The sequence below is a fragment of the Engystomops pustulosus genome, chromosome 7 (genome assembly GCF_040894005.1).
Source record: "Engystomops pustulosus chromosome 7, aEngPut4.maternal, whole genome shotgun sequence".
Lineage (NCBI taxonomy): Eukaryota > Metazoa > Chordata > Amphibia > Anura > Leptodactylidae > Engystomops > Engystomops pustulosus.
Window position 1 is genome coordinate 168,223,996 of NC_092417.1, and position 72,089 is coordinate 168,296,084.

General features: G+C 44.1%; 2 protein-coding genes and 3 long non-coding RNA genes across 20 annotated transcripts in view; 1 reads left to right on the plus strand and 4 right to left on the minus strand.

Moving 5' to 3' along the window:
• Positions 1-2,621: 2,621 nt before the first annotated feature.
• Positions 2,622-33,621, minus strand: DKK3 (dickkopf WNT signaling pathway inhibitor 3). 3 transcript variants are annotated; one of them, XM_072118877.1, is made up of 8 exons: positions 33,534-33,621; positions 31,438-31,679; positions 25,578-25,703; positions 23,759-23,839; positions 10,634-10,726; positions 10,415-10,553; positions 9,182-9,335; positions 2,622-4,052 (listed from the first exon to the last, which is right to left on the minus strand). In XM_072118877.1, the coding sequence occupies exons 2-8, from the start codon at positions 31,642-31,644 to the stop codon at positions 3,860-3,862; spliced, it is 993 nt and encodes a 330-aa protein (XP_071974978.1). In that variant the 5' UTR covers positions 31,645-31,679; positions 33,534-33,621; the 3' UTR covers positions 2,622-3,859. The 3 variants fall into 3 exon arrangements, with proteins under 3 accessions (XP_071974978.1, XP_071974979.1, XP_071974977.1); XM_072118878.1 differs by lacking the exon at positions 33,534-33,621 and adding an exon at positions 33,384-33,408; XM_072118876.1 differs by lacking the exon at positions 33,534-33,621 and adding an exon at positions 33,238-33,288.
• Positions 33,622-42,085: 8,464 nt separating this feature from the next.
• The window catches only part of MICAL2 (microtubule associated monooxygenase, calponin and LIM domain containing 2), a 238,432-nt gene continuing 208,428 nt past the window's right edge, over positions 42,086-72,089 (plus strand). For 9 of the 14 annotated variants that reach the window (XM_072118866.1, XM_072118868.1, XM_072118870.1 and 6 more), the window contains exon 1: positions 64,426-64,596. The gene's annotated coding sequence lies outside the window, so the exon portion shown is untranslated. Of the gene's footprint in view, positions 42,190-64,425; positions 64,597-72,089 lie in introns of those variants that run through there. The other 5 variants (XM_072118873.1, XM_072118874.1, XM_072118862.1 and 2 more) reach the window with 4 other exon arrangements.
• On the minus strand, positions 47,436-49,176 carry LOC140071297 (uncharacterized). The gene is made up of 2 exons (XR_011849109.1): positions 48,333-49,176; positions 47,436-47,704 (listed from the first exon to the last, which is right to left on the minus strand). It is a non-coding gene; the product is annotated as an uncharacterized lncRNA (long non-coding RNA).
• LOC140071296 (uncharacterized) lies at positions 49,936-51,668 on the minus strand. The gene is made up of 2 exons (XR_011849108.1): positions 50,834-51,668; positions 49,936-50,204 (listed from the first exon to the last, which is right to left on the minus strand). It is a non-coding gene; the product is annotated as an uncharacterized lncRNA (long non-coding RNA).
• On the minus strand, positions 52,437-53,929 carry LOC140071295 (uncharacterized). The gene is made up of 2 exons (XR_011849107.1): positions 53,280-53,929; positions 52,437-52,705 (listed from the first exon to the last, which is right to left on the minus strand). It is a non-coding gene; the product is annotated as an uncharacterized lncRNA (long non-coding RNA).

Here is a 72,089-nt window from a genome sequence, read left to right on the forward strand (position 1 = left end):
TATTTCAGAAACTGCTGATCTACTGGGATTTTCACGCACAACCATCTCTAGGGTTTACAGAGAATGGTCCGAAAAAGAAAAAAACATCCAGTGAGCGGCAGTTCTGTGGGCGGAAATGCCTTGTTGATGCCAGAGGTCAGAGGAGAATGGGCAGACTGGTTCGAGCTGATAGAAAGGCAACAGTGACTCAAACCGCCACCCGTTACAACCAAGGTAGGCAGAAGAGCATCTCTGAACGCACAGTACGTCCAACTTTGAGGCAGATGGGCTACAGCAGCAGAAGACCACACCGGGTGCCACTCCTTTCAGCTAAGAACAGGAAACTGAGGCTACAATTTGCACAAGCTCATCGAAATTGGACAGTAGAAGATTGGAAAAACGTTGCCTGGTCTGATGAGTCTCGATTTCTGCTGCGACATTTGGATGGTAGGGTCAGAATTTGGCGTCAACAACATGAAAGCATGGATCCATCCTGCCTTGTATCAGCGGGTCAGGCTGGTGGTGGTGGTGTCATGGTGTGGGGAATATTTTCTTGGCACTCTTTGGGCCCCTTGGTACAACGCCACAGCCTACCTGAGTATTGTTGCTGACCATGTCCATCCCTTTATGAGCACAATGTACCCTGTAACATCTGATGGCTACTTTCAGCAGGATAATGTGCCATGTCATAAAGCTGGAATCATCTCAGACTGGTTTCTTGAACATGACAATGAGGTCACTGGACACAAATGGCCTCCACAGTCACCAGATCTCAATCCAATAGAGCATCTTTGGGATGTGGTGGAACGGGAGATTCGCATCATGGATGTGCAGCCGACAAATCTGCGGCAACTGTGTGATGCCATCATGTCAATATGGAGCAAAATCTCTGAGAATGCTTCCAGCACCTTGTTGTATCTATGCCACGAAGAATTGAGGCAGTTCTGAAGGCAAAAGGGGGTCCAACCCGTTACTAGCATGGTGTACCTAATAAAGTGGCCGGTGAGTGTATATAGATAACACTGACCCATCATTACATCACTACTGACAATAGATGATGTCACAGCTTATCTCCTCCCCCTCCCTGTACAATGACCTCTATATAGATATCACTGACCCCTCATTACATCACTACTGACAATAGATGATGTCACAGCTTATCTCCTCCCCCTCCCTGTACAATGACCTCTATATAGGTATCACTGACCCATCATTACATCACTACTGACAATAGATGATGTCACAGCTTATCTCCTCCTCCTCCTCCCTGTACAATGACCTCTATATAGATATCACTGACCCATCATTACATCACTACTGACAATAGATGATGTCACAGCTTATCTCCTCCCCTCCCTGTACAATGACCTCTATATAGATAGCACTGACCCCTCATTACATCACTACTGACAATAGATGATGTCACAGCTATCTACTCCTCCTCCCTGTACAATGACCTCTATATAGATAACACTGACCCATCATTACATCACTACTGACAATAGATGATGTCACAGCTTATCCCTTCCCCCTCCCTGTACAATGACCTCTATATAGATAACACTGACCCATCATTACATCACTACTGACAATAGATGATGTCACAGCTTATCTCCTCCCCCTCCCTGTACAATGACCTCTATATAGATAACACTGACCCATCATTACATCACTACTGACAATAGATGATGTCACAGCTTATCTCCTCCTCCTCCCTGTACAATGTCCTCTATATAGATAACACTGACCCATCATTACATCACTACTGACAATAGATGACGTCACAGCTTATCTCCTCCCCCTCCTGTACAATGACCTCTATATAGATAACACTGACCCATCATTACATCACTACTGACAATAGATGATGTCACAGCTTATCTCCTCCTCCTCCCTGTACAATGACCTCTATATAGATAACACTGACCCATCATTACATCACTACTGACAATAGATGATGTCACAGCTTATCTCCTCCCCCTCCCTGTACAATGACCTCTATATAGATAACACTGACCCATCATTACATCACTACTGACAATAGATGTCACAGCTTATCTCCTCCCCCTCCCTGTACAATGACCTCTATATAGATAACACTGACCCATCATTACATCACTACTGACAATAGATGATGTCACAGCTTATCTCCTCCTCCTCCCTGTACAATGTCCTCTATATAGATAACACTGACCCATCATTACATCACTACTGACAATAGATGTCACAGCTTATCTCCTCCCCCTGCCTGTACAATGACCTCTATATAGATAACACTGACCTATCATTACATCACTACTGACAATAGATGATGTCACAGCTTATCTCCTCCTCCCCCCTGTACAATGACCTCTATATAGATAACACTGACCCATCATTACATCACTACTGACAATAGATGATGTCACAGCTTATCTCCTCCCCCTCCCTATACAATGACCTCTATATAGATAACACTGACCCATCATTACATCACTACTGACAATAGATGTTATATTCTGTATATTAACATATTCCAGGTATCCTGCAGTAACTCTATGACCATACAGGGGGCGCTGTCCACAGACTCCACCCCCCTCTGCTCCTGGATGCAGTTCTTCTTCTATAATACAGTGACTCATACATTAGGGCTCAGGCTGCAGTGAGATATTAAAATAAGTTTATTTACTAACTTCGTGAGAGCGACTTCTGCCAAAAATAGATCCTGGTAAATGGTACATGGTGTGACATGTGCAAACACGGGGATTTGCGGTGTAAATTTAATTTTAACGTTATTGCACTTCCATCCAGCAAAGTCATTTCAAGTTGTGTCAATGTGTTCTGGTCCTCAAATATTGGTTCTTATGTCATGTCACCTATTAAAGGATCCTTAAAGGGGTATTTTTTTTTTTTTTTTTACGATACCTGTTTGATGCAAGATCAGACTTTGACCCATTCCAGCAGTGACAGAAGTCCAGCTCACTTGCAATCCCAGGCAACGGAAACTATAGAGACAATGGAGCTGGACTTGTGCTTCTGTTCTTTGTATGTCAGAATCCAAGACCACAATCTATCAGCATAGCTCAACATTACATTAAGCTGGAACAGCCCTTTAAGAGCAACCAGGTTTGTGCGGTTTTCAATCCCGAAATCTGGGATTGCACAGCACTTCACTGAATATGTGGGTTATCTGCTTCGCAAATGGATGTTCTGGGTCTCCCTGAAGAAGCCGTAAAGGGCACGATCCATTTTCAAGATCTCTGTTTACTGTCAATGAATGGGAACATCCTCGCTTACAATAAGGGGCAGTAATCCGATACAATTGTATCCAGTCTAGACAATGTTCTGGACTCCACACTGATACATTGGAGCAGACTAGAAAGAGAAGAGGATTGTATAGACTGGATAACACTGCAGCAAACCCTCAGCTGTCAGAGGTTTAGGCCTATGAATATTTCAGGTCACTGACAGCAAGCGGAGATCATCAAGATGACGAACTGAAACACAAAGTATATCGGAAAGTTGCAAAATGTTTCAGTTTCAACAATTTAAGCTTTATACATAGAAGACGCCCTCCCCTTTAACGGTGGGGTCAGCCATTGTCTGTGAGGTGACAGATCTCATAATGTTGGGTCACTTGTATGTATAGGAAACGCTTTAGGGGTCCATGTTTTGGCAAATTTAGGGGTTGCTGCAGATTATCGCTCCTGTTGGCTATAGCACTACTGCTCCCATCGTACGTGGGGGTGGAAATGATGAATTTGCAGCAGTGACTCCTTTTACACAGAGACCTGCAGGACGCTTTGTGCGTCTCTATAAAATGGTTGCACTGCGCAAAATAAAAAAAGAGCGTGACCTGACGTCCAGGATTTATATGGAGGAGAAGTTTTGGGGGAAATCTTTAAATAAAACCTATGAATTCAGGCTGAGGGACAAGTTCTGACTCTTCAGAACTTCTGTTACCAAGTCCAAGTTCTAAAGGAGCATCAAGGTTCTTGTCGGATTCCACTTCATCTTCAGGTGCAATGGGGAAAAATTGCAGGTCTTCTTCCGTGTCGTCCAGCAGAGATGGATCTTCACAGACCGACACCAAGCTGTGACCAAGGAAAGACACAAAGTTCAGTGGAATGTTCTTAGACCGGAATATTAGTCATCAGAATTCTCTCCACATATATCCACCACTAGAGGGAGCTCTGTTCAGTCAAAAGTCCAAAAAACTCCTTTATTTCCGAAACGAAAAAAGACAATGACACATCTGATCCCCCGGTAATGGGATTATGTTCAAAACATGGCCGCCATCTTGGATAAAGAGCACGTTTTTTTTTTTGTTTTTTTTCAATGGGAAGGAGATGATATAATTGTCTCATAAATCTGTAATATCGCTTGTGGATCAGTAGATATCAGCACAGAGATTGTCCATAACAATGCAGTTTCATAACAATTGGATCCAGCGCCTTCAGCTCTGTGTTCAGCACCAGGGACAACACATCACATAGCTGTGCGCCTCAGGGAACGTCCCCGGTTGTTGTTATGACTTTCTGTATTAATAACTTTTGAACTTCAAGAGATATTACAGATTTGATTGTAGCAATCGATTTCTGAGACAATTCTGGTCTTTGATATGTTACATGATCCCCTTCACATGGGAAAAACTTTCCTTTCAGCCAAGATGGCGGCCATGTCCCGGACGTGAACTCAAAGATCTCCTGTCACCTATTACTTACAGCTATGACACTGTCCCTTTTGTTCCTGAAATAAAAGGGGGTCATGAGACTTATGACTCCCCCTGTATATCATATAGAATTCTCTCTACACTGGACCTTCGAACAGGAGCCACAATGTATCGGGTATTAGACATTCTGAATACAACATTCCGGATGTAACAATCTACCTAATATTACAATGTTCTATACATTGAGGAGTCTCCAGGCCACCCTCACATTATACATGGCATCCGTGCTATCCGTTATTTTTTGTCTGTTTGCAGATGACACATTGATTTCAATGGACCCATGAACATGAATGTGTTTTTCACGGACCCCTGTGGAGACTGTAGAAGACTCAGAGCAGGTCCTATTCCAGGAGTCTATGAGAAAGTGAAAAATACTTATGACCCACTTGTGTCATCTGTGCGCCACGTGTATTTGCGGATCAGTTTAGAGGTAACACAGTCACATGACCCTTCAAGAGGTCGGACAAGCTAGTGACATTGTATGCCAGGCTTCTGTATTATTGTGGAAATACTAAAAGGGATGATACAGGGACCGTGTTTGCAGACACAAGGCTTAGCAATGGATGGCAATCGGATCGCAGGCTGAGCAGCGCAAATGTCCATCCCCTGCCAACCCAAATCAGTACAACGTGTTCTGAATTACATCTCTGACTACGGTGCTCTGTGTTACACAGTAGCTCCCTGTATCTCAGCCAATAGGATGTTTGTGCTTTACCCTCTAGTCATTATATTAGGTGACTAGCCGGTTCTTGCGTCAGGAGATCTACATTTCGGATCTGACAGTAGATGACTGTGTCCATTATGCACTGCTCAAAAATAAAGGGGACACTTAAACACAATATAACTACAAGTAAATCAAACTTCTACGAAATCAAACTGTTCACTAAAAAGCAACATTGATTGACAATTAGCAAAACACTCAGTAAAGAAGAGGTTCTGCAGGTGGGGACCACAGACAACTTCTCAGTACCAATGCGTTCTGGCTGATGTTTTGGTGAGGTATGAAGGTTGGTGCTTTCACACTTGTGGTAGCATGAGACGCACTATACAACCCACACAAGTGGCTCAGGTAGTGCAGCTCATCCAGGATGGCAAATCAATGCGAGCTGTGGCCAGAGGGCATGCTGTGCGTGTAGGGAGGTCATACAGGCACGTGGAGGCCACACACAATACTGGGCCTCATCAAGAGCATACAGAGGCATTGTAGGGAGGTCATACAGGCACGTGGAGGCCACACACAATACTGAGCCACATCAGGAGCTGCCGAGGCCTCGTAGGGAGGTCATACAGGCGCCTAGAGGTCACACACAATACTGAGACTAATCAGGAGAATGCCGGGGTGTTGTAGGGAGGTCATACAGGTACGTAGAGGCCACACACAATCCTGACCCTCATGAGGAGCTGCCGAGGCCTTGTAGGGAGGTCATACAGGCGCCTGGAGGTCACACACAAGACTGAGCCTCATTTTGATTTGTTTTAAGCTCAAAGTTGGATCAGCCTGTAGTGTGATTTTCCACTGTAATTTTGTGTATGACTCCAGATCCAGGCCTCCATTGGTTAATAAATTTGATTTCCATTAATTATAATTTTTTGGTGATTTTGTAGTCAGCACATTCCACCCTGTACAGAACAAAGTATTCAGTGAGGATATTTCATTCATTAAGAAGGAGGATGTGTCGTTTGAGTGTTCCCTTAATTTTTTTGAGCAGTGTATGACTGAGCCTAGAGGGATTGGATACTGGACAACAATGGAATTTGTTATATTTTAGGATCCCCACTAGAAGGATCTATACATGATACAAAAAGCTCTATGTACAGTGCATTAGACACCTGGATTCTGTTGGGTCGGTCTTGTATGGGGAACACTAGAAGGATACAGAACGCTCTATGTACAGTCCATTAGACACCTGGATTCTGTTGGGTCGGTCTTGTATGGGGAACACTAGAAGGATACAGAAGGCTCTATGTACAGTCCATTAGACACCTGGATTCTGTTGGGTCGGTCTTGTATGGGGAACACTAGAAGGATACAGAACGCTCTATGTACAGTCCATTAGACACCAGGATTCTGTTGGGTCGGTCTTGTATGGGGAACACTAGAAGGATACAGAAGGCTCTATGTACAGTCCATTAGACACCTGGATTCTGTTGGGTCGGTCTTGTATGGGGAACACTAGAAGGATACAGAAGGCTCTATGTACAGTCCATTAGACACCTGGATTCTGTTGGGTCGGTCTTGTATGGGGAACACTAGAAGGATACAGAACACTATGTACAGTCCATTAGACACCTGGATTCTGTTGGGTCGGTCTTGCATGGGGAACACTAGAAGGATACAGAACACTCTATGTACAGTCCATTAGACACCTGGATTCTGTTGGGTCGGTCTTGTATGGGGAACACTAGAAGGATACAGAACACTATGTACAGTCCATTAGACACCTGGATTCTGTTGGGTCGGTCTTGTATGGGGAACACTAGAAGGATACAGAACGCTCTATGTACAGTCCATTAGACACCTGGATTCTGTTGGGTCGGTCTTGTATGGGGAACACTAGAAGGATACAGAACACTCTATGTACAGTGCATTAGACACCAGGATTCTGTTGGGTCGGTCTTGTATGGGGAACACTAGAAGGATACAGAACGCTCTATGTACAGTCCATTAGACACCTGGATTCTGTTGGGTCGGTCTTGTATGGGGAACACTAGAATGATACAGAACGCTCTATGTACAGTCCATTAGACACCTGGATTCTGTTGGGTCGGTCTTGTATGGGGAACACTAGAAGGATACAGAAGGCTCTATGTACAGTCCATTAGACACCTGGATTCTGTTGGGCCGGTCTTGTATGATGAACACTAGAAGGATACAGAACACTCTATGTACAGTCCATTAGACACCTTGATTCTGTTGGGTCGGTCTTGTATGGGGAACACTAGAAGGATACAGAAGGCTCTATGTACAGTCCATTAGACACCTGGATTCTGTTGGGTCGGTCTTGTATGGGGAACACTAGAAGGATACAGAAGGCTCTATGTACAGTCCATTAGACACCTGGATTCTGTTGGGTCGGTCTTGTATGGGGAACACTAGAAGGATACAGAAGGCTCTATGTACAGTCCATTAGACACCTGGATTCTGTTGGGTCGGTCTTGTATGGGGAACACTAGAAGGATACAGAAGGCTCTATGTACAGTCCATTAGACACCTGGATTCTGTTGGGTCGGTCTTGTATGGGGAACACTAGAAGGATACAGAACGCTCTATGTACAGTCCATTAGACACCAGGATTCTGTTGGGTCGGTCTTGTATGGGGAACACTAGAAGGATACAGAACACTCTATGTACAGTGCATTAGACACCAGGATTCTGTTGGGTCGGTCTTGTATGGGGAACACTAGAAGGATACAGAACGCTCTATGTACAGTCCATTAGACACCTGGATTCTGTTGGGTCGGTCTTGTATGGGGAACACTAGAAGGATACAGAAGGTTCTATGTACAGTCCATTAGACACCTTGATTCTGTTGGGTCGGTCTTGTATGGGGAACACTAGAAGGATACAGAAGGCTCTATGTACAGTCCATTAGACACCTGGATTCTGTTGGGTCGGTCTTGTATGGGGAACACTAGAAGGATACAGAAGGCTCTATGTACAGTCCATTAGACACCTGGATTCTGTTGGGTCGGTCTTGTATGGGGAACACTAGAAGGATACAGAACGCTCTATGTACAGTCCATTAGACACCTGGATTCTGTTGGGTCGGTCTTGTATGGGGAACACTAGAAGGATACAGAAGGATCTATGTACAGTCCATTAGACACCTGGATTCTGTTGGGTCGGTCTTGTATGGGGAACACTAGAAGGATACAGAAGGCTCTATGTACAGTCCATTAGACACCAGGATTCTGTTGGGTCGGTCTTGTATGGGGAACACTAGAAGGATACAGAAGGCTCTATGTACAGTGCATTAGACACCAGGATTCTGTTGGGTCGGTCTTGTATGGGGAACACTAGAAGGATACAGAAGGCTCTATGTACAGTCCATTAGACACCTGGATTCTGTTGGGTCGGTCTTGTATGGGGAACACTAGAAGGATACAGAACGCTCTATGTACAGTCCATTAGACACCTGGATTCTGTTGGGTCGGTCTTGTATGGGGAACACTAGAAGGATACAGAAGGCTCTATGTACAGTCCATTAGACACCTGGCTTCTGTTGGGTCGGTCTTGTATGGGGAACACTAGAAGGATACAGAACGCTCTATGTACAGTCCATTAGACACCTGGATTCTGTTGGGTCGGTCTTGTATGGGGAACACTAGAAGGATACAGAACACTCTATGTACAGTCCATTAGACACCTGGATTCTGTGACTCATAATCAGAATATTCTGCATTATCCTCCTAGAATCTGTCTTACACTTGTAGATGAGTTCCTAGAATATTCCCTACATACAATATCTGCCTCTATGACACCTCTGATACCTCTGGGTCCGGCAGACAAGTCCGCTGGGGCAAGGACAAAGGCTCACGGGGACTTCAGACTCCAGATCCCAAGTGAAGATCTCTAGTAATGGATTGCGGGTCTGGCACTGCTCCCCCTTCCCAGGCAGCGGGGTGCACACTGGAAACAGGAGACCTGCAGGAGGAGAACATTATTATACATTTTTTTTTTCCAAAAAATTCTTATTCCATTATGTAATGAGCATCATTCACATTGTGCCTTGTTCTCCAGTCACATCCAGAGCTGCATTGATGATTTGAATGGCTTCTGATACTATTGTTTTTTAACCACTAGGGGGCAGCAGAGGTGTTTGTTTTGCTTCCCAGGACTAAATCACTGGATTGTATTTCGGATCAGCGTTAGGACGGTGTCTGGTGAGACCCCTGGATCACAATGAGGGGCCTGCTATGGTTTCCTCCCTGTTTGCACGCATAGCGGTGGTTTTGCTCAGGATTGCAGATCTCTCCTATCTTTATGGATGATTGGACATAGATGACCTCCTATGACTGTGCAAATATGGGCCTTTCCCTAATATACTCCATTAATGTACAAATCATGGAAACCCCTTTATCAGAAAATCAAAAACATTCTCATATCAGATTTTGAGGTGACTGGAGTATAGGACCCAATACCTGTATATTCAGGAATAGAGTGTATAATATTACAGGTGACCTATAGACAGGTGTATATGGTATAGTGACTTACGGTATATATAGGCAGTATTACAGGTGACCTATAGACAGGTGTATACGGTATAGTGACTTATATATAGGCAGTATTACAGGTGACCTATAGACAGGTGTACAGAGTATAGTTTCTTGTATATGGACAGTATCACAGGTGACCTATAGACAGGTGTATACAGTATAGCTACTTGTATATGAGTAGTGTTACAGGCGACCTATAGACAGGTGTATACAGTATAGCTACTTGTATATGAGTAGTATTACAGGCGACCTATAGACAGGTGTATACAGTATAGTTACTTGTATATGAGTAGTATTACAGGCGACCTATAGACAGGTGTATACAGTATAGTTACTTGTATATGGACAGTATTACATGTGACCTATAGACAGGTGTATATGGTATAGTGACTTGTATATAGATAGGTGTAAACGGTATAGTTACATGTATATAGACAGGTGTATACGGTATAGTGACTTGTATATGGGCAGTATTACAGGTGACTGGTGTATATAGGGTACACTTACCTGTATGCACGGCACAGCACAGCCCGGGACCACAGTCCTGCTGACTCTCACATATGGTCCCGTTTTCACCCTTGGTTGATGTCCTGCACTGACCCCAGACACACAGACGCCCCTGGCAGCACTCCCCATCCCTGGTGCACTGCAAAAGCCAGAAAAAAATCTCATGAGAAAACTGAATACACGTCCATAAATCTTATATTTTGCGGTCTGTCTCCTCACCGTCTCCTCCTCCTTACACGGGAGACACCTGGAGATGGAGCCTGAGATGTGACAGTAATTCCCCGGCCGGCAGTCCTCATCCACAATGCAATCCTGTAATAATAAAAACATGTCAGCCATCAGGCGTATATATCATTGTATACGGCCATAATGTACACATAGCTAATGCCTTCATACAGTGTGTATAAATAGTGCTGCCATACTGTACACATAGCTAATGTCTTCATACAGTGTGTATAAATAGTGCTGCCATACTGTACACATAGCCAATGCCTTCAAAACAGTGTGTATAAGTAGTGCTGCCATACTGTACACATAGCTAATACCTTCATACAGTGTGTATAAATAGTGCTGCCATACTGTACACATAGCTTATTCCTTCATAGTGTGTATAAATAGTGCTGCCATACTGTACACATAGCTTATGCCTTCATACAGTGTGTATAAATAGTGCTGCCATACTGTACACATAGCCAATGCCTTCATACAGTGTGTATAAATAGTGCTGCCATAATGTACACATAGCTTATGCCTTCATACAGTATGTATAAATAGTGCTGCCATACTGTACACATAGCCAATGCCTTCATACAGTGTGTATTAATAGTGCTGCCATACTGTACACATAGCCAATGCCTTCATACAGTGTGTATTAATAGTGCTGCCATACTGTACACATAGCCAATGCCTTCATACAGTGTGTATTGATAGTGCTGCCATACTGTACACATAGCTAATGCCTTCAGTGTGTATTAATAGTGCTGGCATACTGTACACATAGCCAATGCCTTCATACAGTATGTATAAATAGTGCTGCCATACTGTACACATAGCTTATGCCTTCATACAGTGTGTATAAATAGTGCTGCCATAATGTACACATAACTTATGCCTTCATACAGTGTGTATAAATAGTGCTGCCATACTGTACACATAGCTTATGCCTTCATACAGTGTGTATAAATAGTGCTGCCATACTGTACACATAGCCAATGCCTTCATACAGTGTGTATAAATAGTGCTGCCATACTGTACACATAGCTAATGCCTTCATACAGTGTGTATAAATAGTGCTGCCATACTGTACACATAGCTAATGCCTTCATACAGTGTGTATAAATAGTGCTGCCATACTGTACACATAGCCAATGCCTTCAAAACAGTGTGTATAAATAGTGCTGCCATACTGTACACATAGCTTATTCCTTCATACAGTGTGTATAAATAGTGCTGCCATACTGTACACATAGCTAATGCCTTCATACAGTGTGTATAAATAGTGCTGCCATACTGTACACATAGCTAATGCCTTCATACAGTGTGTATAAATAGTGCTGCCATACTGTACACATAGCTAATGCCTTCATACAGTGTGTATAAATAGTGCTGCCATACTGTACACAGAGCTAATGCTACTATATAGTACACACACACATATATATATATATATATATATATATATATATATATATATATATTATATGTTTCTATACACTTACAGAAAGCTAAAATGTCTCCATATAGTACATATAAAGAACACCGTACAGAACATAATACACCCAGATAGTGATGTAGAAGTATTTAAAATGGGGGTAGCTATTCCAATATTTTTGTACTCTGAAATTCAGTAATTATATAATATATTTGTTGTATAACATTTGAGTTCCAAATAAGAAAATAAGAAAACTCTTTGCCAGCAGCCACCACTAGATGGAGCTCTCTGCTTATAGATTCAGGCAACAAGTATCAAAGCTCCCCCTAGTGGAGGTTGCAGAATGACCTCATAAATTCTCCTCTTATCTCCACCAAGTTGTAAAAAAAATGATTCAACACTAGATAAAGTGTTCTGGGATTCTGCTAAGACAGCGCCCATGCAGGTTTTCACCCAGCTTTGCCAGCTTCTGAATGGCAGCCAATGTAATTCCGAGAATCTTTGGGTACAGACACGTCCTCCCTCTTGTGACTTCTCTACTGTGCCTGGATCAGACGCCTGAGAAGACGTGAGAGGAGCAGCTGCGGCTCTGAGTGGCCTCATTACAGAGGAGGGGAGAGGAATTACACATTAATAAACACATTGTATCCCTTTAAGTGGCCAAGTACACAATGTACCCGCCGCCATAATGGGCTCCATAATGGGCTCCACTTATCTCCTCTTATCTTGTAGGGACTCAGCGGCTGCGGGGGTCACTGGTGACATTCTGCCTGCCCGGAATGGCTGATAACAGAGAATCACAGCCTCCAAGTGTCCACTCAATAGATTGGGTTGCTGGGATATTTAATATATAGAAATAATCCATAGATTCCGATATAATCTGCACTTCTGCCACATTCCGTGGAATTCAACAAACTGAAAAGATAACTGGAGGCGAAAACCGGAATGTAATTCTGTGTCACAAGAGATGAACAAACATAACGAGGAGCCGACACCAGCGGCTGCTAATCCTACACATCACCCGCCTGACACCCAGACCTGCCCATCACACACATCACCCGCCTGACACCCAGACCTCCCAATCACACGCATCACCCTCCTGACACCCAGACCTGCCAATCACACACATCACCCGCCTGACACCCAGACCTGCCCATCACACACATCACCTGCCTGACACCCAGACCTGCCAATCACACACATCACACGATGACACCCAGACCTGCCAATCACACACATCACCCGCCTGACACCCAGACCTGCCCATCACACACATCACCCACCTGACACCCAGACCTGCCCATCACACACATCACCTGCCTGACACCCAGACCTGCCAATCACACACATCACACGATGACACCCAGACCTGCCAATCACACACATCACCCGCCTGACACCCAGACCTGCCAATCACACACAACACCCGCCTGACACCCAGACCTGCCAATCACACACATCACCCGCCTGACACCCAGACCTGCCAATCACACACAACACCCGCCTGACACCCAGACCTGCCAATCACACACATCACCCGCCTGACACCCAGACCTGCCCATCACACACATCACCCACCTGACACCAAGACCTGCCAATCACACACATCACCCACCTGACACCGACCTGCCAATCACACACATCACCCACCTGACACCCAGACCTGCCCATCACACACATCACCCACCTGACACCCAGACCTGCCAATCACACACATCACACGATGACACCCAGACCTGCCAATCACACACAACACCCGCCTGACACCCAGAACTGCCAATCACACACAACACCCGCCTGACACCCAGACCTGCCAATCACACACAACACCCGCCTGACACCCAGACCTGCCAATCACACACATCACCCGCCTGACACCCAGACCTGCCAATCACACACATCACCCACCTGACACCAGGACCTGCCCATCACACACATCACACGATGACACCCAGACCTGCCAATTACACACAACACCCGCCTGACACCCAGACCTGCCAATCACACACATCACCCGCCTGACACCCAGACCTGCCCATCACACACATCACCCACCTGACACCCAGACCTGCCAATTACACACATCACCCACCTGACACCCAGACTTGCCCATCACACACATCACACGATGACACCCAGACCTGCCAATCACACACATCACCCGCCTGACACCCAGACCTGCCCATCACACACATCACACGATGACACCCAGACCTGCCAATCACACACATCACCCACCTGACACCCAGACCTGCCAATCACACGCATCACCCTCCTGACACCCAGACCTGCCAATCACACACATCACCCTCCTGACACCCAGACCTGCCCATCACACATATCACCCACCTGACACCCAGACCTGCCAATCACACGCATCACCCACCTGACACCCAGACCTGCCAATCACACACATCACACGATGACACCCAGACCTGCCAATCACACGCATCACCCTCCTGACACCCAGACCTGCCAATCACACACATCACACGATGACACCCAGACCTGCCCATCACACACATCACACGATGACACCCAGACCTGCCAATCACACACATCACCCGCCTGACACCCAGACCTGCCAATCACACGCATCACCCTCCTGACACCCAGACCTGCCAATCACACACATCACCCACCTGACACCCAGACCTGCCAATCACACACATCACCCGCCTGACACCCAGACCTGCCAATCACACACATCACCCGCCTGACACCCAGACCTGCCAATCACACACATCACCCACCTGACACCCAGACCTGCCAATCACACACATCACCCACCTGACACCCAGACCTGCCAATCACACACATCACCCACCTGACACCCAGACCTGCCAATCACACACATCACCCACCTGACACCAGGACCTGCCCATCACACACATCACCCGCCTGACACCCAGACCTGCCCATCACACACATCACCCGCCTGACACCCAGACCTCCCAATCACACACATCACACGATGACACCCGGACCTGCCAATCACACACATCACCCACCTGACACCCAGACCTGCCAATCACACACATCACCCGCCTGACACCCAGACCTGCCAATCACACACATCACCCACCTGACACCAGGACCTGCCCATCACACACATCACCCGCCTGACACCCAGACCTGCCAATCACACACATCACCCACCTGACACCCAGATCTGCCAATCACACACATCACACGATGACACCCAGACATCCCAATCACACACATCACCCACCTGACACCCAGACCTGCCCATCACACACATCACACGATGACACCCAGACCTGCCAATCACACACATTACCCACCTGACACCCAGACCTGCCAATCACACACATATCCCGCCTGACACCCAGACCTGCTAATCACACACATCACCCGCCTGACACTCAGACCTGCTAATCACACACATATCCCGCCTGACACCCAGACCTGCCAATCACACACATCACACGCCTGACACCCAGACCTGCCCATCACACACATCACCCGCCTGACACCCAGACCTGCCCATCACACACATCACCCGCCTGACACCCAGACCTGCCCATCACACACATCACCTGCCTGACACCCAGACCTGCCCATCACACACATCACACGATGACACCCGGACCTGCCAATCACACACATCACCTGCCTGACACCCAGACCTGTCCATCACATACTGGCTAAGGGAGAAACAGGCGAGACGTCATCGGAACCAAGGAACCGACCAATCAGATCATCATCCATACAATGTCATATACAGCTCTCATCGCACATGTAATATTAATATACACTGTAGTAATAAGCGCTACGGACTTGGATAGCTCTATATACGATCTTCTGAAAGGTAAGCATAAATTCTGAAAACCAAAGACAAAGCGCATTACAAAGTTACAGGACTTTTTAATAAACATTGACTGAGCTTTAGTTTCACAAGTCTGGACCGTCCCTTTAAATCGAGGCCATACAGTGTAATGTACAGAGTCTACCACACTGTACAGGTAGCAGCACTGATCACATCTTTAGAGATTTGCTTCTTATGGCTCCAGGGTGTTGGATTTGTTCGGAATTTCCCCTGTGTCATAACTTCCATGAGGTCACTGGCTCTTTAAGGGATCCTCCATGATGACATCTCTCGTGTCTGCTCATTACGTTACAGCAGACGCCTGGGGAGTCATAGCCGGTGCCTGCTGCTGCTGCGGATGGTACCGGTGTCATAGCCGGCTCCTGCTGCGGATGGTACCGGTGTCATAGCCGGTGCCTGCTGCTGCTGTGGATGGTACCGGTGTCATAGCCGGCCCCTGCTGTTGCTGTGGATGGTACCGGTGTCATAGCCTGCGCCTGCTGCTGTGGATGGTACCGGTGTCATAGCCGGCCCCTGCTGCGGATGGTACCGGTGTCATAGCCGGTGCCTGCTGCTGCCGCGGATGGTACCGGTGTCATAGCCTGCGCCTGCTGCTGTGGATGGTACCGGTGTCATAGCCGGCTCCTGCTGCGGATGGTACTGGTGTCATAGCCGGCGCCTGCTGCTGTGGATGGTACCGGTGTCATAGCCGGCCCCTGCTGTTGCTGTGGATGGTACCGGTGTCATAGCCTGCGCCTGCTGCTGTGGATGGTACCGGTGTCATAGCCGGCCCCTGCTGTTGCTGTGGATGGTACCGGTGTCATAACCGCCTCCTGCTGCGGATGGTACTGGTGTCATAGCCGGCGCCTGCTGCTGCTGCGGATGGTACCAGTGTCATAGCCGGCTCCTGCTGCTGCGGATGGTACCGGTGTCATAGCCGGCGCCTGCTGCTGCTGCGGATGGTACCAGTGTCATAGCCGGCTCCTGCTGCGGATGGTACTGGTGTCATAGCCGGCGCCTGCTGCTGCTGCGGATGGTACCGGTGTCATAGCCGGCTCCTGCTGCGGATGGTACCGGTGTCATAGCTGGTGCCTGCTGCTGCTGTGGATGGTACCGGTGTCATAGCCGGCCCCTGCTGTTGCTGTGGATGGTACCGGTGTCATAGCCGGTGCCTGCTGCTGCTGCGGATGGTACCGGTGTCATAGCCTGCGCCTGCTGCTGTGGATGGTACCGGTGTCATAGCCGGCCCCTGCTGCGGATGGTACCGGTGTCATAGCCGGTGCCTGCTGCTGCCACGGATGGTACCGGTGTCATAGCCTGCGCCTGCTGCTGTGGATGGTACCGGTGTCATAGCCGGCTCCTGCTGCGGATGGTACTGGTGTCATAGCCGGCGCCTGCTGCTGTGGATGGTACCGGTGTCATAGCCGGCCCCTGCTGTTGCTGTGGATGGTACCGGTGTCATAGCCTGCGCCTGCTGCTGTGGATGGTACCGGTGTCATAGCCGGCCCCTGCTGTTGCTGTGGATGGTACCGGTGTCATAACCGCCTCCTGCTGCGGATGGTACTGGTGTCATAGCCGGCGCCTGCTGCTGCTGCGGATGGTACCAGTGTCATAGCCGGCTCCTGCTGCTGCTGCTGCGGATGGTACCGGTGTCATAGCCGGCGCCTGCTGCTGCTGCGGATGGTACCAGTGTCATAGCCGGCTCCTGCTGCGGATGGTACTGGTGTCATAGCCGGCGCCTGCTGCTGCTGCGGATGGTACCAGTGTCATAGCCGGCTCCTGCTGCTGCTGCGGATGGTACCGGTGTCATAGCCGGCGCCTGCTGCGGATGGTACCAGTGTCATAGCCGGCGCCTGCTGCGGATGGTACCGGTGTCATAGCCGGCGCCTGCTGCTGCATTATATATTACATGTCTTTTATGTGCATATGAATCTCCCCAGAGTGTGGCTTGTCCTGACTCCTGATGAGTGCGTAGCCCCCTGGCCTTATACACACATGCAGGGGAGGGGGCGCACGGGGTGATGCTACACCTCCATATCACCTGTCCAGTACTGCCACCACCTGGAGACTGTGAAAGTTGGAATTATATTCCAGGATTGTAGCTTCTCCATGTGCAGTGGAGGCGTGTCCTCACACTGCTGTGCACTCACGTCTCTCTAAAGCAATAGTATTCAACTAGAAGCCTGCTCCAGCTTTTACTCAGAGCAGAGGGAAAAATCTATGAAGCGGCTAAGAGCACAGCAAGACTAATACACCAGGATGTGCAATTTTCTAATATTCGATAATAATATATATACAGCAAAACAAGAAATTGTGAAAGTCTAACTGGAAATTTGTATGAAATATTCCCCTTTAAGAATGACCATTGTTATTAGCAGAAGCCAATCAGCTCTGCCCATAGGAATTACTGAGGGACCCAGAGAATTTGGGAGACTTGACCTCGCATCTGTAAAAAGTTTCTGCCCCCCCCCCCCACCACTATATCAGCAGCTCCTGGTCATGTGACTGCGTCCCTGAAGTGTCACTTCTCACCCTTTATCCACGGACGTGTGGGTGTGCCATGTCCGAGCCATCTCCCTGACACCCGAATCTATCTCCTTGACCCCCCCACACTTAGGTGACATGCACTCCCAAGGACACCCTGCTCATTGTGAGAAGGTTACACTAGATTCTACGAAGTCATTCCTTAAAGGGTATCTCCACCTCTGCAGACTATTGCTCCAGTACAACTCTAGTCAAACATACAGAAACTTTGTAGTAGGATTTTGTACACAGCTCTCATGCAGAGCTATGCATCTCTAGTGTAACAGGGTAACTACAAACTTCTGCCCCCTGCTCTCCCCCTCCTGGCCCCAGAGTGCAGGTGCCACTTCTCATCCTTAGATTTAGGGGGCTGACTGCAGAGTGTTTCTGAAGTCTGTTACCGAGGTGATTCAGAAGACTTTTTTTTTTTTTCTTTTGGTTAGTATGATACAGTCTCTTTATGACACACTGTATCGCTTTGTCGTGTACATATTTGCTCTGTATTCTTCTGCCTCTTGGGATCTTATATCAATATTGCATAAAATGGAAAGTTTTAACGTGAAAAGCAAATAAAAACTCCCCGTGACTGAGAAGAAGAGATCGTGCAGTAAAGTCACCGTGCTGACAAATGGCGGGTCACACCCTGAAGTCTCTTAACAATACGATCGTAGCCAGGAACACTGTGACCCAAGTGTGGAGATAAGACATAAATGTCCCATCTGTCACCTTCATGGCTGCCGTTATGTGACCCCCACACCCTGAGCATTGGACCAGAACCAGCACATTGTTACTAGCATTTCTTTTTTATGCATGAATATAGGGATGAATAGCAAGTAGTATAATACTGCCCCCTATGTACAAGAATATAACTACTATAATACTGCCCCCTATGTACAAGAATATAACTACTATAATACTGCCCCCTATGTACAGGAATATAACTACTATAATACTGTCCCCTATGTACAAGAATATAACTACTATAATACTGCCCCCTATGTACAAGAATATAACTACTATAATACTACCCCTATGTACAGGAATATAACTACTATAATACTACTCCCTGTGTACAAGAATATAACTACTATAATACTGCCCCCTATGTACAGGAATATAACTACTATAATACTGCCCCCTATGTACAAGAATATAACTACTATAATACTGCCCCCTATGTACAAGAATATAACTACTATAATACTACCCCTATGTACAGGAATATAACTACTATAATACTACTCCCTGTGTACAAGAATATAACTACTATAATACTGCCCCCTATGTACAGGAATATAACTACTATAATACTGCCTCCTATGTACAAGAATATACTTACTATAATACTGCCCCCTATGTACAGGAATATAACTACTATAATACTGCCCCCTATGTACAGGAATATAACTACTATAATACTGCCCCCTATGTACAGGAATATAACTACTATAATAGTGCCCCCTATGTACAAGAATATAACTACTATAATACTGCCCCCTATGTACAAGAATATAACTACTATAATACTGCCTTCTATGTACAAGAATATAACTACTATAATACTGCCCCCTATGTACAAGAATATAACTACTATAATACTGCCCCCTATGTACAAGAATATAACTACTATAATACTGCCCCCTATGTACAAGAATATAACTACTATAATACTGCCCCCTATGTACAAGAATATAACTACTATAATACTGCCCCCTATGTACAGGAATATAACTGCTATAATACTGCCCCCATGTACAAGAATATAACTACTATAATACTGCCCCCTATGTACAAGAATATAACTACTATAATACTGCCCCCTATGTACAAGAATATAACTACTATAATACTGCCCCCTATGTACAAGAATATAACTACTATAATACTGCCCCCTATGTACAAGAATATAACTACTATAATACTGCCCCCTATGTACAGGAATATAACTGCTATAATACTGCCCCCTATGTACAAGAATATAACTACTATAATACTGCCCCCTATGTACAAGAATATAACTACTATAATACTGCCCCCTATGTACAAGAATATAACTACTATAATACTGCCCCCTATGTACAGGAATATAACTACTATAATACTGCCCCCTATGTACAGGAATATAACTACTATAATAGTGCCCCCTATGTACAAGAATATAACTACTATAATACTGCCCCCTATGTACAAGAATATAACTACTATAATACTGCCTTCTATGTACAAGAATATAACTACTATAATACTGCCCCCTATGTACAAGAATATAACTACTATAATACTGCCCCCTATGTACAAGAATATAACTACTATAATACTGCCCCCTATGTACAAGAATATAACTACTATAATACTGCCCCCTATGTACAAGAATATAACTACTATAATACTGCCCCCTATGTACAGGAATATAACTGCTATAATACTGCCCCCTATGTACAAGAATATAACTACTAAAATACTGCCCCCTATGTACAAGAATATAACTACTATAATACTGCCCCCTATGTACAGGAATATAACTGCTATAATACTGCCCCCTATGTACAAGAATATAACTACTATAATACTGCCCACTATGTACAAGAATATAACTACTATAATACTGCCCCCTATGTACAAGAATATAACTACTATAACACTGCCCCCTATGTACAAGAATATAACTACTATAATACTGCCCACTATGTACAGGAATATAACTACTATAATACTGCCCCCTATGTACAAGAATATAACTACTATAATACTGCCCCCTATGTACAGAAATATAACTACTATAATACTGCCCCCTATGTACAAGAATATAACTACTATAATACTGCCCCCTATGTACAGAAATATAACTACTATAATACTGCCCCCTATGTACAAGAATATAACTACTATAATACTGCCCCCTATGTACAAGAATATAACTACTATAATACTGCCCCCTATGTACAAGAATATAACTACTATAATACTGCCCCCTATGTACAGGAATATAACTACTATAATACTGCCCCTATGTACAAGAATATAACTACTATAATACTGCCCCTATGTACAAGAATATAACTACTATAATACTGCCCCCTATGTACAGGAATATAACTGCTATAATACTGCCCCCTATGTACAAGAATATAACTACTATAATACTGCCCACTATGTACAAGAATATAACTACTATAATACTGCCCCCTATGTACAAGAATATAACTACTATAATACTGCCCACTATGTACAGGAATATAACTACTATAATACTGCCCCCTATGTACAAGAATATAACTACTATAATACTGCCCCCTATGTACAGAAATATAACTACTATAATACTGCCCCCTATGTACAAGAATATAACTACTATAATACTGCCCCCTATGTACAAGAATATAACTACTATAATACTGCCCCCTATGTACAAGAATATAACTACTATAATACTGCCCCCTATGTACAGGAATATAACTACTATAATACTGCCCCCTATGTACAAGAATATAACTACTGTAATAGTGCCCCCTATGTACAAGGATATAACTACTATAATACTGCCCCTATGTACAAGAATATAACTACTATAATACTGCCCCCTATGTACAAGAATATAACTACTATAATACTGCCCCCTATGTACAAGAATATAACTACTATAATACTGCCCCCTATGTACAAGAATATAACTACTATAATACTGCCCCTATGTACAAGAATATAACTACTATAATACTGCTCCCTATGTACAATAATATAACTACTATAATACTGCCCCCTATGTACAAGAATATAACTACTATAATACTGCCCCCTATGTACAGGAATATAACTACTATAATACTGCCCCCTATGTACAGGAATATAACTACTATAATACTGCCCCCTATGTACAAGAATATAACTACTATAATACTGCCCCCTATGTACAGGAATATAACTACTATAATACTGCCCCCTATGTACAAGAATATAACTACTATAATACTGCCCCCTATGTACAAGAATATAACTATAATAAGATAACTTATAATATATGGATAATGATGATAAGTCGCCTTTAGTAACACTTTCAGCTTTTATTGATGAGTTAGGGTATTTTGTGTTACATTTATATTGAATCTTTCCTATTTTTTGCAGGTCCCATTTCATCCTTAATACTAACACCGACAGGGATGAGCAGCAGCTGTGAATAGAAACAGTCAGAGGATGAGATGAGGGGCTTATCCTGAGGGACTGGACAGGCAGTGAATGAATAGGCAGCAGAAGGGCACAAAGCTTCAACAAGACAGTAGCCAGCATACATGGGCACAACTTAGTTGTTACCCAGCATATATGGGCACAGCACAGTGGGTACTCAACATATACGTGCAAAGCTTCAACCAGACAGTACCCATCATATATGGCCACAACTTAGTGGGTACCCAGCATAAATGGGCACTGGCTTAATGAGTACCCAGCATACATGGGCACAGCACAGTGGGCACTCAACATACATGGGCAAGGTTTAATGGGTAAGCAACATACACGGGCAAAGCTTCAATCAGACAGTACCCAGCATGCATGGGCACAACTTATTGGGTACCCAGCATATATAGGCAAAGCTGAAATCAAAAAGTATCCAACCTGCATAGGCAAAGCTTAGTGGGTACTAAGAATACATGGGCATAACCTATCCCAGACTGTAACCAGCATATATGGGCACGCTTAGTGGGTACCCATTATACACGGTCAAAGCTTGAACCAGACAGTGCTCAGAATACATGGGCATGGCTTAGTTGGTACCCAACATACATGGGCAAAGCTTGAATCAGACAGTACCCAGCATACATTGGCACAGCTTAGTGGGTATCCAGCATACATGGGCACAAGTTAATGGGTACTTATGGGCAAAACTTATCCCAGACAATACCTAGATAGTCAGTGAGTGCCCTCTACACATCATACATGGGTAGCTGGGTACTCAATTCCCAGTATAGAGGTCAGACATTTGTGTTCACATTGCCAGGGCACAAACAGCACCTTGACAGAACTCAATATACAAGCAGAGCACAGAGATCCCTGGTGTACCCAGGCAGAGCGGGCACTGTCATGATAGAGACAAGAAAATGCCCGCCCTACATGCTAGACCTCCAGTACCAGGCTGACAGACACCAACATAGAGCAGCAGTGCCAACCATCACCATGACAGATTGCCCTAATCACCGGCGCCGTACATAGACACAATAACAGCAGCACCTGCAGCAGCGCCACTAATTACTGATTACTCCGCAGCAGCTGTATAATAACACCTAGCGCCATCTGATCACCAGCCACCGGGTACAGCGCCATAGCTGGCATCACACATGTACAGACTTACGTGTCCCGCATGGTCCCCGTCCTTCAAGGATGATACGATGGTCCTGGAGATAAAAGTGGATCCGGTCTTATTGTCCGTTTCCTGGAATATAACGAGATGAGACACAATTATCATTTTGTATCATTAATCGTCCAATCAGGTGAGTTACCAGAAAACTGAACAGAAGGGTCAAAACTGCCGCAGCAGAACTCAGCAGGACCCTAAATACTCCAAAAAAGTCCACCAAGATCCAAACTGCTGCAGCACAGGCCTACCAAAACCAAAGGTCAGCAAGGTCCAAACCACTGAAGCAGACCAAAGCAGAACCAAAATTAATAAAGCAGAGCACAGCAGGATCAAAACTGCCGCAGAGCATGGCAGAACCCAAATTAATGTAGCAGAGCTTAGGAGGACCCAAACATACTACTGCAGCAGAGTTCAGCAGAACCCAAACTACTGCAGCAGAGTTCAGCAGAACCCAAACTACTGCAGCAGAGTTCAGCAGAACCCAAACTACTGCAGCAGAGTTCAGCAGAACCCAAACTACTGCAGCAGAATCCACCAGAACCCAAACTACTGCAGCAGAGTTCACCAGAACCCAAACTACTGCAGCAGAGTTCACCAGAACCCAAACTACTGCAGCAAAGTTCAGCAGAACCCAAACTACTGCAGCAGAGTTCAGCAGAACCCAAACTACTGCAGCAGAGTTCAGCAGAACCCAAACTACTGCAGCAGAGTTCAGCAGAACCCAAACTACTGCAGCAGAGTTCAGCAGAACCCAAACTACTGCAGCAGAGTTCAGCAGAACCCAAACTACTGCAGCAGAGTTCAGCAGAACCCAAACTACTGCAGCAGAATCCACCAGAACCCAAACTACTGCAGCAGAGTTCACCAGAACCCAAACTACTGCAGCAGAGTTCACCAGAACCCAAACTACTGCAGCAGAGTTCAGCAGAACCCAAACTACTGCAGCAGAGTTCAGCAGAACCCAAACTACTGCAGCAGAGTTCAGCAGAACCCAAACTACTGCAGCAGAGTTCAGCAGAACCCAAACTACTGCAGCAGAGTTCAGCAGAACCCAAACTACTGCAGCAGAATCCACCAGAACCCAAACTACTGCAGCAGAGTTCACCAGAACCCAAACTACTGCAGCAGAGTTCACCAGAACCCAAACTACTGCAGCAGAGTTCAGCAGAACCCAAACTACTGCAGCAGAGTTCAGCAGAACCCAAACTACTGCAGCAGAGTTCAGCAGAACCCAAACTACTGCAGCAGAGTTCAGCAGAACCCAAACTACTGCAGCAGAGTTCAGCAGAACCCAAACTACTGCAGCAGAGTTCACCAGAACCCAAACTACTGCAGCAGAGTTCACCAGAACCCAAACTACGGCAGCAGAGTTCAGCAGAACCCAAACTACTTCAGCAGAGTTCAGCAGAACCCAAACTACTGCGACAAAGTCCAGAAGGACCAAAAATACTGATGCAAAGTCCACAAGGAGGTAAAACTACTACAGAGACTAGCAGGACCCAAACAACTGTAGTAGAGGTATGAGGGGCACAAACTATCTCAGCAGCACCAAGCAGGAGTAGTAGTACTCAGGACCCAAATAACAGTTAGACTACCAGAGCAAAGCCTAGAGGAACATGATCCCTACACAGCCCAAATTTACCAAAACAACCCCAGCAGAACAAAAACTACTACAACCAAATCTTCACTATTACCATGTAGCACCCGACAACCGCATAGCTACATACACAGGAAGGTTACAAGTGACGCTGGCTCCTCCCCCTTGTACAATATAATGACCAGACCCCTCCCACTATCAGGTCCATGTTATTACCTTGACGATTTCCTGCTTGGTGACAATGGTGTCATTTCCCACTTTGGTTTCTGTCACCGACTCGTTATGGTAATTGGGTGGCAGATCCTTTAGGGCGACAGCTTCCACCGCTTCTTGTGCTTCCAGCTGGAGAGAACACAGAATGTTACAGATAAGTAACAAGGAACAGCACTAAATCCATTCACTGAATCTGCTGAAATACTCTGTGCTGCTGGGGATCCTGCTTATGGAAACAGGTGACCTCCCGCATGATCTGCACAATCCTCTCCTGAAATACTCTGTGCTGCTGGGGATCCTGCTTATGGCAATATGTGACCTCCCACATGATCTGCACAATCCTCTCCTGAAATACTCTGTGCTGCTGGGGATCCTGCTTATGGCAATATGTGACCTCCCACATGATCTGCACAATCCTCTCCTGAAATATTCTGTGCTGCTGGGGATCCTGCTTATGGCAATATGTGACCTCCCACATGATCTGCACAATCCTCTCCTGAAATACTCTGTGCTGCTGAGGATCCTGCTTATGACATTACGTAACTCTGATCAGCAAAAACATCTCCTGAAATACTCTGTGCTGCTGGGGAACTTACTTATTCCATAATGGAACTCTCAATATGTGACCTCCCACACTACCTGTACAATCCTCTCCTGAAATACTCTGTGCTGCTGGGGATCCTGCTTATGGCAATATGTGACCTCCCACACTACCTGTACAATCCTCTCCTGAAATACTCTGTGCTGCTGGGGATCCTGCTTATGGCAATATGTGACCTCCCGCATGATCTGCACAATCCTCTGCTGAAATACTCTGTGCTGCTGGGGATCCTGCTTATGGCAGTATGTGACCTCCCACACTACATGTACAATCCTCTCCTGAAATACTCTGTGCTGCTGGGGATCCTGCTTATGGCAATATGTGACCTCCCACACTACCTGTACAATCCTCTCCTGAAATACTCTGTGCTGCTGGGGATCCTGCTTATGGCAATATGTGACCTCCCACATGATCTGCACAATCCTCTCCTGAAATACTCTGTGCTGCTGGGGATCCTGCTTATGGCAATATGTGACCTCCCGCATGATCTGCACAATCCTCTGCTGAAATACTCTGTGCTGCTGGGGATCCTGCTTATGGCAATATGTGACCTCCCACATGATCTGCACAATCCTCTGCTGAAATACTCTGTGCTGCTGAGGATCCTGCTTATGACATTACGTAACTCTGATCAGCAAAAACATCTCCTGAAATACTCTGTGCTGCTGGGGAACTTACTTATTCCATAATGGAACTCTCAATATGTGACCTCCCACACTACATGTACAATCCTCTCCTGAAATACTCTGTGCTGCTGGGGATCCTGCTTATGGCAATATGTGACCTCCCACACTACATGTACAATCCTCTGCTGAAATACTCTGTGCTGCTGGGGATCCTGCTTATGGCAATATGTGACCTCCCACACTACCTGTACAATCCTCTCCTGAAATACTCTGTGCTGCTGGGGATCCTGCTTATGGCAATATGTGACCTCCCACACTACCTGTACAATCCTCTCCTGAAATACTCTGTGCTGCTGGGGATCCTGCTTATGGCAATATGTGACCTCCCACATGATCTGCACAATCCTCTGCTGAAATACTCTGTGCTGCTGGGGATCCTGCTTATGGCAATATGTGACCTCCCACACTACCTGTACAATCCTCTCCTGAAATACTCTGTGCTGCTGGGGATCCTGCTTATGGCAATATGTGACCTCCCACATGATCTGCACAATCCTCTGCTGAAATACTCTGTGCTGCTGGGGATCCTGCTTATGGCAATATGTGACCTCCCACACTACATGTACAATCCTCTCCTGAAATACTCTGTGCTGCTGGGGATCCTGCTTATGGCAATATGTGACCTCCCACACTACCTGTACAATCCTCTCCTGAAATACTCTGTGCTGCTGGGGATCCTGCTTATGGCAATATGTGACCTCCCACATGATCTGCACAATCCTCTCCTGAAATACTCTGTGCTGCTGGGGATCCTGCTTATGGCAATATGTGACCTCCCACACTACATGTACAATCCTCTCCTGAAATACTCTGTGCTGCTGGGGATCCTGCTTATGGCAATATGTGACCTCCCACACTACCTGTACAATCCTCTCCTGAAATACTCTGTGCTGCTGGGGATCCTGCTTATGGCAATATGTGACCTCCCACACTACCTGTACAATCCTCTCCTGAAATACTCTGTGCTGCTGGGGATCCTGCTTATGGCAATATGTGACCTCCCACACTACCTGTACAATCCTCTGCTGAAATCCTCTGTGCTGCTGGGGATCCTGCTTATGGCAATATGTGACCTCCCACACTACATGTACAATCCTCTTCTGAAATACTCTGTGCTGCTGGGGATCCTGCTTATGGCAATATGTGACCTCCCACACTACATGTACAATCCTCTTCTGAAATACTCTGTGCTGCTGGGGATCCTGCTTATGGCAATATGTGACCTCCCACACTACATGTACAATCCTCTGCTGAAATACTCTGTGCTGCTGGGGATCCTGCTTATGGCAATATGTGACCTCCCACACTACATGTACAATCCTCTCCTGAAATACTCTGTGCTGCTGGGGATCCTGCTTATGGCAATATGTGACCTCCCACATGATCTGCACAATCCTCTGCTGAAATCCTCTGTGCTGCAGGGACCCTGCTTTTCCCACTATATATCTATAAAGTACACATATCTCTTAAATTACTCTGTGCTGCTGAATGATCCTTTACAATAAGCAATAGTTTCAGCTGAAATCCTCTGTGCTGCTGATAACCCTTCCTCTATTCCTCTCCTATATCCTCTGTGTTGCCGGATCATCAGGGTTTTCATACACCACATCTAGTGGTAATTACGGTTCTCGTTATCCCGGACTCAACATTGTCCGATATTTCCAATATTCCGGTTATTTTTGGGGGGTGAACAGTTCACTTCCGTCTGGATTATTTCATGTAAATTTTAATCGGCCTCCGAACATAAAAGGAGCTGAAATATGCAGAATCTGCGACTCATCCATAATTTATAGACTCAATAACTGCAGTATCTCCCGCATCCTGCAGCTAGTGAGTCATCCCATCAGCGCTCCCATAGGAGACATCACCCAGCTTTCCCAGAACTTCTTCCAGCACTTCACTCCTGTAACCAGACAGAACTGCCCATAATCCTGCTTTCCCAGGAACAGATACTGGAAAAGCTGGGTGATCGCACTCTAAGGGGGCAGGACTGTGATTATTTCAGGGTTGCAGCACTAGGGGTGTGTACTCACACTGCTGTGCTCTGTGCTCCCGGCAGCTACTGTTAGGTATAGTTTCTGGAGAGATGTGTAATCATATCTTTGTGTATATTGTTAGTAGCAGCAGTACTGTGATGTATGGATTTATATTTCAGGGTTGCAGCACTAGGGGTGTGTACTCACACTTCTGTGCTCTGTGCTCCCTGCAGCCAGTGTTAGGTATAGTCCCTGGAGAGATGTATAATAATACCCTTGTGTATTTTGTTAGTAGCAGCAGGATTATGAAATATGCATATATTTAGATTCCAGGATTGTAGCTTCTCTGTGTTTACTGATGGAAGGAGTGCCCTCACACTGTTGTACTCTTAGCTCTCTGCAATTAACTATTCCACACCCCCATCCATTTACTCTGGGTGAGTAGTCTGGTATAATACACTCTGTTTAGAATTCTACACAGGGGGAGGGGCTGTGAATCAGTTCATTGCAGAGAGCTAAGAGCACAGCAGTGTGAGGACAAGTCCCCAATGCAATAGGGGAATCTACAATCCTGGAACATAAATCTACATTTCACAGTCATGTCTCTATTAACATGGACAAAGGTGTGAACAACACCTAACACTGCCTGCAGTTCAATGCAGAGAGCACAGAGCACAGCAGTGTGAGGACACACCAACAGTTCACTTGGGGAAGATAAGTCCCATCCTTGAATATAAATCCATATATCACAGTTCTGCTGCTTCTAAAAACATCCACAAAGGTTTAGATTATACATCTCTCCAGGGACAATACCTAACCCTGGCTGCAGAGAGCACAGCAGTGTGAGGACACAGCCCCTCACACTGAAATATAAATAATCATGAAATATAAATATATATTTTCACAGTCTTATTGCTAGCAACAACACACACAAAGGGATGATTACACAGTTCTCCAGGGACAATACCTAACCCTGGTTGCACAGAGCACAACAGTGTGAGGACACACTCCAGTGGACTAGGAGAACTTACAATCCTGGAATCTAAATCCATATACCACAGTCCTGCTGCTACTAACAACATCTCTCGAGGGACAATACCCAACATTTGCTGCAGAGCTATGAGCACAGCAGTGTGAGGACTCACCTCCAGTGCACTTGGAGAAGCAACAATCCTAGAATATAAATCCATATATCGCAGTCCTGCTGCTACTAAAAACATACACAAAGGTCTGATTACACATTTCTCCAGGGACAATAACTTATACTTGCCTGATCAGAAGTGCCGACTCCAAACACATCCAGAGCTGCATTTCCTTGTTAACCTCTTAGTGTAGATATAATTTGGGTTTAGATATTTTAGCTGACAACAGTTATAGTACTATATACACTACTACGAGCCACTGCTCCCTACCTCCAGGAAAGAACAGAATTCTAGATGCAGCTCTGGTAGGGACTAGAGTATAAGTTATATTATACATGATATAGAAGTTGCTGCCGCCCCTTTAAGGCTCACACGTCCTATTGGCCTTTCCTTTCAGACATTTGATTCGTCTCATGGAAAGAAATGTTGTGATTTTCCGTGCGGTGACTGGCGGCCCCCGTTATTACATCCTCCACGTCTTATATAACGCGCTGCCAAGAAAAAGCTGCGCTGTGGTAACACCGAGGCACGTGATAAAATCAGAGACGAAAAATGTGCGATTCCTGAGACTCCTATAGAAAACCCAAGTCTGGGGAAATCAAAGTGGAGTTAACCCATTAACGGCCTATGCAAAACTAAATTTGCATATTCGTATAGGATTAAAGGGACGGTATCCAATTATCTGGCAATACAATACAATGAAAAGTACTTATATCCAAGGTGGTTTTGATTCTTCCCTCTCTCCAATATCTCTACATTGTGTCGTCGTGAGTTGCAACATCCTTTGTTACATCCAGAGGGTTTGTTACAATGTATCCAGTCTAGACAATGCTTCTGTACTTGTAGGACCAGTGCATGATCAGAGTTCTTCAATCTTCTGGGTAAGGTTGTGCTTACAATGGAGAATATCAAACAGATTATTGGTAAGCGGGGGCGGAACCCTAGTTAGTTCTCATTTCCTGTCCCCGCCCCTGAGGAACTGGAGGTTAGGAAATAGTCCAAAAATCTAGCAAAGAGCACAGAGAAGTGAAGATAGATAATACCCTACAGTCTTAAATCGCCAAAACGCTTCACTATAACAAGTTCCCGGCTATGGGACCCCATGAAGCTTTAGGGCCCCCAGTGTAAAATGTACACCAGACCTCTGGTTATAATCTAAGGTTTATATAATCTAGAAATGGTTGACTATAACCTATGGCTTATACTGGTCTCCTCGTATGTAGAAGAGACTCTGAAGGCATCTACACCCTCTTAGGTTACGCTCCTGCCTGTTATTCTGTCTTACCCCACCACTAATTGGACAGTCCCTTTAAGCAGACTATTTTATCATGTTTTCTAGGAGGACAGAGTATTTTTAAAGGGGCAGTATCAGATATCAGTGTTATGGTTTTACTTTTCTCATAAACAGCGCCACTCTTGACCTCAGGCAGAATCTGGTATTGCAGAATAGGATTTTACCTCTTTCACAGCACTTTCCAGCTTCGTCTGCGTGTCCTCGATCAGATGCTCGACTTCCTCGAACATCTCGTCCAGGCTGTCATGATCTAGATTTTGGAAGGCCAGGAAATTGTCCTCAAAAGCTCCTGCACTATCATCAGTTCCAGGGGTGGCTACTGGAGAGGAGGCAACAAGACCCAGGGTCACAGCCAGGACTATCAGGAGCATTGTGGTGTCACAGCGTCCTCTAGGTCCCAGAAAATCTGCAGAACAAGAATAATTAATAATGCAGAACAAAAAAAAATTGCTTGGATTTTTATACATTTTTTTGCAACCTGAAGTAGGCGGGGCCTGTGTAAATATGCATAAAAGTGGGTGTTATTAGGATGCATTTGGGTTTTTATATCTGATCCTGGGAAAGCTGGGAGCCAGCTAATATTGCAATAACTACAGTACTCCGAGTAGTCTCCTGTTATGTTGTGATTCATCCTCTCCTTATCAGCGAGAATTGTCATTCAGGACTGTGGGAAAGCTGTGTGAATGCTGTAATGGCAGCCACTTTAAAGTCTTAGTGGATACAGTGATCATGTGTTGATGTATTTTGTTTCCATATTTGACTGGAATCAGATAACCCTCCGGGTGAAGCTCTGTGTGCACAGACACTAAGACAACATGAAGTATCAATATGTCGATACAAAGTAACATCCCGAAGAGAGAACAATATCTGCAAGTCACAAGGAGCGCAGCATACAGATATTATATATATATATTCCCTTACATTGTAGACAGGACGCTTTACACAAGTACACATAGCACAAACATGACATTCAACTCATCAAACACGTTACTTACGTTGATAACATGTATACACATGGCTTGTGTCATGTGTATACAGAGCAGGACACAAAGTAAATCAGATTCATACATATAAAGGAGCAAATATACTAAATGTCTCATGTACTTGATACCAGATACACACGTACACATCATATGTAGGACGTATACAGACCCCTATTACTTATGTACAAGCAGGGGTGTAAGTACAGTGGTGGCAGCTCCTATGGGGCCCGTAGTGTCAGCGAGCCCCAGCATCCAGGATATATGTGTGTATATGCTGTATGTCTGTATATGGTATAGTATGTATGTGTGTATTGTATATTGCTGTATGTATATATGGTGTATATATACTGTGTGTGATTGTAACTCACATGTGAGTATACAAATATGTATATTTTTTAAGGGGGTAAGGGGGCCCCCATTCAGAAGTCTGCTATGGGGCCCAGCCTCTTCTAGTTACACCCCTGTGTACAAGTCATAGTACTTTGTATACAGTATACACACTATGACATATACACTCACATGTACATAGCAGGAGGCTCTTATCCTCTTGATAATACAAAGTAACACAAATGACACAACTAAAGTGGACTAAATCCTCACTACACAAGCGGTGATCTGTGATATAATAGCGTATAATACATGGACACAGATATTACACATACATGCACACAGCTATTGCACGGATAGCGCACATACCTGTACACTACTATGACATGTACACACTAAACACTTACCAACACACACTATGACATACATGCCAGCATATATATAGGGCATGTACACTAAACACTATGACGTGTTACCTGCACACGGCTCATACAGTAACATAGTTACCAAACATACAAACACAACTATCACACGTACAAGTATCAATATGTCACACACATGTATACACTGACACTGGATACTAACTACATACAAGTACACACATACACGTAATGCACAAAAGTGCACAAACTCCCGTCACATAAACATACTTACCTATAACATACAGAACTATCACACCCCACCCATTGAAGCAAGTACTCATCATACACACTTATCATGTACATGCACACACCTATCATACACTTACACATACATGCACACACCTATCATACACATACAGAACTGTCACATATACTTACCTACTACATACAGACGTATGATCTATATGCACACCCCCCTGCATTGAAGCAAGTACTAATCCTCTCACATGTTCACGCTTATCACACATACGCCTATACGTATCACACACATGTACACCCCCCCGCTCTTATGATGGTCTCCGCACTAACCTGCAGCCGCTGAAGAGCTGACGATCCAGGATGCAGAATCCCCAGCAGCAGCTCCAGCCTGACAGGCCCCGCCCCCTCATCTGCATACTGAGTCCTGATAGGCTGAACCTAATATTTGAGATCCAGGCGTCACCTGGTGGACAGGAGGACCTGGGGGGAACGTGGGGAGGTTATACACAACACATTCAACGCTATTCAGACATAGCTGAGCCGAACGCATCACAGAACCAATAACACAGACATAATTGTAATTGTGTAAAAAAAAAATTATAAAATCCTACAACTTTCTAATATAATTTATGTAGTGCTTCTTCAATATTTTCAAGATCTCTGCTTGCTGTCAGCAAATGAACGCGGACCTATTTACAACTAGTGGTTGAGAACCCATAGAATATATTAATAATTCTCACAGCAGAGGGTTTGTTACTTTGTATCTCCAGGAGGTTGAGACTGTTACTGTGTTGATAGTTTGTTACAATGTATCGGTACATTTTTCAATTGTACTGTATGTGGGGTATAGTGCAGGTGGTGCTGCAGGAGAGGTCGGACAGGTTTGGGGACAGGTCTGTCCAGAAGATTCTGTGTATTGTGGAAATATGTGCAACGTAATTGGACTGACTAATCCCCCTCCAGGGGCAATAGACCGGTGACTAATAACCACGTCTGGAGACCCCCAATCCTGTGCAGGTGTCCCCCAATACATAAACCCTTCACATCTCTTCTCACAGCTTTATCCTTTCCTGGGAAAGCTGGGTGATGATGAATACAGTGCACTCACACAGCTTTTTCAGACCCTGAATGGAAGACATTTCTATTTATATACAATATATAATAATATATAAAATGTCCAGTTCTCTGCTGATGCATAGTGAGATTGATTTACCATGCAGAGCTCTAGGAAAGTTGGGTTAAGTAGCTTATGGAAGATGTAGTTGTACAGAATGGAATGAAGGTCACAGGCATAGGCACTTCATTCATTGGGACCCCAAGTGAACCCTTAAGTGAAGTGTCTAAAGTGGAACATCCCCTTTAAGATTGGCATGAATATGGCAGAACTACCTGCTATGCTGAGACTTGTAGTTCTGCTATCCATGTCCTCCATGCCAGCCGTTAGGTCTGCACTGGACGGGAAATACAAACAGTTCCCATCCCTCTAAGTACACAAACTATGGCCGGAAATAAAGGGCCACAAACCCCAAAGAGGCCCTGGAGTCTAGAGAAACCATCGCAGGACAAGACCACAACTAATATTATAATACAACCGCACTGTGTGATCACTCCCCTAACGGGTGCACAGGAGGGTCTGCTCCAGACATGGAGGCATCATCAGAGGCTGAGTCATGGACCTGGTCTATCCCCAGGACGGACATGTGCAATCGCTGAGGAACAGGCCAGGGATCATACTGCATTACTATAATATATGGAGATGAGAAAACAAGATGTGCACTCACTATTCTGCTGCTGGTGCAGTCACTGTGTACATACATGACATTACCTATCCTGTACTGATCCTGAGTTACATCCTGTATTATACTCCAGAGCTGCACTCACTATTCTGCTGCTGGTGCAGTCACTGTGTACATACATGACATTACTTATCCTGTACTGATCCTGAGTTACATCCTGTATTATACTCCAGAGCTGCACTCACTATTCTGCTGGTGCAGTCACTGTGTACATACATGACATTACTTATCCTGTACTGATCCTGAGTTACATCCTGTATTATACCCCAGAGCTGCACTCACTATTCTGCTGCTGGTGCAGTCACTGTGTACATTCATGACATTACTTATCCTGTACTGATCCTGAGTTACATCCTGTATTATACTCCAGAGCTGCACTCACTATTCTGCTGCTGGCATTCACTTTATTCCTATATCACATGGCTGTACCTGGAGTAAAAATGATAACATTTCCTCCTCCCTGTACCATTCCTTCTCTCCATGCACAGGGGACTATTCTGATAATTGCAGTCTATGGTGGATCCAGAGAATACAGACATTTCTCATACTAGGGCTATGATACTCCATGTTGTCCTGTACCATTAGGACAATGTAATACAAATCCCAATTCCAGCCATGTGCATGAAATCTCCATTGCCCTTTGTTGCAAGAGATAATTCAATCCAGGTTACAGATAATTGGAAGAACTGAGGCAGAGCGCAGCTCCGGAGGACATGAGTCATGAGTCTGTGTGGTCCTTTTGCAGAGACCTGAAAAGACCTGAAATCCAACCCTCCCTCCAGCACAGACAATGTATGGATGTAAAACTGCTGGCTCAGCAGGTTTATTATGTACAGAGTGCAGGCTCCGCGTATACATACAGTGCTGTGCAAAAGTCTTAGGCATGTGTGGAAAACAAAACATTTCCTTGAAATTCACAAAATGTACAGAGAAGGAACCAAAAAGAAATCTACAGAAAATGACCCTCAGGACCACATTGATTCTTCTAGGTAGGTAAGTACGTTAGCACTAGCGCAGAGGATTGGAAGGATAACAGTGAGATGTATGATTAACCTAGTGCAGAAAACCGTCTTCCACAACCTCAACAATGTAGCAGAGTTTTGCTGCCCCTCACCGGGTCCACTGGGGGCACTGATTGGCTGCAGACGTCTGGGTAACATCCTGATTCTGTTGTCGTACTCCACCGATGGATTGGGCTGAGCTGCAATACCAGACACAACCTCTAGACAAGAGTGGCACTGTTTATGGAAAAATGAGAGAAGCCCGATCCTAATAATCATTGTTATTATCCATAAAACTACTGAGCTTTTTTATTTGTTAAATTATTTTTATTCCATTCCCTTATTAAAGGACACCTGTCATCAGGTCTCTGCCACTAGTCCTGTCACCTCTACCTGCTGGAGCAGCTCACAAGGATCCCATCCCAGCCTTTATCTAGTTATTTCATACATTATTCATTGTAAAATCATCTATTTTTTATCATGTAAATGAGGCTGGTCACATGGTCAGAGGCAGTGATGTCACCCCTCCCCCTGCTCATGTCTGTGTGTAATGTATAGTAAAGCATTGCTAGTGTGTGTGCTGTATCTGCTGACATGCTGCATCCTCCTAGGTGGACAGCTTGAATATGCTAATGACTCATTGGACATTTCACAGGTCATTTGCATACAGCTTTAGGACCTCATTGCTTAGGTTTACAGGCATGTAGAGGGACAATGAAGGGACAGAGGCAATGCTCTCTAATGGCAGTTTATGAAAATATATTTAGATTAGGGGGGTTATTTTGCATGACGGGTTCTCTTTAAGAATGGCCTGACCACCTCTTATATCTCTTTGTGTAACTCCCCATAGACTGTAAGCTCTTGTGTCACCCCCTCATCCTCATAGACTGTACACTCCTGTATCCCCCCTCCTCCTCATAGATTGTAAGCTCTTGTGTCCTCCCCTCATCCCCATAGACTGTAAGCTCTTGTGTCACCCCCTCATCCTCATAGAATGTAAGCTCTTGTGTCCCCCCTCATCCTCATAGACTGTAAGCTCTTGTGTCCCCCCTCATCCTCATAGACTGTAAGCTCTTGTGTCACCCCCTCATCCCCATAGACTGTAAGCTCTTGTGTCACCCCCCCTCATCCTCATAGACTGTAAGCTCTTGTGTCACCCCCTCATTCTCATAGACTGTAAGCTCTTGTGTCACCTCTCATCCTCATAGACTGTAAGCTCTTGTGTCACCCCTCATCCTCATAGACTGTAAGCTCTTGTGTCACCCCCTCATTCTCATAGACTGCAAGCTTTTGTGTCACCCCCTTATCCCCATAGACTGTAAGCTCTTGTGTCACTCCCCCATCCTCATAGACTGCAAGCTCTTGTGTCACCCCCCTTCATCCTCATAGACTGTAAGCTCTTGTGTCATCCCCTCATCCTCATAGACTGTAAGCTCTTGTGTCATCCCCTCATCCTCATAGACTGTAAACTCTTGTGTCATCCCCCTCATCCTCATAGACCAGTGATGGGCAACCTTTTGAGCTTGGTGTGTCAAAATTCGCCAAAAAACCGAGCATAACTCGGGTGGTGTGTCACCTTGACCAAAAAACATAATTTTGTGATATTTATAGTTTAAATAACAAATATGTATACTATTTAACTTCTAGGGTACTTTAACCGTAGGTTGCCTGATTGATCCTACCATGTACTGCCATACTACGGTATTCTACAGTATGGCAGTATATGGGGATTTTCCCAATCATCTATTACTATGTGCAAAGCGCACATTGTAATAGATCGGTTACAATAAGACAGGTGTGGAAATGCTTAGTAACCTGTGAACTTTCTGTCATGAAAGTTCACAGGTTATAGCGAGGGCTCAGGCGCCATTGTCTGCATCTCCCTTATGCCCTCTTGGCATGGAGAAGGTGTGAGGAGCAAAATAATCGCAATGTCTGGCGATTTGCAAGGCGTTGCGATTATTTCAGGGCTTGTACATCACAAAACTGACACACAAGCCCTGATGACTGTCTTCTATCATACAGTGCACTGACCTTACTTACTATTTGATGAGAGTGGTTGTCCTCCCTTGCCCCTGCTGTGGAGATGGTCAGTGTAGAGGAGACAGCTGCTGGGACATCACACAAGGCAGCAGCGATGTGACCTCTGACTGTGCTGCCATCCTCCCCCCCCCCTCCCACAACTATCAGGAGCTGCAGAGGAGTCTCCCTGGTTTACGGCCGGGTCACCTCTCCTGCTGTGCCCCATGCTGATACCTGTGCTGACTGGAGACACTAGGCACAGCTCACACATGGGGAGGGGCCGGGCCGGGGGAGGAGGAGGAGGGGGGAGTGCTGGGAGCTCAGTGCAATCTCTCAGCCTCCCGGCTACTGCACCTGGTCATGTAGGATGAAACTTAACTCTCAGGCAGCCGTGTGTCAGTGAAAATGGCTACGCGTGTCAGCACTGACACGCGGGTCATAGGTTAGCCATCACTGTCATAGACTGTAAGCTCTTGTGTCACCCCCTCATCCTCATAGACTGTAAGCTCTTGTTCCATATGACTGTTATTACTCTGTAATGTATTATTTTATTAGTATATGTTCCCCAGAATCTGTAAAACGCTACGGAATATGATGGCGGTATATAAAGCTGATTATTAAAGATGATTATATCTACAAGTTTTATGATGGATCTGGGAGCTTCTTTCTGACCATGAACTTTTCCCATTGGAATAATCCTACATTTTGTTCATTTATGCCAATTCCATTGACATAGAACATTTTTAACTCTTTCTGAGAAAAAAAAAAAACTTTTCTATTAGAAGTCAACAACTTCTGTGCCAAAGTTGTGCAGGAAGCATGAGAAGCCGCTGACATCTAGTGGTGAAAGTTGAGTATTACAGCCATTAATGACAACTCAATTTCCACAGTTACTTTAGATAAGTTCTGCACCATTTACACCTTGCATTTATGCTGTTAACTTGTTTACATTCTGTTAACATGTATGTTAACATTATGTTTACACAGTGTAAATTCAATTGGATTGCAATTACATTGTGTTAAAGCAAATGGTGAAAGCACCCTAAGGAAGAAAAATTGCAAAGGATGAAAACGGTAACTTGCCTACCTGCACATGAGCGTGTTCATTCTCAGGCCCCAGTGCTCATTGTTTGAGGTTTGTGATGCCCGCTCATGCCAAAAACAGCAGAAAGGACTGCTTGAGATGCAAACACGGGCAGGAATAGGACCTGCTCTGAAAATCTGCAGCTTGGGTAATAGGCTCATACATAGGTGCAGTGTGATTACACCTATAAATCACATGGGGACTTATACTGTTATGTGTACACTCTCTGGATGACATGATTTATATGGATACTCCATATCTCCCAACCGTCCCAGATCCAGTGGGACAGTCCTGGATTTCGGGCTCAGACCTATAGTCCTGCTTGGCAGGACGTAAGCTTTGGGGCGTCAACTATGTCGGCATCCCCCAGACACCAACCAAGCAGATTACAAAGAGCTGGGAGCTCCCTGCATTTTTACTGTTCCTCTGCTTCTGATGTATTTAGGAGTGAAGCCGGCAAGTAGACGACATCATCATCACATGGCGCCTGCCGGCTTCAATGCTAGACACGGCAGAAGGAAAGAAGAGAGGAGCTGCTGCTGGGGAACAGGGAAAGGTGAGTGGGATTTAATATATGGGGAATACCATATGAGTGGGCGATGGAGGGCACTAAGAGGGTGAGGTGGTGGAGTAAGAGGTGAAGCTATAGGCGTCTCTTGGGGGGGGGGGAGGGGAATTATGTGCACTGCACTTTTGTCCCTTTTTCATTGCTACGAAAGTTTGGAGGTTTCAAGATCAGAGAGGAAAGGAGCCTGGGCCACACTGTACCGCGCTCTGACAGCTCTCTGTCCTCCAAAAGTTATTCTAGCTGCCACTAATCGTCATATATAAGGCTGATGAGACACCCAAATACAATACTATGCTCACTAATTAACTGATCGATTTAGGTAAGTCCTCTTCTGAGATCAGGGAATCATAAGACGGCTCTGATTAAAGTGACGTTTTAATATCAAAAAGAACAGTTTTCAGCGCCGCCGCGGCCAGGTCACGGTGTGGTGAGTGGTCTCTGCCCTGTGACTTGGTGCCATAGACCTCTATTCCTGTGCAGTAAGTAAGATTCCAAAATCACCCCCTAGCCCCAATCAGGGATGACATAAGGGAGGATTGGTGTATAGTAATGTCCTTCTATGGCCAAGTGTTTTATGACACATCTTTATCATGATATCTTGCCGTCCTAAGAAACTTGGTCTTATCCTTTTCCTTAATAATGTCCCATGCACATACATACTAAACATGATGCTAACAGTTGTAATAATTTGGGAATAATTTAATTTCTCTCTGTTGGGGGCCATACCATTGCTTTTGATACAGTAATGGAAGAGATTAAGGATGGAGTTATAAGGGAAAAGCACATGGACGAAATATGACTAATGACACATATTTCTTTGATGTGTATAACACGATGGGGGTTTCTAGATGTGACCTCCCCTTATACAGGATATCACAGTCTGCTGACCTCTGTAATGGCTGTGGGTATAATCCCCCCACTAAACCATGAGGTTTTATGATAGAGCCTGGTTCCTCTGGATCCTGGTTTTGGCACAAGCATGGAGGCCCGATTTAGGGACACATAGAGGAGTTTCAAGTGAGGGGGAGCCTACTTTTACTCATAGTAATGTTTCCCATATATGTTCTCAGATGGAGACATCTGAGTCTATAATATAATGTCATATAGACATAACTATATTGCACAGATTATATGAACTGAAATGATGGAATCATTAAAATGACATATTTAGACTGCAACCAGTGTTAGGTATTGTCCCTGGAGAGACAGGTGTAATCATACCTGTATGTTGTTAGTAGCAGCAGGACTGTGAAATACAGATTTATATCCCAGGATTGTACTTGGGTGCTCCCACTGCTTTGCTCTTAGCTCTCTGTACTGAGCTTCTGAGACTGCGACATCTTCTTCCAGCCTCGTCCTCACATCCGGACCTGGAGAGGAATCAGCATACACAGTATATTAGATGTCACATCTGCAGCCGCTATACACAGTGCGGGCACCAGGAACATGTCTTGCTATCTGTCCCTAAATGTTAGTGTATCCTGAGTGTTGTAGGTCACAGGCTCTTCCACAGGATGGCGCTGCACCACAAGTGACAGTACAATAAGTCCTATATCATGATTTTCTCTACCACTCTGCAGATAGAATCATTGTGATAGCCATAAGATCAGATACAGCGGCTCAACAGAGAGTATCACACATGTTAGGGTTAGATACACAGCTCAGAAGACAGTATCACACATGATAAAATTAGATATGCTACTCAGTAGACTGTATCACACAATAGGATTAGATACACAACTCACAAGACAGTATCACATACAATAGCATAAGATACACAGCTCAGCACACAGTATCACACATGATAGGATTAGATACACATCTCAGCACACAGTATCACACAGGATAGGATTAGATACACAGCTCAGCGCACAGTATCACACAGGATAGAATTAGATACACAGCTCAGCGCACAGTATCACACAGGATAGGATTAGATACACAGCTCAGCACACAGTATCACACAGGACAGTATTAGATACACAGTTCAGCTCATGGTATCACGCCAGATAGTATAAGATACACTGCTCAGCACACAGTATCACACAAAATCGGATTAGATACACCCCTCAGCAGATATTATTCCAAACATGATTTGATTAGATACAGCAGCTCAGGGAACTATATCACATGGTATGTGATGGGATTAGATATAATTCAGCAGTAGAATATCTGAATATCCTTAATAGGTTTAAATACAGTAGTTCAGCAGGCAGTATCACACATGATATGCTTAGATACAGTGACTCCTTTATGGTGATTATATAATGATATAAGCTGTTAGTATTATGGGTGCCATGTATGGCCTGCGGAGGAGGGGGGGGGGGGGTTGATGTGGCTCCGGGCGCTGATCAAGTATCTAATTATAATTCGGAGAATCCTAAATTGAAGGCAAACTACTCAGCATTACACACAGCACAGCCCGTAGCCTGCAGCCCGCCTGCTATCAGGACACTGGAGAGATCCTAACCCCAAGAAGATATCACTCATCAAGGGCAACAAAGTCCTGCAGCAGGTCTGTACTGTATCATATCTAATATACACACAATGTACTGTTACATCTCATAAAAATGGGCTTCATTTATTTCTTACATTAAAGTTGAACACATTCTATTATTTTATTATTGTCTATAATAAGATTATTGATAGATTTACATTACATTAACATATATGAGAGGGATAAATGATAGATAGCGAGAGAGAGAAATAATAGACAGATATGAAATAGATACAAGATAGATAGATATTGTATTGATAGATAAACAGACAGATAGATGTGAGGTGTATAGATAGATACGAGATAGATATGCTTGAGAAAAAGGCTGAGCCGTAACGACTCCATGTATGGAAGACCACAGTTTTGCATTTGACTTTTGCCTTGAAGCGCTGCTTACATCTCTACATATAGATAAATAATAAGAAACATTGGCATGGAATTAAAGAAACAAAAGCTAGATAGATTTAAAAGAAACCAGCAAAGCAATATAAGTTATGGGTGGTGAGAAATTTAGAAAAATAGATACCTTTGAGACACATAGTTTTGGGATAGATACATAAAGTAAAAAGCGGGCAGCTCTCCATGGTTCCAATTTCAAACTAAAAGCTGAACTTTATTGAACAAGTGGCAGGTGGCTTGATAAAGGTGTTACACACCGAAACATCGCCACTTGTTCAATACAGTTCACCTTTTATTTTGAAATTTGAACCACGGAGTGCTGCCCACTTTTTACTTTATTTATCTACAAGAGGATCAAGCCAGAACCTTTGGGGGCGCTGCACCCCTCCTTATTAGGAGTCTATGAGATTGTGCTGACTTGGACTTTACTTCATCTAGACTTTGTAAAAATTGATCTCCATGTAATGTCATTTTTTCTTAAGTCTTTTCTTAAAGCTAAAAGTAGTCAAGACTTGTATAAGACTATAATAACAGGTATGTAATAACATACAAGTATGTTGTGACCTTATAGTCCGTGTAGCAGAAATGTAGCAATGGAAACTTTTCCGCTATGTTTCATATAATACATTGTTGCTTTTGCGGCACATGGATCATTGTTTCCTTATCAGCCAGGAGACCTCAGGTTATGCCGGCAGGGGGTGACATGGAGGGGGTGCAGAGGGTGAATGCTCACAGCCATGGCTCTTCTATATAACAATTAATGATGTATCTGTATCTGGACACTTGTAGCTGCCTCTTCTCCAGGGTCGAGATGTTTTTAGAACTGAATGTGCTGCAGCAGCGATTCCCTCGCTATCAAGGCTGTGAAATAGTTCACGTGTTGTGATGTGCTGCAGACTGATGGATGTCAGCGGGAAAAGTGCAGTGAGACCTACGTTAAAGACTAGACAGATTGCAGCAAAGATATTTCCATCTTACATTCCAGATGAAAATTAGACAACGATGTCTGATCACTTTTTATTATTTTATTTATTATTTTTTTATTATCTGACTTTTATCAGAAATAATGTAATCTCCATTGATCAACATTAAATGGATTTTTGTAAGGGGACACCAGGTCACTAATACAGCGTTTTATATAATTACCAAAGTATCAACATAAACCGTGATGATGATACTAAGAGAACAGCAATGACTGGGCACAGAAAGATTAGAATCACACTCTCTGTAGGTCCCACCAGTCACCAGCCAGTAGGGAGTGCACAGGACCTCAGCCCCGGCCAGGGGAGTAACTTGAGGGGGTGCAGAGGTTGCGGTCGCACCCGGGCCCAAGAGGTTTAGGGGGCCCTTATGGTGTCACTTTCCCATATGAGAAGACTATTACTATAAACCACACATTATATTTGGGGGCCTGGAACAGACTTTGCACTGGGGCCCATCAGCTTCTAGTTACACCACTGGCCCCGGCCACAGGACATCACTAGTCTCTCACACGGTTCTGCTGGGATCCTGCTCCGTTCTTCTTCCAGTCTCTTCCACAGTTCTGTGACTGTTGTGGGTTTCATGGCCATAACGTTACCAAGGATTCTCCAAAAGCTTTCTATTGGGTTTAGATCAGGACTCTGGGCTTTGGAATTTCTGTTTCAAGAAACTGTTTTACTAGTTTTGCTGTGCAACATAGGGCATTGTCATTGAACGCAAGAAAGGAACCATGTGGCTTTTGCAAAGGTTCTGATACACAAATCCATGTAGCTGTATGAGAGGTCCAACTCCTGCTGCATAAACATTCCCCAAACCTTGACACTTCCACTACTGCCTTTCACTGACTTCTTTACACACTTTGGGTTCAGTCCTTCTAAAATGAACTGTGGATCACTTCCCCTCTGTCTAAACAACATGCTCCTCAGCAAAGGTGAGTCTAACCTTTTCATTCTTTCTGCTAATGAGGGGTTTGGTTACTGCAGAATGGGCTTTCAGACCAAATGCTGTACCACTGTATGACGAGACAAATCTTTACTCTGTTCAGTAATGAACTGGAGAGCAATTACAGCTGCAGCGATGAAGCAATTACTCATGGAGATTCTCCACATTATCCCTTCCTATCATGTATATGTCTTTTGAGGGCATCCAGGCTTCTTGGGGGTCAGAGCAGGGTGCGAAACTTACGTCAGGGTGGTGGGATAGTGTGATACGGGATTTCTGGAGCGTCTGGCCTCTGGTGGGTATTTTTGATACTTTATAGAATAGCTCAACTTGATGTCTTTGGGGTGATCTGGGGCGTTGGATTTTATGACGTTGATTCAACCCATTCCCCAAATTGTTTTGGTGTATTTTGATACAAGGTCCTGCTATCAATTAAAACTGATAACTTGTAGGTATCTTAAAAGTGTCTCGAATTTGAATCCTTTTTTCTGTGCCAAGCTCAGTCCATGAATACAGCGCAAAACCCAAGCTCAGCTTCTAAATATAGCACATGTGCCAAGAATAAAAAATAAATACAGCACTAAAACCAAGCTCAATACATAAATACAGCAATAGAACCAAGCTAAGTAGATAAATACAGCACACAAGCTAAACCCAGTATATAAATGCAGCGCAAGAGCCAAGCCCAACACATAAATACAGCACTAGAACTAAGTAAATAAACACAGCACGAGCCAAGCACAGTACATAAATACAGCACTAGAACCAATTTCATTACTATACCAGTACCAAGATTACTACATAGATACATTAACCGATCCAAGATTAGAGTATTATCATTCACCGATAGAGATAGAGGCTCCTGTTATTCTGCCAGGTGTTGGGGCCCACAGGTGGATTCACTGGTCCCCCAGTGGGCCATTCTGAGCACAAGTAGAGCACCAAAAAGTCTCTGTGCAGCCCGCAACTAATTGTCAACTAGGCAATTCCATTGTACTCATCAATATGGTGATGTGATGTTCTGATCAGGGCTTTATCTTCTTCTACAGCCTGCAAGATCATAACTGTCAATATTTATACACGGAGATGGTTTCTGGTGCTTTCTTTATGCATTTAGCTTGATTTAATTGGTTTATGTATGTATGTAGCTTGGTTCTGGTGTTTTATCTACATACTTGGTTAGTGCTTATACTGTAAGTATGTACATAATTTGGTTTATGTTTGTTTTAATGTTGGTTTTGATGTTGTATGTACGGTGTTCACTTGGTTTTGGTGCTGTACTCATGTACAAGACTTGCTTCTGGATCTGTGTGTAAGTATAGAACTTGGTTCTGTGGCTGTATGTATGGTGAGCTTGGCGGTTCTGTTGTTGTGTGTAACGTCTGGATCAATACAGTTTACAATTTTTCAATTTTATTTATGGGGTATTGAATGGGATGAATATATCTATAAATGAGTGCATTTAGCTCTATATCTAAATAGGTTCGTAAAAAAATTTAATCTCATTCACATGGCCGAGTGCTCACCCACACATTTAGCTGTATTTTAGCTTGTTTTTAAGTGATGGTATTTAATTTTCCATGCAATGTACTGGGAAGCTGGAAAAAAATCCAAATGCAGTGAAATGGACAAAAAAAGTTTGTGCCAATTTCTCTTGGGTCCAGATTCACTGCGCACACCAAATGACACGTTCCCTTTATTGGCACATTTACCGTATTTATATGTGTTTTATTATGTTTTACTAGATTTAAAAAAAAAATAGTAAATCTTTGATACAAAATAAAATTCTTCATCTTGCCATATTCTGAGGCCAAAACTTTTTCATACTTTGGTGTAAGGACCGGTGTAGGGTGTCTTTTTTGCGGGATGGGCTGACATTTTCAATGTTACCATTTTGGGGATTGTATTACTTTTTGATCTCTTTTTAGTCAAAGTTTTATGTGTTGCAATAAAGTGGCAATTTGGACATTTCAGCGCAATTTACCTTTACTAATGCTGGGAATAACCGATTTTGTATTGTAATAAATCGGGCTACTTTGGGACACAGTGATACCTAACATGTTTATGATTTTGATTATATATTTTTATACAAGTTCTAAGTGAAGGGGGATCTTTTGAAGTTCTAGGTTCTTTTTTGTAATTTTTATTAATTGTATTTTTAGAACCTCTTGGTTACTTGAACCCTAGGGGGTCTGATCAATCTTAACATATATTGCAGTATATGGGTATTTTCTCACTGATCTATAACAGTGTCCCACAGGCACACCTCTGTAGATCATGTCACATGACAGGCCTTGGAGTATCACATACATCCTCCCGCTGTTGCAGCAATGGATCATCGCCCCCCAAAAGAGGTCAAGGGAGTGAGGTGATCCAACACAAGATTTAAATGGTTAACCCTCACGATTGGACCTAGCACCGATCGGGGCTGTATGTGGTGGGTGTTTGTTGCATTATACAGAAAACACTCACCATGTATGAAGAGGGCTCATACACTTACTACCACACCATGGTGCAGCAAGAGGTTAATATTTTTCTCGGGGGATTATTAAAACAAAAGGGGGCATGAGGAGGCTTTGTTTTTTTTTTCTCCCTGGACAGGAGCATCGACATGCATTTAGTTTAGAAAAAGAATTTGGACTTTCAAGTAGAAATAGGTAATTAAGGGATAGGATGGAGCAGGAGGGATCATGGAGATGTTCCCTGGTCCTCTCGTGAGTTCTGGCTTTCTCTCTATCACCTGGTAAATACAATTGTCCTATAAAACTGAATATCCCCATGTGTAATCAGGGAATCCAGAAATCAGCCTGGAAAACAAGATGGTGACTCTTGTACTTGATTGAAATATCTCTTTATCCACTAGCACAGTGACAGCCTCTCTCCAACCCAATTCCCATAAATATGAAGTATTAGATATCAGACTAAAACAAAATCGCACAATATGATATAAGGAGAGTATTTTATTATCAGGCTGTGGTGATATATAGTAATGGGTTATCGCCCTCTATGAAGTTCTGGTGCCGCTCCGTCTCCTCTTCTCTCCTGTCCGTTCTCTCTTGTAAGTCTTAGACTCTCTGCACTCTTCCTGTCTGCTCCTCTTCTGCAGTTCATTCCCTTGTGCTCTCCATTGGTCTCAGTTTGGGATTTCTTCGCTCCTGCAGGTGACCGGTGAGCGCAGAGGGACAGTGTGCTGATATGTCACTGCTTCAGTCTAGGAGAGAAGATACAGACATGAGATGGATCATATAAACAGAACTTGTGGGGACATTGATTGTCCTGAGTGTAGGAAGTATCTGGCAAGAGCAGAGCTTTAGTGACCACTTACTGACATTGAGTGCACATAGACATCTTATGCAGCTATAGACTGGGGCTCCTTAGGCTCCACAAGAGAAAATGATACCAACCCCAACAGAACTTCTGAGGCGTAATAGTGCCATATAGTATGGGCCCAATAAAGAATCCTCTAGTAATCTGGTGGTGGGCCAATCCGGCCCTGAACTGATATCTGACAACTCTGTAAATGGTAAGAATGACTGTCCTAGTTGTCCTAAGTGAACGATCACATTGCAGATTTCCCTATATATTATGCTCATTATACTGTATATAATAGCTGTGCTGTGTTTGACAAGTTTTGTTGTAGGACAGTCTTGATAAATCGATAAAGTAGCGCCACCGCAATGTGCAGGTTGTGTGTGGTATTGCAACTTGGCCACATTCACATAAACAAAACTGAGCTGCAATACCAGGCACAACCAGCGGACAGTTATGGCGCTGTTAATTTAAAAACCCCAGCTATGTAGCCATCACTTGTACTTATATCTATATAAGGCAGCTCCTACCTGATTATAGGTCCGGCTTAGTATTAGTCTTTTTCCCACTAGGTGTTCAGACCCGGAATCTGCCGCTCTCCTCCTCTACAAGGTTTTATGGGAGGTCTTATCCAGGTCGCTGTTGCTTGCTTCTAGGTCCGGCTTGGTCTCGTTTTTTTGGCCGGTGGATGATCAGAAGTGGAATCCTACATTCTCCTCCTCCTCTTCAGGTTCCTGCGTGCAGCCTTTTTCAGGATGCAGGTACCTGATTTTGGGTTCAGGTCCAGCCTTGGTCTTTTTGCCACTGGGTGGTCAGACACTGAATCCTCCGCTCTCCTCCTCTTCAGGGCCTTACGCGGGGTACTGTCCCGGCTGATGCTCTCCGCTTGTAAGTCCTGGTCCAGCCTTGGTTTTTTTGCCACTGGGTGGTCAGACTCCGAATCCTCCGATCTCCTCCTCTTCAGGGTCTTACGCGGGGTACTGTCCCGGCTGATGCTCTCCGCTGGTAAGTCCTGGTCCAGCCTTGGTTTTTTTGCCACTGGGTGGTCAGACCCCGAATCCTCCGATCTCCTCCTCTTTAGGGTCCTCCGAGTGGTCCGCTCTTTCTGGGGCCCAGCAGATGATGTGGGGGGCTCCTGAATGTGATCAGTCTCCAATATACTCACTGGAGCTGTCCTCCTGCGAGGTGCGGGTAACTCCTCGCTCCGTGTGGTGCGCCACATCTCGCGGTTGAGTTTTATAGTTCGCTTCATATTCGCAAAGAATAGAGCAAAAGAAATCGCCTCTTCACAGTAATCGGTAAAGAAACACAAATGATTTCCGCATTCTATTTCCATGAAGCCGGTGACAACGTGATGTCATAAAGCAACGTGACCTCATGGGATTCCGTGTGACATAACAACGCTATTTACATATTCAAATTTGCCACAAACCAAAACATGTCTATAGATAATAAAGTGATAATAATAAAATAGAAATTTACATATACTTTCATGCTGTACTTTTTGTGTCATATGTTTAAAGGCCCAGAACTCAGAGTCAGGGTTACAAAGTTTTATTTCCACTAGTCACTCCTATAAGCCGTAGCACAGAGAAGCCCTTTATTACCCAACCCTTACCTACAAATCCCTGTTTGGGCAGGCACTGTACTTTCTGGTGTTTTATCTGCATACTTGGTTGGTTCTGGTACTGTAAATATGTACAGAATTTGGTTCATATGTATAAAACTTGTTTTTGATGTTTTATGTACGGTGTTCACTTGGTTTTGGTGCTGTATTTATGTACAAAACTTGGCTCTGGATCTGTATGTACGTACAGAACTTGGTTCTGAGGCTGTATGTATGGTGAGCTTGGTGGTTCTGGTGTTGTGTGTAACTTCTGGATCAATACAGTTTACAATTTTTCAATTTTATTTATGGGGTATTGAATGGGTTGAATATATCTATAAATGAGTGCATTTAGCTCTAAATCTAAATAGGTTGGTAAAAATTTGAATCTCACCCTGTACTAGACTAAGGACACATCACCTGCTTGAAGTATCTCTTTATCCACTAGCACAGTGACAGCCTCTCTCCAACCTAATTCCCATAAATATGACTTATTAGATATCAGACTAAAACAAAATCGCACAATATGATATAAGGAAAGTATTTTATTATCAGGCTGTGGTGATATATAGTAATGGGTTATCGCCCTCTATAAAGTTCTGGTGCCGCTCCGTCTCCTCTTCTCTCCTGTCCGTTCTCTCTTGTAAGTCTTAGACTCTCTGCACTCTTCCTGTCTGCTCCTCTTCTGCACTTCCTTCCCTTGTGCTCTCCATTGGTCTCAGTTTGGGATTTCTTCGCTCCTGCAGGTGACCGGTGAGCGCAGAGGGACAGTGTGCTGATATGTCGCTGCTTCAGTCTAGGAGAGAAGATACAGACATGAGATGGATCATATAAACAGAACTTGTGGGGACATTGATTGTCCTGAGTGTAGGAAGTATCTGTGCAGGAGCAGAGCTTTAGTGACCACTTACTGACATTGAGTGCACATAGACATCTTATGCAGCTATAGACTGGGGCTCCTTAGGCTCCACAAGAGAAAATTATACCAACCCCAAGCAAACTTCTGAGGCTTAATAGTGACATATAGTATGGGCCCAATGAAGAATCCTCTAGTAATCTGGTGGTGGGCCAATCCGGCCCTGAACTGATATCTGACAACTCTGTAAATGGTAAGAATGACTGTCCTAGTTGTCCTAAGTGAACGATCACATTGCAGATTTCCCTATATATTATGCTCATTATACTGTATATAATAGCTGTGCTGTGTTTGGCAAGTTTTGTTGTAGGACAGTCTTGATAAATCGATAAAGTAGCGCCACCGCAATGTGCAGGTTGTGTGTGGTATTGCAACTTGGCCACATTCACATAAACAAAACTGAGCTGCAATACCAGGCACAACCAGCGGACAGTTATGGCGCTGTTAATTAAAAAACCCCAGCTATGTAGCCATCACTTGTACTTATATCTATATAAGGCAGCTCCTACCTGATTATAGGTCCGGCTTAGTATTAGTCTTTTTCCCACTAGGTGTTCAGACCCGGAATCTGCCGCTCTCCTCCTCTACAAGGTTTTATGGGAGGTCTTATCCAGGTCGCTGTTGCTTGCTTCTAGGTCCGGCTTGGTCTCGTTTTTTTGGCCGGTGGATGATCAGAAGTGGAATCCTACCTTCTCCTCCTCCTCTTCAGGTTCCTGCGTGCAGCCTTTTTCAGGATGCAGGTACCTGATTTCGGGTTCAGGTCCAGCCTTGGTCTTTTTGCCACTGGGTGGTCAGACACTGAATCCTCCGCTCTCCTCCTCTTCAGGGCCTTACGCGGGGTACTGTCCCGGCTGATGCTCTCCGCTTGTAAGTTCTGGTCCACCCTTGGTTTTTTTGCCACTGGGTGGTCAGACTCCGAATCCTCCGATCTCCTCCTCTTCAGGGCCTTACGCGGGGTATTGTCCCGGCTGATGCTCTCCGCTGGTAAGTCCTGGTCCAGCCTTGGTTTTTTTGCCACTGGGTGGTCAGACCCCGAATCCTCCGATCTCCTCCTCTTTAGGGTCCTCCGAGTGGTCAGCTCTTTCTGGGGCCCAGCAGATGATGTGGGGGGCTCCTGAATGTGATCAGTCTCCAATATACTCACTGGAGCTGTCCTCCTGCGAGGTGCGGGTAACTCCTCGCTCCGTGTGGTGCGCCACATCTCGCGGTTGAGTTTTATAGTTCGCTTCATATTCGCAAAGAATAGAGCAAAAGAAATCGCCTCTTCACAGTAATCGGTAAAGAAACACAAATGATTTCCGCATTCTATTTCCATGAAGCCGGTGACAACGTGATGTCATAAAGCAACGTGACCTCATGGGATTCCGTGTGACATAACAACGCTATTTACATATTCAAATTTGCCACAAACCAAAACATGTCTATAGATAATAAAGTGATAATAATAAAATAGAAATTTACATATACTTTCATGCTGTACTTTTTGTGTCATATGTTTAAAGGCCCAGAACTCAGAGTCAGGGTTACAAAGTTTTAATTCCACTAGTCACTCCTATAAGCCGTAGCACAGAGAAGCCCTTTATTACCCAACCCTTACCTACAAATCCCTGTTTGGGCAGGCACTGTACTTTCTGGTGTTTTATCTGCATACTTGGTTGGTTCTGGTACTGTAAATATGTACAGAATTTGGTTCATATGTATAAAACTTGTTTTTGATGTTGTGTGTACGGTGTTCACTTGGTTTTGGTGCTGTATTTATGTACAAAACTTGGCTCTGGATCTGTATGTACGTACAGAACTTGGTTCTGAGGCTGTATGTATGGTGAGCTTGGTGGTTCTGGTGTTGTGTGTAACTTCTGGATCAATACAGTTTACAATTTTTCAATTTTATTTATGGGGTATTGAATGGGTTGAATATATCTATAAATGAGTGCATTTAGCTCTAAATCTAAATAGGTTGGTAAAAATTTGAATCTCACCCTGTACTAGACTAAGGACACATCACCTGCTTGAAGTATCTCTTTATCCACTAGCACAGTGACAGCCTCTCTCCAACCCAATTCCCATAAATATGACTTATTAGATATCAGACTAAAACAAAATCGCACAATATGATATAAGGAGAGTATTTTATTATCAGGCTGTGGTGATATATAGTAATGGGTTATCGCCCTCTATGAAGTTCTGGTGCCGCTCCGTCTCCTCTTCTCTCCTGTCCGCTCTCTCTTGTATGACTTAGATTCTCTGCACTCTTCCTGTCTGCTCCTCTTCTGCACTTCCTTCCCTTGTGCTCTCCATTGGTTTCAGTTTGGGATTTCTTCGCTCCTGCAGGTGACCGGTGAGCGCAGAGGGACAGTGTGCTGATATGTCACTGCTTCAGTCTAGGAGAGAAGATACAGACATGAGATGGATCATATAAACAGAACATTGATTGTCCTGAGTGTAGGAAGTATCTGTGCAGGAGCAGAGCTTTAGTGACCACTTACTGATATTGAGTGCACATAGACATCTTATGCAGCTATAGACTGGGGCTCCTTAGGCTCCACAAGAGAAAATGATACCAACCCCAACCAAACTTCTGAGGCTTAATAGTGCCATATAGTATGGGCCCAACAAAGAATCCTCTAGTAATCTGGTGGTGGGCCAATCCGTCCCTGAACCGATATCTGACTACTCCATAAATGGTCTGTAAGAATGACTGTCCTAGTTGTCCTTAGTGAACAATCACATTGCAGATTTCCCTTTGTATTATAGTATAGTATAGTTTTTTTTTGTAGGACAGTCTTGATAAATCAATAAAGCAGCGCCACTGCAATGTGCAGGTTGTGTGTGGTATTGCAACTTGGCCACATTCACATAAACAAAACTGAGCTGTAATACCAGACACAACCAGTGGACAGTTATGGCGTTATGTAGTCATCACTTGTACTTATACCTATATAAGGCAGCTCCTACCTGATTATAGGTCCGGCTTAGTGTTAGTCTTTTCTCCACTGGGTGTTCAGACCCGGAATCTGCCGCTCTCCTCCTCTACAAGGTTTTATAAGAGGTCTTATCCAGGTCGCTGCTGCTTGCTTCTAGGTCCGGCTTGGTCTCGTTTTTTTGGCCGGTGGATGATCAGAAGTGGAATCCTACCTTCTCCTCCTCCTCTTCAGGTTCCTACGTGCAGCCTTTTTCAGGATGCAGGTACCTGATTTTGGGTTCAGGTCCAGCCTTGGTCTTTTTGCCACTGGGTGGTCAGACCCCGAATCCTCCGCTCTCCTCCTCTTCAGGGCCTTACGCGGGGTACTGTCCCGGCTGATGCTCTCCGCTTGTAAGTCCTGGTCCAGCCTTGGTTTTTTTGCCACTGGGTGATCAGACCCCGAATCCTCTGATCTCCTCCTCTTCAGGGTCTTACGCGGGGTACTGTCCCGGCTGATGCTCTCCGCTGGTAAGTCCTGGTCCAGCCTTGGTTTTTTTGCCACTGGGTGGTCAGACCCCGAATCCTCCGCTCTCCTCCTCTTTAGGGTCCTCCGAGTGGTCAGCTCTTTCTGGGGCCCAGCAGATGATGTGGGGGGCTCCTGAATGTGCTCAGTCTCCAATATACTCACTGGAGCTGTCCTCCTGCGAGGTGCTGGCGGCTCCGCACTATTCGTAGTGCGCCACATCTCGCGGTTAATCTTTATCGTACGCTTCATATTCGCAAAGAATAGAGCAAAAGAAATCGCCTCTTCACAGTAATCGGTGAAGAAACACAAATGATTTTCGCATTCTATTTCCATGAAGCCGGTGACAACGTGACGTCATAAAGCAACGTGACCTCATGGGATTCCGTGTGACATCACAATGCTATTTACATATTCAAATTAGCCACAAACCATAACATGTCAATAGATAATATATAAAATAATATGATAATAATAATGATAATAATAAAATATAAATTTACATATACTTTCATGCTGTACTTTTTGTGTCATATGTTAAAAAACCAGCAACTTCAGGGGGGGATGCACCTGGGATGGAGCCTTGGGGGGGCTCATAGAAGGAGACCAGTAATGTACATTGTAATTTGGGATCCTAAATTTTGTATAAGGTCCCAGCGGCTTCAGGTTGAATGGGTAAATGGCTGCCCATGATGGTTGTATTGGGGCCTAAAACCATACGATCCTGTGGCCCTGAGTTCTATTGAATTCAATTTGACATTTGGCTCATATTTAGGTAAAAGCTGATGCCAGAATTGTCATTATTAGGCAGCTAAGGAGACTAATTGGGGGACCGCCCTCTATCAGAAATCAGGGGGAAATCCCATTAAGTTCATAGAGTCAGGGTTACAAAGTTTTATTTCCACTAGTCACTCCTATAAGAAGCCCTTTATTACCCAACATTTACCTACAAATCCCTGTTTGGCAGGGTACTGTACTTTTTTGAAGTGGGGATGTAGCTAGTCAGTCACTATTGTACAGAGGGGGCACTGTGACTTTTAGCTATTATAGGGGAAATGCGACTATTGGCTGCTGTGGGCTACTGAGGGTGGCACTGTTACTATATTGCCTACTGCGCAGACACTGTAACTATGTTGGTACTATGGGGCAATGATTCTATATTGGATACAGTGGGTGCATTGTTACTATATTAGCTACTGTGGGGCATATTAATGATCTCAAGAACATAAAATTCCAAGGGAAGGGTACAAATCAATAATAAATTCAACAAAAATTCAAAAACAAAAATAAATATCAAACAAATGTACAGTCACATGAAAAAGCAATAATGAATGCCCCCCAGTAGACAAGGTCATTCACCCTAATAATGGCTTTTATAACTCCCTGCACTTTCCATTCCTCATATATATTCTTCTGTCCTGCTGCATAGCACTGGCCACATATTATTAAAGAGGATGGCAGTGCCAGTCCGGGACATGTGCCAGTAACAGGATCCGCGACATCAATCCAAGGATATTAATGGGGAGAAAAGTGGAACAGTTTAGATTTAGATGATAGCACAGTGCACCCTGACCTGTAGCAAAAACTGTTACCATACAATCATCTCCGGTATGTCACTGGTTATGTAAAAACTTTGTGATATGTTTGTAGTCTCTCATCTACAATGACTTACACTGTATATAATAACTGTAGGATTAGTCATCACCAGGAAATATTCACAGTTTTTATATTTTTCTACCCGTTTCCTTCTTCGTTGGCCAGAAATCTCCCTTTTAAGTGCTGTTATACCTTGCATTGCCTGTAGGGGGAGCCGATTTAATAGGGGCTTACTGGGCTAATACAAACAAGGGGGGTTGTAAAAATATTATTTGCAGCTATAACCTCCCACCTAATGTGCATTTTTTAATACTGGTGGCTTTCTATGTAGCAACCCAAACCATGGCCCGGGTGCTACTGCTACCTATCCCCCTCTATAGCCTTGCCCCTGTAGTTGGATTACAAGCACAATAGTGCAGGTCTTTGCCCATTGGATATCATGAGATCACCCCGTAGTATGGGGAGCAGTTACCTATTATGGGACGGTTCAGGTGAGGTGCAAGCCTTAGAAGGTAATGATATCACCGCTCTATGCAGTAACCTTTGTCGTGGTTGTTTACAGCCCTAGTCCATGTAAGGTGAGAACATGACTTTACTGAACATAGAAATTACAGTTATTGATTAATGAGAATTACTCAGAGGAGACCTACAAGTATATAGACAGGACAGCGTATACAACCATCTCACAACCAAGAATCGGGCAACATAACTGTACAGATTTTCACATTTCAGTGGCCACCAGAAGAAGGTAAGTCACCATGTCATTAAAATCCAAAATATCTCTAGCATCACTGTTTTGTTGGTTTTTGATCTGTGGAGACCATCAGCAAGCTGGTGAGTTGCTGATAATGGATCTCGATTGTCAAGACAATTCTTTATAATCTCATGGGTGCCACTGTGATCCACGGATCGTATGTGGTGGCACCCCATTCCGAGCTTACTCACCTCTCTGCATTCCCGTTCCCATCCCGGATGGCCATCGCCCGCGTCCCCGCTCCCTAGGGCGCGAGCACGCCGGCACTCACGGATTTAAAGGGCCAGGGCGGTGCTGATTGGCGCTGACCTCTTCCAGGATTCTTGAAAAGCCGGCTTCTCCCAGCAACCCCTGCCGAATCTTAGAGCTTCATGCCTATGAGAAAGCTTCCCTTGCGTTATACCAGTGTTCAGACCTCCCGTTGTGACCCCGATCCTGTTTACGATTCTGCTCCTTTGCTGCCAGCCCTGACCTCCTGCTCCGTCCCCGACCTTGCATCATTGCTGCCTGCCTTGACCATCTGCTTGTTCCTGACCATGAGACAGCCTAGTGATTCTGTATCTCAACCTGTGGAACAACCTGGTGGCACCACGCCGCAGCAAGACCATCCTGCTCTGCGGCGGGCTCTGGTGAAGACTGGGTGCCACTTGGATTCCCAGGTGTCGGCTTGTGTCATCGTCTGTGCTGGTCCAGTGGGATCACTACCTCAGAAGCCTGACAGCCCTGACAGACAACAACACATAAATGATCAATAAAACCCTACACTAGACATTTACAGGTTAATTGTGTACTAAGGGTGTGGTCACGCGCTGTGTTCTTGGAGTGTTTTTAAATGCAATGAAAGCGCATGCGTTTTAAAACGCATACGTATTTGCAGGGTTACCATGCGTTTGGCTGGATTGAATGAGTTTTTATTCGATTCTGGAAGTGTAAGCAGCTGTGAAAATGTTAATATAACTGCTTACACTTCCAGAAAAACGGGTTCAAACCGCCCAAACGCATAGAAAACACTGCAAAAATGCATGCTTTTTCAGGGCATTTAAAAACTATCCAAGAACAGTTCAAAAACGCACTGTGTGACCACGCCCAAAAGGTCATATACAAGGGGCTTTAAGGAAACATTAACCAATTGGCTGTGCAATTTTGTGATTAGGACTGTATATTCAAAGTTACATACGTCAACTTAAAAACTAGTGAAAAATGCAAAATGTAAAAAAAGACGTGACACAAATCGATTTTTACATCCATTCACTTAAGTACAATTGCTTAAATTGTGGTATGTGGTCCCAAAATGAGATGTGAACATAGCCAAAAGATTCAACAATGTTGGGTCAGTAGCGGTTTGTGCGCTGAACAGATTTCACAGACCAAAGTTCTGGTTACAGAGCTCCATGCTTCATAGTGATATATTATACAGGAAGATATTTCTTCTTCGCCACCATGGGCGTAACTTGTGGGGGTGCTGAGGGTGCAGTTGCAACATGGCGCAAGAGGTCTAGGGTGCTCATATAGTGTACCTTTCCTATATGAGAGGACTAGTACTGTACACTAGACTTTGCATGGTGCTTGATCACTAGATCATCACGCTGTGTGTGAAACCGTCCTTAAGCTGTGAAGGACATCCTCCCAATCTGCCCAGTATTTAGTGCAAAGTATTACCACAAATATTTCAAAAATAGTTCAAAAAGTTCAAATCATACCACAAAAAATGAAATATTCCACCGTGACATACACAGGAGGCACAAACTGCACACTAACATCTAATCCTACATGTTGTACTCCAGACACCTGTCACATGTTCCAAAGCAGTTTCCATACTCTTCCTCTAGGTGGCGCAATTGTTGCAGAATATTCATGATTAGTTACGTTCTGATTTTATTTGTGGTTCTGAATATTCTAAGAAAACCCTTCAATGAGTTATCCACAGAAAATTGTCCAATTGCGTCACTAACATTGAACACAGATCTTTTGCATGCTATAAAGATATTATAAAGAGTATAACTAGTTTATAACTATTACCACTATCATCATTCCAAAACTTAGTCTCACAGTTTTGCTTCTTTTTGCACACATACTCATATTTTGACCCATATTAGAAAATTTTGATAGAAAATGTACCCTGGAGCGGGTGCTCTGCCATTAAAGACTATGGATAATCTATAGATAATTTGTTTCTTCTCCTATGTCAGAATGTTTTGGCAGGAAATCTTGTAGGGGACGCTCTGCCATTGCAGATAATTATGGTTAATTTTTCACAATCCTCTGGGTGCCATTATATTTCCAACCCTACAGACAATATTAGAAGTGCACAATTTTAACCTCTTATGTACAGCACTTTGGAATATGCAGGCGCTATATGACAAACATGAATAAAAAAAATAAATAATTGTCAGTAGATTAGATTCATTTATATTTCCTTGCAGCTTGGGTAGTGTTCAGAGAGGGCACAAGGGCATAAATGTGCTGAATGTCGAAATGTTGTTGCAGCCACACCTGTGGCAGTGTGCCCCAAGGGTGTTTACCAGCCAGCTCTCAGGGCTGCGCCGCTTCCATAGTCATATGGTCAATCTGGCTGCGTCTCCTTCACGTCAAAACATCTTGAATAAGTTGGTGCTGGGCCTGATTTATTTATTCATTCCAGAGGTTTAGACAGGGGGAAAAAAAAAGGTTAATTTTATTGTATCTGTTCTTGTAAGTATCAGGCGCCGCTTATTAGTCTCTGGGTTTCTTAGAAAGGCCGAACGTGGGCGGAATGTTCTCTGTTTCTTAAAGGAAAATTTCACTTTCAAGAATAATTTTCATTATCCCAGAACTAGAATCTTTGGTTTACAAGAAATTTTATTACCAATTCACACCCAGAACAGACCTCAAAGAGCAGTACCTTGTGCGTGAACAGTCTGTCCTATTACAGTAAGTGGGCATCTGAACGAAAGTGACTGCAAAGTGCGGGTCCATTTCTGCTTTTCAGGTTTAGGGTGCGGTCACGAGGTGCGTTTTTTGAAACACACTAAGAACAGTCCAAAAACGCAGCGTGTGACAGCACGCTTAAGAGTAAGGTGACAGTGCTGATCCACTGCCCAGGAAGTTTACATTAAAAGGGTGTCCCACAAATTACCGAATTGCCATTATCTACTATGCGTCACACCGGACGTTATCCATACAGCTCCTAAACAAAGTCATTAAGGCTGAACTCCAGAAGCCATAATTATTGCCTATATCACCATCAGCCATATAATGATTTAAACTGTGGGGCAGCACGGTGACTCACTGGTTAGCATTACAGCCTTGCAGCGCTGGGGACCTAGGTTCAAGTCCCAGGGTCAACATCTGCAAAGAGTTTGTATATTCTCTCCGTGTTTGCATGGGTTTCCCCTGGGTCCTCTGATTTCCTCCCACACTCCAAAACATACTGGTAGGTTGATTAGATAGTGAGACCCATTTGGTAAGTTCTGTGCAGCGCTGCGTAATCTGTGTCCGCTATATAAATAAAGGAATTATTATTATTATAGTAGATTTTATGAGTCTTATCCTACCTGCACACAAATGTGTCGGGGCGCAAACAGCGTTTCCATGGTCCGTTATTTGCAGCAGCCCATATTTGAGGACGAAGCACACACCAAAGGCAGGATAAAAGACTTGCTGAGCCGCAAACACGGACAAGGATAGGACCTGTTATGAGTTTTGCAGCTTGGGAAGTTGTCTCATACATAAATATGTAAATGTACACCAAAATGTTATGAATAAAGTTTATTTAAATAATCACAATACATGTACACACACTACTAGGCCTCATGTAGATTAGACGGTGTAGCCATAGAAACCAATCAAATCATTCCATTCATATTGCAACCTGTTCTAAAATGATAAAAGATGTTATCTCATTGGTTGTTATGGGCAAAGACTCAAGTTGATGTAAACATATTCTTTTCAATAAACTTTATTTGAGTAGTTTTCAGAAACACTGTAAAATAACATTGATACAAAAGCACTTGTAGAGTGTACTGTGATATCTTCAATAAACCTGCACTGATGCTGCATTTAGTCTCTTCCTATACCTTCCCAAAAGTTCACTCAAAACTTACATTTTAGGGTAAATTCCATACATGCCAACTTGTCAGGGGCTGCCAAAAAAGGGGGAATGATCAGAGTCACAGAAAAATGGGCCAATCACATGCACTCTGTCATTTTGTATGTGACATGGACACGCAATATGATTGTGTCACACTAAAGGGGCATTGAATAGGCAAAGTGGTGCAAACTGTTCGAAAATTTACCAAATTACCAAGTATGGTATATGGACTATCTAAAGCTGCATATTAAAAGTTAGGGGAACTTAGGGATCGCCCTGTGCACAGGTGATAAGTTGTGATTCTTAGGCCACTCTAAGGACCTCTTCAGACAGCAATAAATGACCCTGGAAATGCAGATGATGAACCAGAGTTGTCCCAGGAAAAGTGATCGTGTTTCATGGATTGCTCATGGCTGTCTGGGTAAAATGTACACATACCTTCCAACTCCCAGAATGCGGAAAGAGGGCCAGAAGTTGTGTCACGTGTAATGTGTTGGCATACATTTTCAATGTCCTAAACCTGAGAACGCATATGTATTAATTCTGGCACCAGGGGCGTATCTTCAGGGGGTGCAGTCGCATCCGGGCCTAAGAGGCTTAGGGGCCCATAAGGTGTCACTTTCCCATATAAGAAGACTAGTACTATACACCATACAATATAGTCGGGGGCCTGGCATAGACTTTGCACTCTAGCCCTTCAACTTCAAGTTACGCCACTGTCTGGCACATACCTCCCCCAACCCTGGACATACCCCAAAATCTGACTGATACAATGGCAATAAGCATATAGGCAACTGTGTGAACTCTTTTGTTGCCTTTCCACACGAAATATGAGAATATCTTTACACCAGAAATGTATGCATTCCCAGACGTGCCCACAAATTAGTTCAGTGTTGTGTAACCTGAAAGGCCATGCCCTATACAGAATTCCAAAATTCATTATCAGTCATTAGGTTATCTTTTAGAACACACCCAGGTGTTAAAGCGTTGTCCCCTCTGAGAATAGGAAACTATTCCAAATCCTAATTGCGCACTTATAACAGACAATTAAAACCTTTGTTCTGTAATGACAGATGATGGGAGTAGTAGTGCTGCGTGGTTCTTCCACATCACATATCATAGGCTTCCATGCAATGGTTTAGCAGGCAGTATTATGTATGGGAGTCTTGGATACACTAGTTCAACAGACAGTATCACATATGACTGGTGTGGATACATTGGTTAAGCAGACAGTATTGCATATGATTAGATTGGATTCACTGGTTTAGTAGACATTATCAAGTCTAAAAGCCACGGGTATACTAGTTCAGAAGACAATGTCACATATTATGTTTGGATACATTGGTTGAGTAGACAGTATCACTTAGTATATGCTTGGATACACCTGTTCAGCTGACAGTATAACATATGATATACTTGGATACGCTGGTTTAGCAGACAGTATCACATATGATAGGCTTGGATACACTGCTTAAGCAGACAGAACCATATAACACAGGAAGATACACTGGCTCAGCAACAGTATAATAGTATAACACATGATAAGATTGGATATACTGGCTCAGCAGACAGTATCATACATGAGAGACTTAGATACCTCACCAAAGCCTGTATAACTGAAAGCTATACTGTAGTAACTGATATTGAAGATCAAACACTTACCCTGTGACCTGAGATGAAATATACATGAGTACCCTACCTTCATTGTGTCTTCTGCACCCACCCAGATTCGACAGGTTCTGGCATGTGGACGGGAAACCTGAATATAAACACAATACATTTAAGTAATTGACTGTACGATTATATGGATAAATACCATTTCATCAGAATAAACTCCTGTAATATTTCTGACAATCGAGACCAGACATTTCCTTTGATTCTTGATACTCCTGTGGCACTTAAAAGGTTACTGAAAAGCTGGGTGTCATTGTTTGTCTGTAAACAACCCCATATGCAAATGGACTTTTACTTAAAGGGGGATATACATGAAATTGATAGGTAATCAATATAGATCAGTGGGGGCCTGACACCCAGACGCCATAATAATCTGTTGTTTTATGAGACTGCAGTCTTCACTCAAGTTCTGTAGGTTCTTTATTATTCACCAAGCACAGCTCCACACAATGTATAGTGGCTGTGCTTGGGATTGCAGTTCAGTTTCATTCACTTGAATGGGACAGAGATCCAAGCAAGCCATGTGATTGATAGATAGGACATCAAGGACCTGAAAAGTGGAAGCAGCTGATCGGTGGGGGGTCTATCACCTGGCACTTCCATTGATCAGCTGCTCTAAGCAGCAGTCCCAGGACTGTGATAGTAATGACCTACACTGAGGATAGATTGTCAATATATATTAATCATGGAAAACCCCAAAAAATTGTATTAAAGCCCTCACCCCAAAAATAAGTGTTAGTCTTCACTGTCACTCTAGCATTTTATTCATCTGTCAGAATTCCGCAAGGCAAAGGATTGTGGGTAAAAAAGTGAACTTCAGCAGCATTAGGAATCACAATAATCCATTATAATCAGTAATTAAAGCCACATCTGTGATTACAATTTGCGCAGCTTTTCGTAATAGCTTCTCTATTTTTGGGTCTCGCTGGTAGCATGGAAGTTGTCTCCGCAGTTCTTGACAACTTGATACTTGAGGGGATATTAAGTTGCAGTAGGAAGTTGCTCAGAATTAGTCAGAATTCATCAGGGGAAATGGAATTACATCACAACTTGTGGTTAATAAAGCACAAAAACAGAGAGAGACCAAAAAAAAAAAAATCAGAGCCATTGTCTCAGGGGACGGTCCCGCAGCGTAGTGACTTGTGGTGACAACATGATTGGGGTCAAGAAAGTTATGGTGGGGTAGTGTCATGTTGTCACCATTGTACAGAATAGGATAAACCCGATGTGTAGGTCATGAGGATACAATGGTGGTCAATTATAAAACCTGTCCCAGGGGGTCCATATTTGCACCTATATTTAAAGGGAATGTCTTCCAAATGACCACATATCTCTTATCCACAAGATCCAGCTGTCCCATACAAGTGAATGGAGTAGTACACTTCCGTATGAAGCATTTGGGGGCCTCACTTCTTGTAAATGCAGGGGGTCCCGGTGGTCAGACCCCCATCATCAGTCGCTTATCCTGCGAATAGGGGAGACTGTCAGGAGGGTCCATATTTGCCTGAATTCTTGCTCTGTCTGCCCCTAGACTTGTCTCAGTCAAGTGTATATGGTTTTCGAATAGAAACAATTCCCATACTGATTAGGGCTCATAAACTTAGGCAAGTAAATGGAATTGGACTTTAGCATCTGTATCTCAGCCTGAAATTTCTGATATTTACTGCTGAGATGGTGTATCTAATCTGATCAAGTGTGATACTGCAATAGACAATAATTTGAGATGAGCTGCTGTACTTAAGTCTATCATGTATAACACAGTCTGCTGACCTGCTGTATCTAAGCTTATTGTGTAGCATACAGTCTGATGTATCTATGTATCTAAGCTTATAAGCCAAACACATGTGAAATTGGTTGCTATCCACTGTATCTAATCCTATGAAATATAATCATTTTCTTTGAGCTGCCGTACCTAAGCCTATCACTTGTGACACTGTATGTATACTGAATCTATGTCTGATTATGTCTAGGGACTTGTTTCACTTATGGTACTGACCTGCTATATATAAGTTTATTGTGTGTGATCCAGTGTGATGTATCTAAGCCTTTCATTTTGTATCTCTATCTGCTGTATCTTATACCATCATGTATAATGCTATCTGCTGAGCTGATGTACCAAAGATGTCATACTCACTGATACTGTATATAAACTTACTCTGTGCGTGATACAGTTTAATGTATCTAAACCTTTCACTGTGTATCTCTATCTGCTGTATCTAATCACATCATGCGTAATACTATCCGCTGAAGCGTGATACAGTCTGATGTATTAAAGCTGATCCCTCGTTTTCTATGCCTATAATTACATACTGGGCTTTTCCGATCCTTACCCCGTGTGATACACCCTGCAGAGCAGAGGTATCTAAGCCCTTCACGTGTGATACAGTGCTAGAGGACGGCTAGCACTACAACCCTCACCATGCATTGCTCCTGGTAGCATGCTCTCCAGTATGACAGGTCCGGACCCCCTGTGACCTGGAGCAGCTCCCCCCGGAATCCCAGGGGAGTCATCAGCGCCACGTGACTGACAGCAGCTCGCGGGGAGGGCGTGGCCTGCGCGCTGTCAGTCAGCCGCTGTCGGGCACGCCCCCCTCCACTCCCCAGTGCAGAGTCCCGGCAGCTGCAGCAATGTGAGCGGACCTGTCAGACTGTGTGCACTGCTCCCCACTGCCTGGACCTACCTAACCCCAACACACCATGACCCCCTGCTGAGGCTCCGGCACCCTCCTCATGGGGCTCTGCTCCCAGCTCATGGTAAGGACCTGCTGATCTCTCTGCTTGTCTGTCCTGTCCCTGACAAGTCCTGGATGTGACAGCAAGTGACAAAGCCAACAGGAGGCAGTGACCTCCCATAGAGCTCAACTTGTGGCACTACTCCTAACCCTATGCTGTAGTAGCGAGGTTATAATATACACTGTGTTATATACTATAAGTGTTATACCTAGGTTATAGCAGCTAAGTTATAATATACACTGTGTAAGTCACCTGTGTTATATACTATAAGTGTTATACCTAGGTTATAGCAGCCAGGTTATAATACACATTGTATAAGGACACCTGTGTTATATACTATAAGTGTTATACCTAGGTTATAGCAGCTAGGTTATAATATACACTGTGTAAGGACGCCTGTGTTATATACTATAAGTGTTATACCTAGGTTATAACAGCCAGGTTATAATATACACTGTGTAAGTACGCCTGTATTATATACTATAAGTGTTATACCTAGGTTATAGCAGCCAGGTTATAATACACATTGTATAAGGACACCTGTGTTATATACTATAAGTGTTATACCTAGGTTATAGCAGCTAGGTTATAATATACACTGTGTAAGGACGCCTGTGTTATATACTATAAGTGTTAAACCTAGGTTATAGCAGCCAGGTTATAATATACACTGTGTAAGTACGCCTGTATTATATACTATAAGTGTTATACCTAGGTTATAGCAGCCAGGTTATGATATACACTGTGTAAAGTAGCCTGTGTTATATACTATAAGTGTTATACCTAGGTTATAGCAGCTAGGTTATAATATACACTGTGTAAGTACGCCTGTATTATATACTATAAGTGTTATACCTAGGTTATAGCAGCCAGGTTATGATATACACTGTGTAAAGTAGCCTGTGTTATATACTATAAGTGTTATACCTAGGTTATAGCAGCTAGGTTATAATATACACTGTGTAAGGACGCCTGTATTATATACTATAAGTGTTATACCTAGGTTATAGCAGCTAGGTTATAATATACACTGTGTAAATCACCTGTGTTATATACTATAAGTGTTATACCTAGGTTATAGCAGCCAGGTTATAATACACACTGTATTATATACTATAAGTGTTATACCTAGGTTATAGCAGCCAGGTTATGATATACACTGTGTAAGTAGCCTGTGTTATATACTATAAGTGTTATACCTAGGTTATAGCAGCCAGGTTATAATACACATTGTATAAGTCACCTGTGTTATATACTATAAGTGTTATACCTAGGTTATAGCAGCCAGGTTATGATATACACTGTATAAGGTCATCTGTGTTATATATGATAAGTGTTATACCTAGGTTATAGCAGCTAGGTTATGATATACACTGTGTAAGTCACCGGTGTTATATGCTATAAGTGTTATACCTAGGTTATAGCAGCCAGGTTATGATATACACTGTGTAAGTAGCCTGTGTTATATACTGTAAGTGTTATACCTAGGTTATAGCAGCCAGGTTATAATATACACTGTGTAAGACACCTGTGTTATATACTGTAACTGTTATACCTAGGTTATAGCAGCCAGGTTATGATATACACTGTATAAGGTCAGCTGTGTTATATACTATAAGTGTTATACCTAGGTTATAGCAGCTAGGTTATAATATACACTGTGTAAGTCACCGGTGTTATATGCTATAAGTGTTATACCTAGGTTATAGCAGCCAGGTTATGATATACACTGTGTAAGTCGCCTGTGTTATATACTATAAGTGTTATACCTAGGTTATAGCAGCCAGGTTATGATATACACTGTGTAAGTCGCCTGTGTTATATACTATAAGTGTTATACCTAGGTTATAGCAGCCAGGTTATGATATACACTGTGTAAGTCGCCTGTGTTATATACTATAAGTGTTATACCTAGGTTATAGCAGCCAGGTTATGATATACACTGTGTAAGTCGCCTGTGTTATATACTATAAGTGTTATACCTAGGTTATAGCAGCCAGGTTAGGATATACACTGTGTAAGTCGCCTGTGTTATATACTATAAGTGTTATAGCAGCTAGGTTATGATATACACTGTGAAATGACACCTGTGTTATATACTATAAGTGGTATGCCAAGGTTATAGCAGCCAGGTTATGATATACACTGTGTAAGGACGCCATTGTTATATATGATAATTATATATATAATTATTATACCTAGGTTATAGCAGCAAGGTTATAATACACAATGAGTAAGGACACCTGTGTTATATATGATAAGTGTTATACCTAGGTTATAGCGCCAGGTTAGAATATACACCGTATAAGGACACCGGTGTTATATACTATAAAAGTTTTATACCTAGGTTATAGCAGCCAGGTTAGAATATACAGTATGTAAGATCACATATTACCTATATTATGTATGTCAGTAATGAAACCTATGTTATAGCAGTTAGGTTAAAATATACAATATGTATGATGATACAGGACCTATATAATGTATGGTCATAGTTACACCTATGTTATAGGAGATTAGTTATACTTTAGTGTATGTTCTATATAAAAAGAATTACTCCTAGGTTATATCATCCGGTTATTATATACAGTGTTTAAGATCAAACGGGACCCATGATATTAATGGTAATCATTACACCTATGTTATAGCAGCTAGGTTATACTGTATGTTCTATATGATAATCATTACACCTATGTTATATATATGGTATATATGGGAATTATGACACCTATGTACAACTAGCTATATTATATATGGTATTTCCTGTACCTGTGATTCAACTATGTTCTATCTTATATATGGTAATCAATCCTTATGTATTTTACCAGCTATACAGTCATTTCAATTATATGTAGGCTCATAACTGAAGCGAAGATGTAATAGTTATGTTATACTTCATATATGATCATCAGTCATCACACCAATGCTATAGCAACTAGTTATATTTAATATATGGTCTTCATTACACCTATGTTATAGCAGCTGTGTTATATCTAATGTATGATTAATATTACACCTATGTTATAGCAGCTGTGTTATATCTAATGTATGATTAATATTACACCTATGTTATAGCAGCTGTGTTATATCTAATGTATGATTATTGTTACACCTGTGTTATAGCAGCTCATTATTACGCCTTTGTTATATCAGTTAGTGTATATGTAATGCATGATCAGCAGTGTACCTATGTTATAGCAGTTTCATTATATGTAATGTATGATCATCTTTATGTGTGATATACGTTATGATGACCTATATGTGATACATATTCTGATAATGGCATATTACGGGGGCTGTTTTTATATCATCCATATATGTCACCCTAGATGTCCCAGCACAGGAGAAGACTTGGGTCTATACCCGGTGTAACTGATCTGTAGCTTGGGCCTTGTGCTAGAAAGACTATCCCCCACTCGTCAGCGGCCGCCGTGTTTGTAGGATCTTGTTCCCGGGTGTCATTCACATCCTGATAAATCATTCATTGATTGTATTTGTGAGTTTAACACTCTGCAGGTTGCACAGTTTTTGCTCATCTCATTGAACGGCAGTTATGATGTCATTGAGTCATAGATGTGATGTCATTGAGTCAAAAATGTGATGCCATTGAGTCATAGGTGTGATGTCATTGAGTCATAGGTGTGATGTCATTGAGTCATAGGTGTGATGTCATTGAATCATAGGTGTGATGTCATTGAATCATAGGTGTGATGTCATTGAGTCATAGGTGTGATGTCATTGAGTCAAAGGTGTGATGTCATTGAGTCATAGGTGTGAAGTCATTGAGTGCCGACGGCTCAATGACTGCACACGTTCAGTTTTGCCAATGCAGGTTTTGAAGCCAAGAGCAGTTGTGGGTGAGAATGGGTGAGAAGATATTACTGAGAGAAGTGGCTCCTCCTGGTCTCAACATCAAAAACTGCAACTCAAAGACTGAACTGCTCTCTTCTCACTGAGTGACTGCACTGGTCTCATTGAGTGACTGCTCTCTCCTCCCTGAGTGACTGCACTGGTCTCATTGAGTGACTGCTCTCTCCTCCCTGAGTGACTGCACTGGTCTCATTGAGTGACTGCTCTCTTCTCACTGAGTGACTGCACTGGTCTCATTGAGTGACTGCTCTCTCCTCCCTGAGTGACTGCACTGGTCTAACTGAGTGACTGCTCTCTTCTCACCGAGTGACTGCACTGGTCTCACCGAGTGACTGCTCTCTTCTCACCGAGTGACTGCTCTCTGCTCAGTGGTTGTTCTCTGCAAACTGAGTGACTGAACTGGACCCATTGAGTGAGTGCTCTCTCCTCTCTGAGTGAGTGCTCTCTCCTCTCTGAGTGACTGCTCTCTCCTCTCTGAGTGACTGCTCTCTCCTCTCTGAGTGACTGCTCTCTTATCACTGAGTGACTGCTCTCTCCTCTCTGCGTGACTGCTCTCTCCTCTCTGCGTGACTGCTCTCTCCTCTCTGCGTGACTGCTCTCTCCTCTCTGCGTGACTGCTCTCTCCTCTCTGAGTGACTGCTCTCTCCTCTCTGCTTGAGTGCTCTCTCCTCTCTGCTTGAGTGCTCTCTCCTCTCTGCTTGAGTGCTCTCTCCTCTCTGAGTGACTGCTCTCTCCTCTCTGAGTGACTGCTCTCTCATCACTGAGTGACTGCTCTCTCCTCTCTGCGTGACTGCTCTCTCCTCTCTGCGTGACTGCTCTCTCCTCTCTGCGTGACTGCTCTCTCCTCTCTGCGTGACTGCTCTCTCCTCTCTGCGTGACTGCTCTCTCCTCTCTGCGTTCTCCTCTCTGCGTGACTGCTCTCTCCTCTCTGAGTGATGGTTCTCTTATCACTGAGTGATTTCTCTCTGCTCAGTGATTGCTCTCTCCTCTCTACGTGACTGCTCTCTCCTCTCTGAGTGACTGCTCTCTCATCACTGAGTGACTGCTCTCTCATCACTGATTGACTGCTCTCTCATCACTGAGTGACTGCTCTCTCCTCTCTGCGTGACTGCTCTCTCCTCTCTGCGTGACTGCTCTCTCCTCTCTGCGTGACTGCTCTCTCCTCGCTGCGTGACTGCTCTCTCCTCGCTGCGTGACTGCTCTCTCCTCTCTGCGTGACTGCTCTCTCCTCTCTGCGTGACTGCTCTCTCCTCTCTGAGTGACTGCTCTCTCCTCTCTGAGTGACTGCTCTCTCCTCTCTGAGTGACTGCTCTCTCCTCTCTGCTTGAGTGCTCTCTCCTCTCTGCTTGAGTGCTCTCTCCTCTCTGAGTGACTGCTCTCTCCTCTCTGAGTGACTGCTCTCTCATCACTGAGTGACTGCTCTCTCCTCTCTGCGTGACTGCTCTCTCCTCTCTGCGTGACTGCTCTCTCCTCTCTGCGTTCTCCTCTCTGCGTGACTGCTCTCTCCTCTCTGAGTGATGGTTCTCTTATCACTGAGTGATTTCTCTCTGCTCAGTGATTGCTCTCTCCTCTCTACGTGACTGCTCTCTCCTCTCTGCGTGACTGCTCTCTCATCACTGAGTGACTGCTCTCTCATCACTGAGTGACTGCTCTCTCATCACTGAGTGACTGCTCTCTCCTCTCTGCGTGACTGCTCTCTCCTCTCTGCGTGACTGCTCTCTCCTCTCTGCGTGACTGCTCTCTCCTCTCTGCGTGACTGCTCTCTCCTCTCTGAGTGACTGCTCTCTCCTCTCTGCTTGAGTGCTCTCTCCTCTCTGCTTGAGTGCTCTCTCCTCTCTGAGTGACTGCTCTCTCCTCTCTGAGTGACTGCTCTCTCCTCTCTGAGTGACTGCTCTCTCATCACTGAGTGACTGCTCTCTCCTCTCTGCGTGACTGCTCTCTCCTCTCTGCGTGACTGCTCTCTCCTCTCTGCGTGACTGCTCTCTCCTCTCTGCGTGACTGCTCTCTCCTCTCTGCGTGACTGCTCTCTCCTCTCTGAGTGATGGTTCTCTTATCACTGAGTGATTTCTCTCTGCTCAGTGATTGCTCTCTCCTCTCTACGTGACTGCTCTCTCCTCTCTGCGTGACTGCTCTCTCATCACTGAGTGACTGCTCTCTCCTCTCTGCGTGACTGCTCTCTCCTCTCTGCGTGACTGCTCTCTCCTCTCTGCGTGACTGCTCTCTCCTCTCTGCGTGACTGCTCTCTCCTCTCTGCGTTCTCCTCTCTGCGTGACTGCTCTCTCCTCTCTGCGTGACTACTCTCTCCTCTCTGAGTGATGGTTCTCTTATCACTGAGTGATTTCTCTCTGCTCAGTGATTGCTCTCTCCTCTCTGAGTGACTGCTCTCTCCTCTCTGAGTGACTGCTCTCTCCTCTCTGAGTGACTGCTCTCTCATCACTGAGTGACTGCTCTCTCATCACTGAGTGACTGCTCTCTCATCACTGAGTGACTGCTCTCTCATCACTGAGTGACTGCTCTCTCCTCTCTGCGTGACTGCTCTCTCCTCTCTGCGTGACTGCTCTCTCCTCGCTGCGTGACTGCTCTCTCCTCGCTGCGTGACTGCTCTCTCCTCTCTGCGTGACTGCTCTCTCCTCTCTGCGTGAGTGCTCTCTCCTCTCTGAGTGACTGCTCTCTCCTCTCTGAGTGACTGCTCTCTCCTCTCTGCTTGAGTGCTCTCTCCTCTCTGCTTGAGTGCTCTCTCCTCTCTGCTTGAGTGCTCTCTCCTCTCTGAGTGACTGCTCTCTCCTCTCTTAGTGACTGCTCTCTCATCACTGAGTGACTGCTCTCTCCTCTCTGCGTGACTGCTCTCTCCTCTCTGCGTGACTGCTCTCTCCTCTCTGCGTTCTCCTCTCTGCGTGACTGCTCTCTCCTCTCTGCGTGACTACTCTCTCCTCTCTGAGTGATGGTTCTCTTATCACTGAGTGATTTCTCTCTGCTCAGTGATTGCTCTCTCCTCTCTGCGTGACTGCTCTCTCCTCTCTGCGTTCTCCTCTCTGCGTGACTGCTCTCTCCTCTCTGCGTGACTACTCTCTCCTCTCTGAGTGATGGTTCTCTTATCACTGAGTGATTTCTCTCTGCTCAGTGATTGCTCTCTCCTCTCTACGTGACTGCTCTCTCCTCTCTGCGTGACTGCTCTCTCATCACTGAGTGACTGCTCTCTCATCACTGAGTGACTGCTCTCTCATCACTGAGTGACTGCTCTCTCCTCTCTGCGTGACTGCTCTCTCCTCTCTGCGTGACTGCTCTCTCCTCTCTGCGTGACTGCTCTCTCCTCTCTGCGTGACTGCTCTCTCCTCTCTGAGTGATGGTTCTCTTATCACTGAGTGATTTCTCTCTGCTCAGTGATTGCTCTCTACTCACTAAGTGATTGCTTTCTACTCTCAGATTGATTGCTCTCTCCTTACGTGACTGCTTTCTCAGTGAGTGATTGCTCTCTCCTCTCTGATTGATTGCTCTCTCCTCACGTGACTGCTTTCTCAGTGAGGGATTGTTCTCTCCTCTCTGATTGCTCTCTCCTCACGTGACTGCTTGCTCAGTGAGGGATTGCTCTCTGTGGGTGACTGTTCTCTTCTCCCCATCTTCTTACTGTACATCTTGGTATTTTG

Excerpts from the sequence above, each read along its gene's own strand:
- DKK3 (XM_072118876.1), bottom strand. The coding sequence starts at position 33,286 with ATGAGTACTTGCTTCAATGGGTGGGGTGTGATAGTTCTGTATGTTATA. Across the intron at positions 25,704-31,437 it reads TGGAAAGTGCTGTGAAAGAG|CTGGAAGCACAAGAAGCGGT; the intron begins GTAAAATCCTAT and ends TGTTCTCTCCAG. Across the intron at positions 4,053-9,181 it reads CTTGTCTGCCGGACCCAGAG|CTTGGTGTCGGTCTGTGAAG; the intron begins GTATCAGAGGTG and ends CCTTGGTCACAG.